Here is a 72089-nt window from a genome sequence, read left to right on the forward strand (position 1 = left end):
GGCACTCGGGGGCACACGCACGGGATACAAGGAGAGAAAAGGGAATTTCAGTCACTCGGGGGCACACGCACGGGATACAAGGAGAGAAAAGGGATTTTTAGTCAGCACAAGCACAAGCACTCGGGGTACACGGGCAAGAAGGGGGGAGCACACTCACAGGAGAGGAAGGCAGTCAGGGACTGGAGGCGCTGCGTGAGCAGGGGAGCGACCTACCCGAGGGTCAGTGGTCGCTACCTCTGCCTCGCAGCGGCCGCCATTTAAGGGGTAGGTGGGGAGGCGGGGTCAGCTGGGAGGCGGGAGGTGGGCGGGCAGGGGAGCTGGAAGCGGGAAAAAAGAGCGGCAAAAAAGAGCGGCAAAAAACGGCGGGAAAAGCGCGGTAGGAGCGGCGGGAAAAAGCGGCAAGACGGCGAAAAGGGAACAAGAGCCTACTAAAATCTACTAAAAAGAGGGGTTGAGAGGGGAGGACGGCGCACGGCACTCGGGGGCACACGCACGGGATACAAGGAGAGAAAAGGGAATTTCAGTCACTCGGGGGCACACGCACGGGATACAAGGAGAGAAAAGGGATTTTTAGTCAGCACCAGCACAAGCACAAGCACTCGGGGTACACGGGCAAGAAGGGGGGAGCACACTCACAGGAGAGGAAGGCAGTCAGGGACTGGAGGCGCTGCGTGAGCAGGGGAGCGACCTACCCGAGGGTCAGTGGTCGCTACCTCTGCCTCGCAGCGGCCGCCATTTAAGGGGTAGGTGGGGAGGCGGGGTCAGCTGGGAGGCGGGAGGTGGGCGGGCAGGGGAGCTGGAAGCGGGAAAAAAGAGCGGCAAAAAAGAGCGGCAAAAAACGGCGGGAAAAGCGCGGTAGGAGCGGCGGGAAAAAGCGGCAAGACGGCGAAAAGGGAACAAGAGCCTACTAAAATCTACTAAAAAGGAGGGGCTGAGAGGGGAGGACGGCGCACGGCACTCGGGGGCACACGCACGGGATACAAGGAGAGAAAAGGGAATTTCAGTCACTCGGGGGCACACGCCCGGGATACAAGGAGAGAAAAGGGATTTTTAGTCAGCACCAGCACAAGCACAAGCACTCGGGGTACACGGGCAAGAAGGGGGGAGCACACTCACAGGAGAGGAAGGCAGTCAGGGACTGGAGGCGCTGCGTGAGCAGGGGAGCGACCTACCCGAGGGTCAGTGGTCGCTACCTCTGCCTCGCAGCGGCCGCCATTTAAGGGGTAGGTGGGGAGGCGGGGTCAGCTGGGAGGCGGGAGGTGGGCGGGCAGGGGAGCTGGAAGCGGGAAAAAAGAGCGGCAAAAAAGAGCGGCAAAAAACGGCGGGAAAAGCGCGGTAGGAGCGGCGGGAAAAAGTGGCAAGACGGCGAAAAGGGAACAAGAGCCTACTAAAATCTACTAAAAAGGAGGGCCTGAGAGGGGAGGACGGCGCACGGCACTCGGGGGCACACGCACGGGATACAAGGAGAGAAAAGGGAATTTCAGTCACTCGGGGGCACACGCACGGGATACAAGGAGAGAAAAGGGATTTTTAGTCAGCACAAGCACAAGCACTCGGGGTACACGGGCAAGAAGGGGGGAGCACACTCACAGGAGAGGAAGGCAGTCAGGGACTGGAGGCGCTGCGTGAGCAGGGGAGCGACCTACCCGAGGGTCAGTGGGCGCTACCTCTGCCTCGCAGCGGCCGCCATTTAAGGGGTAGGTGGGGAGGCGGGATCAGCTGGGAGGCGGGAGGTGGGCGGGCAGGGGAGCTGGAAGCGGGAAAAAAGAGCGGCAAAAAAGAGCAGCAAAAAACGGCGGGAAAAGCGCGGTAGGAGCGGCGGGAAAAAGCGGCAAGACGGCGAAAAGGGAACAAGAGCCTACTAAAATCTACTAAAAAGGAGGGGCTGAGAGGGGAGGACGGCGCACGGCACTCGGGGGCACACGCACGGGATACAAGGAGAGAAAAGGGAATTTCAGTCACTCGGGGGCACACGCACGGGATACAAGGAGAGAAAAGGGATTTTTAGTCAGCACCAGCACAAGCACAAGCACTCGGGGTACACGGGCAAGAAGGGGGGAGCACACTCACAGGAGAGGAAGGCAGTCAGGGACTGGAGGCGCTGCGTGAGCAGGGGAGCGACCTACCCGAGGGTCAGTGGTCGCTCCTGTAGATGATTGTAGATGATTGTAGAGACACATAATTATACCACACACTAAAACCTAATGATGTGGATGGTTGTACAGACACACAGATATATCCTACACTTAAAACTAATGATATGGATGATTGTACGGACACGCAGATATATCCTTCACTAAAAAATAATGATGATGTTAATTGTTAAGACACACAAATATATGCTACACATAAGCGTGCTACACTGTCATGGTACTAAATGGGGACCATGTAACTAAGGCAATGTTACTATGGCGTTCTGGAATGTAGGGCACATGCATATTGCTCGCAAACTCCTCCACATTAAGATGCATAATATGTCAACTAGAAAGTCTGCCAGATGAAGTAATTGTTGGTTCATTAATTTTTAACATGCACTCTCTTCTGCTTTCTTAACTGAGAACCCTATAACGTACCTCGAATAGAAAGGGCAAGTAAGCAGAGGCTGTGCAACTGATATCAACTGCCACGTCACAGTGTACACTAATGACATGACCTTGCTTCATCCCAGGCACAGTTCATAAGGCCTTCCTGAAATGTCTAACCTTCGTGTATATGAGGAAAGTAGCATTGTGCAATATGAAACAAAGTTAATTGACACGAATTAAAAAATCACTTTCACTTTCAAATGCAAAAAAACACAAGTATAAATTACAGGTCACAGAGTAATATACGGATACATTAATATGAATTATGTATGCTACAGTCTTAACTTTCTGCAACGTTCTTCCTGCTGAACTTTATAATAAATTAAACTCAAACCACTGCCTCTGCAATGTGGTAGTCCTTCTAATGAGAGCCGCAGTAGGAATAAACAAGCATTTGCAATGCAATGTGTCTTGTGTTTGCTCGAGTTAGAGCTATTAGCATTGTAAATTCCTAACCGACTTTTCTTGCCACATAAATTGAAAATGAAAAGTAAAACAGTTGACATAAGTATGCCAATTCAAAGCGCCATGGCAGCCATGGTTGTGACCACGAAGGAGAGACACAAAAGGAAAAAGAAGTTCACTTGCAGTCAAACATATCGGCAAATGTGCAATTATCCATATAACAGGGTTGATGGCCAAGGCGGTAACAAAACTGCCCCAAGGAGGGACAAACGTAAAGCATTTACCAATGATAACAAAGGATTTTTGAAAGGTAAACCCATGAATAGGTGATAGCGATGGAGGGGCGGTGGGTGTGGTTAAAAGTTCAGATACATACCAACACGTCGGAAGAGCAGTGCTTGCGCACTGCTATGCTCAACTTAATAAGGGGGTCTGCCAATTTATAGCGTTCATTTTTGCTTCTGCAGTCTGAGTGGGATTTACAAAGGTTTCCCCCAGTTCAGCCTCCCATGAGAGAATCATGTATGGCGGCACCTTGTCATGGTGATCTACATTGAATATTTGAAGCAGAACAAGCCTGTTCCGACCTGTAAAATGCTTCTAATGCCTTTTTACATCCTGATGTGCAGGTACCCAGATGCTTAACAAACACTGAGCTCAGGCTGACTAGGAGAAGGCTGCTACCCAACTGTTAGACAGTATGAATGAAAGCTGGAGTCCAACTTCAAATGCTTGAAACTCCTTAACTAAACAATACCTGTGTTGGTTGCTGGTGCCTTTCTTGATACCTGAGCTCCATTTTCTCAATCTCATTAAGGTCAAGTAAAGCCTGTAGCACTGCCTGTTGAGCTGCTGTTGTGTCTGTCAACATGACATGCCTCAAGATGATTCTAGTTTTTCCAGCACAGCTTACCCAGAATGCCAAGAATTCCTCCCTACCCCTCACCAGAGATGCCGCACCATGACCTTGGCAGTGCAGGTACTCTTTGCTGAAGCAGCCACTCTGTCTGACAAGCATGCTCCCTTTCACAGACATTCGACGGAATGAACTCCATTTTGGACTCCATCCGTCACATCCACTCACCTCCATCCAGCATGATGTGAGCATGGGCTTGTCACAACATCTTTGGGGATGTGTCCCAGTGTCACATATGTTTCAAGTTTAAGTTTATTGACTCGGTTAATTAAAACCCTGCAATTCCAAAATGCATAATAATAATAAAAATACTTTGCCTACTCATTATGTTAATAGAAACCCATAATAAAAACATAAAAGCTTATTTGAAACTAAAACATATCATGGTAAAGAGTTGTGCATAGCTAAAATGTTTTCCACTTAATTCCAACCTTGGTCTAGAACTTAACTTTAGGACTTTCTTACTCCCTTACGAACACTATAATAGTAAATGAGTGAAGCTGAGTGAGAATCCTAAGTCCTAGGGCTGTTTCCTGGCTGGAATTAAACTTTCGGAGCTTTACTCATCATAAAATGATGGCCCTTGCACACTCGGCTTCAACTTTATTCACTAATTCTTTCTGAGCCTGTACCATGAATTTGGTCCCTCGACAGGAAAAAGGGATTGAAAGTCCGCTAAGACAGCTTATAATGGCCGGTCTGCATGAGCGTATGTTCAGTGTCTTAAAAATGTTTTTTAGATATAATGTCCTGCGGCCTAGCAAAGCCGGGCACGCACAAAAAATGTCACATAAGGGTTTTTCAATCCCTCTACCTGTCTGTGAATGGTTTAATACCCAGTTTCCTAGCACTATCATGATCCTGAACGTGTAGGCTGGACTGCCATGGTCTCTTTTTTGTATCACTTTCTCTTCCTCTGAGCATACAGAATTCAGTTTCAAAGGTCAGGATCAAAATTAACCCTGTTCATTTGCATGAATTTGGGAATAAAAGCTCTGTAGGGCCATCCTTAGCATATTTTGGGCCGAAGATGTATGTGTTTCAAGTTTCCAGGAGACTGTGAATCAAGAGATAGCCCTGCAAAATCATTTAGATCTTGACAGGTGGACCACCAGGGCAGTGAACGCCATGACCACCCACCTCTCCCGGAGGAGGACCACATGCGAAATTTACAGATCCCCATCAGGCAGGAGAGAATACCATGCCTTTTTTTAAATGATGGTGCGACAGGTCCACTGAAGGCATTGAACTTTGCCATGTGGGTGCTATGTTTGTTGCACCTGCTCTGAAAATGCTTTTGTTTTCAAGAACCAAATTGTCAGAGCAGGAGTGTGAATTTTTCTTATTATTGAAACATAAAACCAGAGCACTGACATACAAAATATTTTCACCCTACATGTTGAGGTCTTCATTTGATTTTCCCCCATGGCAGTCTCAGGCAAGGAAACTTAGGGGCATATTTATAAAATAATGATGCAGCCCTACACTGCAAGCCAACTTGCAGCACTGAGTTGTGCCATTAGGAAAGTGCAGGGGTGTGTTGTACTTAGAGCAATATGACTCACCCCTGTACTTTCCTCAGCGCTGGCGCACAGCTGGCAGTCTAGTACCCATGCAGGCAACCTTGCACCACAGTGCATTGCAGGGATGATTGTTTATGTGCAGGAAAGAACACCTTCCTGCACATAAACAATCATTAATGGCACTTTCCTCCTGTGTGCCCTGCAGAATGTAGCACTCATAGAAGGAAAATAAAACGGCGATAAATAAAGATATTTCTTGTTGTTGCGCCACTTTTATGCCACCCTCTGGGTGGCGTAGGAATCTGATGCTTTCTCTGCCTTGTAAATCTGGGAAATGCATCAGGTTCCATGGGTGTTGCATGGAAACACCCACAGCAACACCAATGGAACGCCCCTTTCACATAGGGTAATGCGTAAAAAGGGGCTATATTTATGAGGCCATGAAAAACTATGCACGGTGGCTTTGCATTTAGGGACTGGAACACTGCACCACCGGAGCATCAAAAAAAGTGATGCTCTGCTGGTGCTAGAGGCTTGTAAATATGCCCCTTAGTTTAGCTCCCATGCCATAAATAGGGTGGGGGCACCATCACAATGTGCTGGTAAATCGGTGGCAGATGGACCACCAGGTCAGAGGCTGAGCTAGTATAAACCTGCCACTTCCGCCATCTCTAAACAAGGCAGGGGAACCATACATTTAGTGAAGCAGGAGCATGGCTCATTTATGGCAAGGCTGCAAACTCTTCATGAGGACTGTAGTCTCTTATTTCTTGATTGTGACGAATGGATAAAAAACAAAAAATATAGGGGCTTATTTACAAGAGGGCTGCACTGCCAGAGTATCACTTTTTTTTTTTTTTTTAAGACGCTCCTGTGGTGCAGGCCTCGTAATCATAAAATAGGATTTGTGAATAATCCACTGCTGAAAGGAACTCGTGGACAGAACAGTGCAATGTGTGAGAAACGATTAAATATTCTGGATATCTAAGCAGCACTGACAGGCTGGTAAACCACTAGGCTGTTGGCCAGGATTGACTAAAATTGACTGTACACTTATCCTGGTAATGGATATCAAAACTACCAGGGAGGTGTGGCTTGTTCACAAAATTAGATCAATGTTGTGTGTTCAGGATACTGCAAACCACTGTACTCAATTCAGTGCATCTTTACGGAGATTGACATTGACCAGTAACTGCAAATGTTGGAGATGTCCATAGAACAGAGAAAGGTTCTCGGGCGACCCAATCATGCTGGCTGACTTAACTCTACCGCCAGTTGTGATAGGCTGCCATCCAAATTTTAAAATATCTTCCAAGTGGTGCAGCCTCTCAGGCGTAGCTTGGTCAGCAAGACGGGGGTGGAGGGGTTGAGCTTCAGATTTTCCGACTATCCTGCTGGTGTGTGTGTGTGGTTGATCATTATGTAAGAAGCAGTGCATGAGGGGGCTTAAGGGCCAGAGGAAAGGGAAGTGTGGATTGCGAGGGATACCTTAAACACAGGATTTTGTAAAAATAACCATTTTTAAGACCTTTAAAACAGAGACAAGAGTATGTGTGGGAGTTTTTGACCGAGTATTTAAAAATCCCAGACGTAGTCCGACAGACACCTTATTACACCCAACTAGAAGCTGCTGTACCCAACTATTTACTAAACAGCTACACACCTGCAAGTTGTTTTTGTACAAGGGCACCAGAAGTTCCAGCTCTTCTTAGCAGCCCATTGTCATTGTTTCACTCCGAACCAGATTGTGATCCTCTTATCGTCCCCTTTCTGTTATCAACCTTGACTGAAAAGTCAATAGGAAATTTCTAGCCCCATGACTGCCACACTAACACACATTGATCAACGTAGCTTTGTGCCAAGCAGACACTTCCTAACCCATTTGTAGACTCCTGGGGGCATAGTTATGAGCCCCAGCACCACATTAGTGTCTTTTTTTTTTTTAAACACACTAATGTGGCCCAGTGTGGCCAAAATCCCTGTGCCATATTCACAGAGTGGCGCAATGCATGCATTGCGCCACTTTTTAACCCTTTGCTACAGTATGCGTTGGGGGGGGGGGGGGGTCTTTATTTTGGCACTTTTAATGCCTGCTCAAAGCTCAGATTATTAATAATGGGCCCCTATGTACTCTGCAGGAGTAACACCATAATGTTGACAACTCCTGCTGAGTAGATCAACAGCGTCATGAAAAATGACGCAACTGCCCCCTACCCTGCACCATGGTGCCCTGTATTTTAAATATGGCATACACATGGTGGCTGTAGGTAGAGGGCACAAGAAAAATGGCGCTGCACTAAGTGCACTATTTTTCTTTAATATGCCCCTTTATGTCAAACACAATGACAGCCCAATCTCTAGCCTGTGCGGGGGGCTCCTAAGACCTGAAGGAGGACTTCAGGGATAGGACTTTTTGGTTTTGCAGCACATGAGATTTTGTGAAGGTATACAGGGCTGGATTTGATTGCTCCACCCCTCCCTCGGAATCAGCACAGGTGGCATTATTTCATATCAGATTTTGGGGCAGGAAGGTACTCGGTAGGGCTGGATTCTATGCAGTTTATCCCAGACATGGGGCTGCTGGCGAACAACATTAGACAAAAGGTCCCGGCAGAAGAACATGCATCAAGGGAAAGTTGCATTCTCATTCAGTTTGCAGATGTACTTGTTTACCTGTGTGATGCTAAGGTGAACTTAGAATCGATCTTAGAACATTTGAGAGCTTTCGGTAGCTTCTCTGTGCTAGTTGTATAGTGACAAATCTGGTCTCTTTCCTTAACAGTAACTAAGGGAGCACCTCTGCGCTGGTTCCTACGGCAACCTGTGCATGAGACGTGTCGCTACACATCAGAAACCTGGACATCCAGTGCCTAGATCTTCGTAAGTGGTAATATACAGGTATGTAGTTAGATATTTGCAGCCTCAATAGCCTTTTCCAAAAGTCTACGCCTCCCTGTCCACTCTGGCTAGAATCACTAGTCAAGATAATAACCATGCTCCAGTTGCTGTATTATTTCATCATTACTCCTAGGGCTGCACCTGTTCCACTACCAGAGCTCATTGTTGGTCGACCTCTGCTAGAGTCTGGGTAGATGTGGGGTTTCACTCCACAAGCTGGCGACACCTGTAGAGGAGGGCTGCCTCAGGGCACTCTACTTTGAAGTTTACCTGGCTTCCCCGCTTCACTGGGTAGCACATTTGCTGCACCACAATGCCTGGCTGCCACTGCTCTGGTACAGGTTAAAAATCACCAATTTGATGGATGCAGACCAAGTCCCCATGCCCTATCCTACTTACTACTTAGAGTAGGCAAACACTGCTGCAAAAAGTACCTACAAAATGTAAATACAAATGCCCCTTTTGATACCCAAATGGTGCCTGACCAGTTCATGGAATATACAAAAAAAGTGATGGAGAAATACTTGAATTGATCTCAGCCACTGGTAATTACTGATTCAGGATCACATGCCACCTCAGCTTGGACCCAGCCTTAGGCAAATCAGTCTGGAGCCTGCTCGAATAGAACAGCCCAGCCTGAATTGCCAGGCGGTCACTAAACTGGTACACGAGAAACCCAAGACTAGTTTTGCCCTCAATTGGGCACTTCCATTGTGTGCATCTTGGTTGATTAGCACAGGATGCACTTCTGGGGTATGCCTAGCTTCTTTCACAAGCCCTATACCATTATAGCTCTGAGTTGACCAACGTCTCTGTATTCTAAATGCCTAGACTGACCTAAGTAAGGATGTACTTTCAAAAACAAAATCCATGTGCAGTAACTGTACATAGGTGCTTCTATGTGAAGATTCAGGACTTTTGCAAGCATCCCCTATGCTTCGGTTATGTCAAATCAGAACACTTGCATACATAGGGCCAGGTTGATCAAAAAAATTAAGTAACTCAACAAGCCACCTTGCTGAACTGTGTGAAAGGGAAAAGCACCATATTCATCATACGGCACATTCTTGTCCTTTCCTAGTGCTGGCACACCTCTGGCGGCATAGTACCAGCACAGGCACCCTTGCATCATTTTGCACAGGGGCAAGCGTTGTGCCTTCTCATTAAGGAATTAAATGTTGGCAGCCCAGGTACACATATCATGATTATATGCTATACCTATACAATGCTAAATTTATTGATGGCTGTTTTTAGTGATGAGATTACCAAAAGGTTGACTAATGCAGGACGAGGTGACAAGCCTCAGGAGACCAAATTCAGAGGATGAGGTTGCAAATACTTCAAGTATCTCCAATTCATGGTCATCTTTCCAATCGTCTCGCTAGATGGGAATAGGCGCGAAGATGGTGCATCATGTGGATGATACAATGAAAGTAGTCCCTCAAAGTAAGATAAGCAAGTTTGCACGGTGATCCCTATGCTTGACCTTCTAGATTGACTGCAAGGAAGCGCATCAGTTTAGGCGCGGCTTAGCACATTTCACTTTGGCAAAGATGAGCATTCGACTGCTGCTGGATTTGGTCAGCTGGGGTGCGGCAAGCCTCTGAAGCATGGACGGAATGAGCCGCACAGTTGCGGCTCCTAAGTTAATACTCAAAGGATTGCTATGTCGGGCCGCTTACTTAACACTTTGCTCATATGGACGATTAATTGCACCAAACACCTTTATCCGCCCTAAAGCATTTTCACAGCTTTAAACACATTTACCAAACATTTGAGATACACAACCCCCAGTAGCATCACAGGCATAGCAAGAACAAACAGTTTTATTCCTCTTTATTGCCAACAACGGAGGTTCAAATATAATTAGAGCCAAAAAGTCTTATGAAATAAATAAAAAAGTCACACTTGGGCTGCAATAAATAATTTTTCTTAACTCGGAATGCAATTGTCCAGCCACAAATGTGGGTGTGGTCATTTTATATAAAAAGTTTGTGGCCACAGTTCACAGTTGAGCAGCATTAGAATATGCTGCAGAAATCACAGCTGTTCCACAATAATAAGTGTTCCTTAATTTTCCATTCCCAAGTCAGGAAATGTACTCAGTTCAAGTTCATAGTACGCTCTGCACAGAGCTTCAAGGGAAATATTCACTCAACTTGCGTTGAATTCTTCTTAGATCCCACATAAAGGAAAGTCTTGAATCATTTACTCCATCCAGTCCAACAATGCAGGTTCCATCGATCTTCTGGTCCCAGCCCAGCTCTTGACAACGATTCCTTCTCGTACCCCCATCCAGCCTCCTCTCCAACATACCCACTGCCCTCGCTGTACTTCACAGTGAAAAGTCTTTAGTAACATCCTAGGGTCAGTTGCACCGCTGCAGAAGCATGTTCAGCGCGTACTCCATCCGGTTCTTGAGGTCCGGCGAACACCCCGACACGAGGAGCGTCGACAGGCGGAAGGTTTGCGACATCCGGTCTTCGTTAATGTACGTCAGCAGGTACTCTTCGCTTTGGTTGCAAATGATTATCTTGGTGTGGTCGTGGTAGAAGTTCACCTGTTGAAGAAAGGAAATATAAAATTAACTAAAATGTAGAAAAAAGTTCTTTCAACATAAAAAAATTAAAAAAAGTATAAGTGAGGGTTCAATCTTCATTACACTAAAGCCATTCAGTAACAGAACAAAAAAAAGGTGTCGGCTGGAAAAGCTATAGATCCATTTATTCATGCTTTCAGGGGGCCATTTATTCATGCTTTCAGGGGGCCATTTATTCATGCTTTCAGGGGGGCCATTTATTCATGCTTTCAGGGGGGCATTTTGTAACTGTCAATTGCACTATCTTGGACAAATTGAAATCTTAATGGGGAAAGATGATATTTCTACAACCGTGAAGGTAAAATACACCACGGTTACACCATGGTGTAATAAGCCCTATAGTGTGGGTACCTACTAAATAGGGGAATACACATACACAAAACCAAGAGTAAATCCATGAAAGAGGCAATTCCGTTGTGCCAACTGGTATTGTCTAGTAAAAAGGCGCGTGGAACCAGTGATACTGCAGAAACCAGGCAAGGGCAGAACTGCAAGAAATGGGTTACAACGGCCACCGGTCTTTAACAAAAGAAAGTGACCCACCTGAAACGTGCCATCGTTGAACAGCATCATCAGCGCTTTGTCAGACTTCAGCCACTGCAGAAGGTAAAGCCTGGGCCGACTGACGTCAGTAACGCTTGGCAAATCACCTCCCTAGATTGCAAGAGAAACATTTGGTAAAGAGTTTTGCTCAGCACAAGTAGTGTTAGTAGGCTGGTAGAGCTATTATATACAACGTAAAACGATTATACAAATCAAGCCCCAGTGTAACATGGCAACCCTTAAATTCAAAATTAACCTGCTTCTACTACCTTTAGAATTCACCTTAAATGATGAAGCACCTATCCCAGACTGCATGAAGCAGATTCTGCAGGACATTTTATCATATGAATGGCATCTTAAGTACAAGACTAACTTTGCCTTCTTTCAAACGTTTTATCTTTTCTGCGTGAGACACATTTAAGTCTACGAAACGTCTCCAAATGAGTTATAAGTGCTGGAGACATTCTTGCACAACTGAAATTGTGGCAATACTGGTAGTTGTTCTGGTCCCCTCGGATTTCATGTCTACAATGTGGGGCCTCGATAATCCATAACCTGCAATGTGTAATTAAAGCTTTGCAAAAGCATCACTGACAAGCCAAGACTTTGTATAGTATCACTTTCAATAAGTTACAGAAGCTGTATGAGAAGACTTGCTCACACTTCCTGCTTGTAGAACCATACTGCTCCACTGTTGCATTCAACCTCTATACAGAACTAAATATCCCAACACATTTATATAGGGAAACCGGTCAAGAGCCAATGCCTGGGATACAGGGAAAGCTCTTCACGCATCTGCCTCTCATCGTGCCACTCTACGTAACCCCATCTATTGCCTAAACATTAGGTGAATGCCTATGCTTGGGTAGGGCAAGAGTTCACGGCAGGTGGTACCTCACGCCATTTTCATTGAAAAGGGAATCAGGGGTGTGATTAGTAACAGCAGCTTTAAACATCCGACTGAATACACATGTTGTACAAGCCTCCAGAGCTTCCTACTTACATCCATCAGGTTCTCTTCCATGTAGTGCGAGAAGTATTTCAATACAGTAACTTGGCCGATGAACTGTTCAGGCGCATCTACAGCTGCAAAAATGGAGCACTGCCCCAGTTCTGCATAGTAGTGGACAGTCCTGTAAGACGGATAATGAATTAATAGGTCTGAAAAGCACAGAAACTTACACTCTAAGCACAGAGGAACAATCTACATGTATTACATGGCTGTAGAGGCTTACTTCTTATCTGGCAGCAGGCTCATGTGAGCACCGTTGTTGAAGAGCACACCAACGGTATGGTCCGAGAGCTGGTAGCCGAAGCCGTACTTGTTGGAGTAGTCCACCCACTTCGTCACCCACTGGAAGGAGGTGCTCATCTGTTCAGTGGGAAGTGCATCTGATTCAGGCATGTTCTCCAAGCAGCCCTTCATCACCCTGGCAACTGTATCAGCAACACTGCCCATGGTGCTGTCTTCAAGACCTGTAAAAGAGGTCCTGGTGAGCAATGGCAGCAACTACTTCAAAGGCGTATGGTGACACCGCGCCTCCTCAAGAGCACATTATATAGAAGCTATGGCACTCAGAGGGGCAAAGTAACCCACTATTCTGCACAGCAAACACAATCCTGGCCTGATAAAACGTCACATTTTGTAAGAGCATGGGAACTCAACTCTGCCCACAGCAAGGATGAATACCTTGCGCTCCTCCTAATCCCAAAAGGATGTTAGAGGTTTACCGCTAGGAACTGAGGGGTCTCGATTTCTGCATTTCAAAGCTCTATATTGACTGCTGTAAACAGACTGGGCCAGACTCCAACCTTGCGAATGCAATGTCAGGATACAGAATTACAACACAACCTGTCCCCCTGTTAGATTAGAACAGTCATGGGAACTGAAGGACATATGCTTCCCGGGAACAATTCAGAAATGAGACAGCCCATGACTTTGTACAACTTTGACACCTTCCTGCACTAGATTCAGTTTACGAGACTAGTTCCTAGTCGCATGTACAGCTGTGGGGCAGTGCCACCAACCCTTCTGAGGTACATACGTCTACGGGGTAGAAGAAAAAGCAAGCATTCCATTCTGAATAATGAGCCTAGAACATCTGTCTTAAAAGAAGCAGGACTTAAACAATGTATTCAAGTGGCCTAGAGCCTGACACTTACATTCACTGCTACTGCTGCAGCTTCCCAGGGTTCCTCTGACTATCAACCGGATCGAGTCCCCAATCTGCGTCTTGTGTTCAACTGGCGTTATTCCAGCTTTGTCAACTGCAACATCTGCAGGCTTACTTCCCGGTTTGTCCTGAAGAAAGAGACAAGCACATAACTTAAACTGTGGTCGAGTTGGATTCATTGCAAAGACCTCAGCCCAGCAGTCTGTGCATCACATTCGGAAATCCAGGGCGCTGCAGGATTTCCCAATAGCCCTGGTTCCCGCTCCACCCATTCCCGGTAGCTCATCCGTTGCACCCACCTCTTCTGTTCCGGGTTTGAGTGCCTGCTGCGTGAGTGAGGTCTTTTTCAAGTCGTGCCTCAACCTGTAAATATCTTCATCTTCTTTTGGTTGTTTATCTACATTTGAAAAAGAAGAAAAAAACAGTTACTAAAAAAATCACCGTTGTATACGCTTGCTTCAGTAATGTACAACCCCTGCTTTTAGAAAATGTTATAAACGCCTCAGTTTTCATAGCCACAGGAGCCGTTCAAAGGGTGGCGAGCGCGCGTCATCAGGGGGCACCTACAGACTGAGCAAGAACACCAAGGGCCCTCTGCGTGAGTTTTACATAGTCCTCACCGAGGCACCAGGCCTCCTGCACCTGAGGCATAACTATGAAGTCTACAACAGAAACCAAACAAATGGCCTACAAGCAGACTCATGTACTCCTGCCCCCAGGTTCATGCCACCATGCTCTAACACAGCCGGCAGCCAGCGGGAAAATCATAATGAAAAATACTAACAGGGCCGCTGATCAGGCAACATCACAGACAGGTGGAAAAACACTTACGAGTATCCAGATATTTGGTTTTGTCTTTCTTTCCACCGAACAGAGCTGCGGCCGCCTTTTTGAAGAAGTTTTTAGCGGGGCTTGACAGGTGGAAGTCCGGGGCGGTGTGACAACAGTTCGCGGAGAGACGTTCAGGTGTGAACCCCTGTTTGAAACAGAAAACAAGCATTTAACGAGGATTGGGGAGAGCACACGAGCGACAAAAGCTGCTGAGCAGTTCTAGCACATCCCACCTCAATACCGGAGCAAGAATGCCGAAGGGGCAAGGCAGATGAAGCCACTCAAGCAATGGGGGCACTTTTAGGGTAGTCATTCGATGACCACAGAGATCACGAAAAACATACAACATCGAGACAAACGGGATAGAATGTGGTTTAGTAGTCCTAAATAACAGGCCTATCTGTAGGGCACATTCACCCAAGCAGGTCTTCGGGCGCTATGGACCAATAACCAATTTTTTTACTAAACTTATTGTCACTCAACTGAATCGAGGCTACAGGCTCTAAAATTAGATTACACAGGATCTCCTGGGGCAGAAAATTAAACAGAACTATATACACTGAAATAAAGGAGAAGTAAATTCACTATAGGTAGAACTTGAAGTGCTGGGACCGCCTGTGTGCAAAGTACCAGACTAAAACATCTTGTGCAAAGTCATAATGCCCGATAAATACTTTGTCCTCAGGTGGATCGCCCTTTACAGAGGCTACTCCAAGTAGAACACACCTGACAAGGAATGACAGTTAAACTTTATGAAACCGAGAGGTTTGTGAAGCTGGTTCTTCTGGGGAAGACAGTTGCATGCAAGGTGCTGTCATGTTTCCACTTCCAAGGAACTGGAAAAGCAATTAAGTCCTGCTCTGAGCGGAAACTTACCTCTGTGAAAAACTGATGGTGAATGATGTCATCTAAAGTGGGCCGATGCTCTGGGTTCTTGGACAGCATGAGGGTAATTAGTTGCTTTGCTGGGGTCATTAAGGAGCTTGGCATACTATATCTTGCCTCCCGGATACATCTGTAGGTTTCTTTAAGGTTTGTGGTCTCGAACGGTGGTCTACCGGACAGCATTGTGTACCTACAAAATTAAACATAAGATCTAGTTTGATTGACATGGACTGAAAAGCATCACCCACACAATAATTATGCACTTGCACACACACGGGCTGCAATTGCAGTCCCCTTAGGGTGCACATGAAGCCACTAATGCAAGTGAGCATCATTCTCTCACTCTGAACAAAAACAGGATTAGCTGGACCACAGCACTGAAACTAGTGTAGATTACTTACATCACACAACCTAGAGCCCAGATGTCCGATTCACAGCCATGGCCTTGCTTGTTAAGGACTTCTGGAGAAAGGTAATTTGGTGTTCCACAAATTGTTCTGAAGGAAAAAATAAAAATGAGAAAGTTGCATTAATTGAAAACACCGAGAATGTTGCTGCCCTTCATTCCTCCATCAACCAAGGGATTACAATGGAGCTTCTGGGTTTTTCCAATATTTAGGCAGTGAAGAAAATTTACATAATAACTGATTAGAAGAGCCTCAATGGTGATCAATGAAATTAAATCACCCATCTGTGACTGCAACTGAGCCACAGGGAGGCCAGATTTTGATGCAATCACACAAGTTGGCTATCTGAGAAAGCTAGGATTACACGTCTTCCAGTCAAGTGCAAGAGTTCAGTGGGTAGGTCACCTCCCCTCATGAAAGGATCCCTACCTGCGCCTCTGCTCCAAGGGTTCCAGTCGTGCCGCCAAGCCAAAGTCACCAACTTTCAGTTCCATCGTCTCATTAATGAAGAAGTTTCCTTAAAAACAAAAAGGGGACAATTAAAATGATGCGGCAGCTCATATTGTAAGGCAGAAAGGTGCTTAACTTTACATATGGATTATGCAGGTGCTTGTATAGAAAGTTCACAACTGGAACTACAGTCATTAATCTCCTGCAGCGCCACTCTGAACTTTTCAATGATTACTCACACTCTTGCTTGGAAGCTATGCTGCACTCTTTTGCATTGATTAAATTATCCCTCTAAAATGCAGAGAGAAAGAATATCTCAGGCAGAGGCTGGCAGAAACCAGCCATAAATATACCAGACGAATAACCATCAAAACATCATGGCTGCCTCCTGTATTTAAGGATCACGACTACAGGATGTGTACGTGTTTCACTAAAGGAACAATTCTCACAGGGTGTAGATCTCAGAGGAACTACGGAATCTAGAACAAGAGTAACATCTTCTCACCTAGCTTGAGATCTCTGTGCAGGATCTCCTGGTCGTGAAGGTACTTGAGCCCGGACACGATCTGCCGCAGGTAGTACCGCACTTCCGGCTCGGTCAGTATCTTCCTCGCTTTCAGAATATGAGCCATAGACTAAAAATGAAATGACAGGTTCAGGGAGTGCTTAAGGTAGGAGGTTCCATCTTAAAAGCATAGCTCATCAGAAGAGGTCTTCTGTGCGGTAGCCCTGCTCACCCTTCTGCTGCAGTACTCCAGCAGGATGTAGATGTTCTCCTTGTCTTCGAAGTAGTGGTAAAACTGCACGATGTGATGGTGGTGAAGGAGTCGGTGAAGCTCAATTTCTTTGTCGATCTACAAGAAAAATGAAATGTCTGTCACAAGAGAGCTCGTCTACGGAGACCCGGCGTGCACAGCGAGGTTTTGGCTTCATTTCTGCCCACAAGGTCGGGGGGGCGATTTCAAGGTGATTTCACTGCTTGGGAGTAGTTGTCAAGGGCAGCAGAAGCATTGGCACCGGGGCCCAGAGGTGTGAGGACCCCCCCCCCCCAACAAAAGAGCCGTTTTTAATACGAAACCAGTGGACCGGGGTGTTCGCATGCACCGGGACCCAGTGTGGCTTCTTTGCTGCGCCATTCTTGAGTGCTAAGCAGTTTTAATAAAGACAAAGGTATCGGGCGGTGCCCGCCGCTTGAATTAGGAGCGCTGGAAATCTAAACACAGAGGAAGCCAGCGAGCAACCCTACAAGTGCGCGGTGAACATCTGGGCGTCCGAGGGGCAACAGCGCCTGGTTCGCAGCTCTACAGACCTGAGCCAAGCACAACACCGGGGTTAATTACAGGGTGGCACAGGCACGTCGGCATTCCAGGCTGAAAGGAACACCGGCAGAGAGGCGCAGCGCTGCGCGCCCGGGCCGCCGAGTTCCCACGATGCAATCACCACCTGTAATGCCCGCCCGGTCACTCGGATGATGGAATGTGGCCTCTCCCTGGGGAGCAATGCTCGCACCAATCCAAGCGCAGGGCCATGAAATCAAAATCTAGACATGCTGATGAACTCGAAAACCCTTAACACCCGAAACCTAACCCTACCACTGCTCGACTGCTATCCCTCGCGGTTATTCGCCGCACCCCATGCCTCGGTCGTTTCTTTACAGATAAATGATTACTAAGGAACTGTACGTCAAAGATGCAGATGCCTGGCTCGCTGCAAACTGTAGCATTTTTAGTACACAGCTGTAGATTGAAGGGCGAGGAGTGGCACAAGAACACCAGGGTGACTTGGTGTGGAAAGCGGGACTTCAGAACATTGGAAGTACCAAGGCATGGCGGCATAACCATACAGAGAACAGTGAGGGGACCGGACAAATTCTATCATGCACTGGAGGGGTCCACAGGGACCCCTAGAGAGGGCAGCGACGGGACCGGACAAATTCATTCATGCATGCACAGGCTTTGAAGGGGTCCACAGAAACACAGGGACCCCAAGAGATGGCCGCGAGAGGACCAGACAGACTCAATCATGCACGGGGGCTGAAAGTGTCCACAGGGAACACTAGAGAGGGCAGCGACGTGACAAATTCATTTATGCACGGGCGTTGCAAGGATCCACAAGCACACAGGGTCAACCCCCAAGAGAGGGAAGCGAGGGGGACAGGACAGATTCATTCATGCACGGGCGCTGCGGGGGTCCACAGAAACACAGGGGCCCCATGAGATGGCCGCGAGAGGACCAGACAGACTCAGTCATGCACGGGCGCTGCAAGTGTCCACAGGGACCCCAAGAGAGGGTAGGAGGGACTCAGATTCGGTAATACACTGGCGTTGCAGGGGTAAAACCGGGACCCCAAGAAAGGGCAGCAAGGGGACCGGACATATTTATTCATTCATGCACGGGCGCTGCGGGGTCCAAAGAACCACAGGGACCCCAAGAGAACAGACGGGCCGGACATATTCATTCATGCACGGGCGCTGCGGGGTACACAGAAACACAGGGGCCCCAGGAGAGAACGGTGAGGTGACCGGACAGATTAATTCATGCACGGGCGCTGCGGGGTACACAGACCCAAGAGAGAACAGAGGGGCCAGAGAGATTAATTCATGCACGGGCGCTGCGGGGTACACTGAAATAAAGTATGAAACACAGGGGCCCCAGTAGAGAACCGAGGGGCCGGACAGATTCATGCATGCACGGGCGCTGAGGGGTACACTGAAACACAGGGGCCCCAGGAGAGAACAGAGGGGCCGGACAGATCCATTCATGCACGGGCGCTGCGGGGTACACTGAAACACAGGGGCCCCAGGAGAGAACAGAGGGGCCGGACAAATCCATTCATGCACGGGCGCTGCGGGGTACACTGAAACACAGGGGACCCAGGAGAGAACAGAGGGGCCGGACAGATCCATTCATGCACGGGCGCTGCGGGGTACACTGAAACACAGGGGACCCAAGAGAGAACCGAGGGGCCGGACAGATTCATTCATGCACGGGCGCTGCGGGGTACACTGAAACACAGGGGCCCCAGGAGAGAACAGAGGGGCCGGACAGATCCATTCATGCACGGGCGCTGCGGGGTACACTGAAACACAGGGGACCCAGGAGAGAACAGAGGGGCCGGACAGATCCATTCATGCACGGGCGCTGCGGGGTACACTGAAACACAGGGGACCCAAGAGAGAACCGAGGGGCCGGACAGATTCATTCATGCACGGGCGCTGCGGGGTACACTGAAACACAGGGGCCCCAGGAGAGAACAGAGGGGCCGGACAGATCCATTCATGCACGGGCGCTGCGGGGTACACTGAAACACAGGGGACCCAAGAGAACCGAGGGGCCGGAGAGTGATTCGTGCACGGGCGCTGCGGGGTACACAGAAATACAGTATGATGGAAAACAAAAATACCCACCTTTTCCCTCTGGTGGGGCTTGGCCACTCGGCTGTGCGGGATGATCTTTGCAGCGTACACTTTGTTCGTGGTCAGGTCGGTCAGCTCGTAGCACTTTGCGAATCCACCCTGCGGAGGGGGACAAAGGTGAGCAGCGGGTTACTCGTGGGGAAGGGTTTGGGGGTGCAGATCAGGTTAACAGTTGTCAGATAACTTGCTAAAGGCAATGAAGGCAGCCTCAGATATGGGGGAATTGAATTAAGTCCCAGGTGAGGTGTGCCACATGATAGCTGCCAGCTCAATGGATATGCATGATTATATATATAATAAATTTTTAGGCTGCATCAGAACAGACATTTCCCATTTGAAGGAGTTTAAAGAGCCAAGGGCAGGGAGGCTTGGAACAATAGAGGGTCGTGTGCTCCGTGCTGAGGGTAGGGGCTCGCACGGAGCGCGCCGTCTAGACAGATATGGGATTAGTGGCAGCTTCTGCATGCACACTGCACAGGCCACAGGTGCCTCCACAGGGTGTAATGCTCACTGGGGAGAGGGGTTGTAGGAGAGCACCTGCAGATGTTTCCTGGTGATCCGCTTTAGCCGATGCAAGTCCAGAAAATGACTGCACGGGGGTTAACTTCAGCCATTTCCTGGAGCCCCCAGAGTGCAACAAATGGTCCCCTTAAAATGCATTCAAAAAAGTCCCTACATAGTGCAGCCATAAAAACGTTGCTTCCAGAAGCAGGAGAGCCCTCTGGGTGCACCCATAAGACATGCGCTGGAAGCATCATTTGTGCACCACCACAGTGCATACACAAAGAACCCCCGTCGTGCACTCACAGAAGCCCTCCCAGGGGTGCACCACACACCCCCCGCCCAGGCAGAGGCCCCATGGCGGCTGCTCGTGCTCTTGCATGCACACAGAATCCACATATCCAGAGCGGGTGCGGGGCTCTTTACCTTGCCCAGCACCTTTCCGCGGCAGTACCGCCGCCCGGTCCCAGGGTCGGTGATAATCCGTGCGATCTCGGGCTGCCCGTGCTGGCCCTCGCCCGCTACTCCGCCTTCAGGGGTCTTCTTGTATCGGCGGGAGTCGCAGCACACACGGCCCAGGGCTTGCTCGCACATCCTGCCCCCGTTGGCCGGCTGGTAGGCGATATTCCGCAAGATATCCATGTCCCAGCGCGATGCCTCCTCCTGCCAGGTGCCCCGCGGCTGCTGTCATCTGCCCGAGCGCCGCGCCGGCCGCCGCCCTATATACAGTCCTGCCTACTCGCCCCGCCCCTATCTTTGTGACGTCTCCATCAGGCACCGCCCCCTTCATGCGAGTGGCTCGCTGAGGTTCTGAGGACGGATGGGCGCGAGGGTGTGCACGCGGCTGGGATGCTGGCCACGCCCATCGCCCTCAGTCCCCTCCACCTTGTCACCCACCAGCGGCGGTGAGAGGTGGAGGGTGGGCGGAAGTTGGGGAACAGCCCTGACCTTATCAATCCCAGCATCGCACAGCTGGCCAAAGATGTGGACTTTGCTATTCAGCTCCGAGGACCGGCCCGGGCATGTCAGCCGCAAACCCCCTGCTGCTACCAATAGCCAAAAGCCAGCATTTTCGATACAGATGACATTTCAACGAAAACAGTATCTACCGCAGCATGATGGGCGCCCATTTCGGGCTTTTTCAGCACGATCATCACCTGCCCGAAACTGAGATGGAAATAGCGGAGGCATTCAGAGGGCATGGTTGCATTTTATTGTACTGGAGCATTTCTATAGCGCTTGCTGTACTTCTTGTAGAGGCTTCACAGCTCTACCCCAATGGGCGAAGAGCTGGTACCCAATCTTCCAGTGCACGGATGAGGCGAGGTGTTGGCTGTGGTGACAAACGGGTGTCTGCCTCCCCTTTTCACTCACCTTAGGGGTCCGACACTCTCCCTCCCTTCTTCACTCGTCTTAAGAGTCTCACACCCTCCTGCCTGACTCCCTCTTCACTCGCCTTAAGGGTCTTACACCCACCCTCCTGCCTGCCTGACTCCCTCTTCACTCGCCTTAAGGGTCTTACACCCACCCTCCTGCCTGCCTGCCTCCCTCCCTCTTCACTCGCCTTAAGGGTCTTACACCCACCCTCCTGCCTGCCTCCCTCTTCACTCGCCTTAAGGGTCTTACACCCACCCTCCTGCCTGCCTCCCTCTTCACTCGCCTTAAGGGTCTTACACCCACCCTCCTGCCTGCATGCCTCCCTCTTCACTCGCCCTATGAGTCTAACACACCTCCTGCCTGCCTCCCTCTTCACTCGCCTTAGGGGTCTCACGCCCACCATCTTGCCTCCCTACCTCCCTCTTCACTCGCCTTAGGGGTCTCACACCCACCCTCCTGCCTCCCTCCCTCTTCACTCGCCTTAGGGGTCTCACACCCACCCTCCTGCCTCCCTCCCTCCCTCTTCACTTGCCTTAGGGGTCTCACACCCAGCCTCCCTTCTTCACTCTCCCTAGGAGTCTCACACACCTCCTGCCTCCCTCTTCACTCGCCTTAGGGGTCTCACACGCTCCCTCCTGCCTCCCTCCCTCCCTCTTCACTTGCCTTAGGGGTCTCACACCCAGCCTCCCTTCTTCACTCTCCCTAGGAGTCTCACACACCTCCTGCCTCCCTCTTCACTAGCCTTAGTGGTCTCACATCCACCCTCCCTTCTTCATTCGCCTTAGGGGTCTCACACCCACCCTCCTGCCTCCCTCCCTCTTCACTCGCCTTAGGGGTCTCACACCCACCCTCCTGCCTCCCTCCCTCCCTCTTCACTTGCCTTAGGGGTGTCACACCCAGCCTCCCTTCTTCACTCTCCCTAGGAGTCTCACACACCTCCTGCCTCCCTCTTCACTCGCCTTAGTGGTCTCACATCCACCCTCCCTTCTTCACTCGCCTTAGGGGTCTCACGCCCTCCCTCCTGCCTCCCTCACTCGCCTTAGGGGTCTCACATTCACTCTCCCTTCTTTATTCGCCTTAGGGGTCCCACACTCAGCCTCCTCCCTCCCTCCCTCTTCACTCGCCTTAGGGGTCTCATACCCAGCCTCCTGCCTCCCTCCCTCTTCACTCGCCCTAGGGGTCTCACGCCCTCCCTCCTGCCTCCCTCCCTCCTCCCTCGCCTTAGGGGTCTCACACCCACCCTCCTCAGGGCCCTCTAGCTCCTGCGTGAGCATAGGCCCTGGCAGCAGTTTTGATGCTCCTCCGTTGCTCCGTGTAGACTTCCTGCTGACAGGCAGCAGCAGCACACAGACAAGTGCAGCAGTCGGAGATCATGGCTGAAAAGTGTTACTTGGAAAAGGGAGGACCTCTCACAGCTAAGCAGCCCAGTAATGCCGGTAAACGTGATTTTTTTCCAGCAAAGCCAAGCGCGCATTAAATTCGGGTTTTTAAATATGCCCACAGAGAAAAGATAATCTAATCGTGGAAATAAAAAATAAAAAACATGACTCCCGCCCATATAGTGTTGGCAAGGATAAGATCACATTCTGAGCTCTCGCCTGCCCAGGTGCTAGAAAAGGCTAAGAGGTGTGTGTACCACATTTCTTGATGCAATTCATAGTCCTCTCTAGACATGAACTGATGTGTAAGAGTGTGAGGGATCCCTTAGCGGGTAGCGTATACAAACCAAAGCGTATGAAGGCATATGTGGGATCATGTTCTGGATAGCCCAAGTCTTTGTTGGTTATCAGAATAAGGGCAGAATGGACAATAGGAATTATGGGGGGGGTCTGAGTTTGTTTGTCAGGCCAAAAGGAAATGGTTACTCAAAGGTCTATGGTTCAAGTCCAGCCCTCGCGGCAATGTTTAACTAAAGGTGAATCACTATATGGAGTGCACTGACGAGCAACAGGGAAGACCTAATCTGTGGGCACTATTAATGCACAGTAGATCAATTTATTGAGTCCTCCCAAGAGTCATAGCAGCAGAGCCTCTGAAGGCACTGTTAATGCACAAGTAGGTCATTGTATTGAGTTCTCTCAGGAGTGACAGCAGCCAAACCTCTAGAGGCACTGTAAACACACCAGTGGACCACTTGATTCCTTGGAAGAGTAATAATAGCAGTACAACCTCTGGAGGTGTGGTTAATGCACCAGTGAATAACTTTGGGTCATCCCAAGAATGATAGCAGCCCAACCTGTGGAGGCACTGTTAATGCACTAATGGATCGCTTTATTGAGTCCTCTCAAGAATGATAGCAGCCCAACCTCTGGAGGCACTCTTGTACTTCAGGTAAACTACAATATAGAGTCAACTCAGGAGCAAAACAAGCCCAAACTCTGGAGGCACAGTTAGGCCATCAGTGAATCACTAGAAGGAGTGCACCCAACTGCAACAGAAGGCCCTAATCATGGCACAGTAGATCACTTCCCACTGGTCATTGCAGCTCTGGAACCTATGTTAACCCAGCCATAAGCGACTACATGAAGTCCACCCAGTAGCAAGACGAGGCCCGTACCATGGAGGCATGCTAAAACACCAGAATCTCTCTTTACAGAGTCCACCTGGGAGCAATTTTTATAGCACCTTCCCACATGTTGCTAAGGGCGTGCTCCAACTGGTTGACTAAGTGGTTACCTTTTCTCAGAGTGAGGAGATCGGGAAATGTTTTGCCATCTTGTGTTAATTTTGAGTTTTGAGGACATGCCTGAGGCCCAGACTGTGTGCTCCAGAATTGATGCACTGGCATGGATCAGCATCTTACAAATGAAGCAATGTGCTGAAAGTGCTGATAGTTTCTCAAGCAACACGGACAAACCAATGACTTGTAGGCAGCGGTGTTCTGAATTTGGGAACATCTAGGTCAATTTTGTTCTCAATTAAAGGTAGTTTTGATGATCCCTATTCTCTATGGAAGCGTGTTCCATGACTTGCTCGTTTGTAGAAGGAAACAGCTCCAACCAATGGGTTTTGGTGAGAGACTGCCTATGCTGGCTACAGCATACAACTAGAGGCAATGTTAAGGTATCACTAAATCACTACATGAAGTCCACCCATGAGCAGGATGAAGAGTAGCTCAGACCAAAGGCACAACTAAGCCACCAGTTAAACACTGTGAACAAGATTTACAAAGTTTTAACATAGGGTTTGATTTTTTTTGTTTTAAGTATGCCCAACGCAAAACCTTTTTGGAGGATTTACAAACCAATGAAAATTGGTACTTGCGTTGGTTTGTAAGGAAAAGTAATGCAAATTTGTGTTACCATCAAATGGGCATTACATTTGTGGTAGATGGGCTTTCCCATGCAACCACCCCTTTTTTGATGCAAAGCCCTAGCTACTGACATTAGTAGACAGGGTTTTACACCAAAAAGTAATGTTGCTGGAAAACAGGCGTTTAAAGGAAAATTGTTTTCAGTTCCCCTTTCGTTTCTGAATTTGCATGTGTGCTGCACTCTTCAGCACACAAACAAAGTAGGAAACGTTTTAAAACTTTTCATAATATTTTGTCCAGAAAGAGTACCCTTCCAGTACAAAATCTATGTTAAACTCATGCACACTCCCTTGAACTTTTGAGCAAGGGTGTGTGCATGGGGCTTAGCAGCAACATTCTTGCCGCACTTGGGAGAGGGAAGGGGTGTGCTATATCCTTGTAGATAATGCACTCTCTTGCACTCTCCCAGTCACGCAATGCAGCACAGTACCTTTGAGTGTTGCACTGTGTTGTATGACACCTTTGTAAATCTGGGCCTACAAAGGAGTCAGTCTATTGGAAGTTATTACTTGGGATTAAAGTGCTCCTTGAAGAGCGGTGTATTTAGGTCACAACTTAGAAATCACCATAACTGGAGGTTTTGACATGTTCCTGAAGGGTGTTTAAGGTCAAGGATAGAACATGAATGTAAAATGTGCTCAACAACCTCTCACCAGCACTTTAAATTGGAAGATAATATCAGGCATGCAGGGCTGCAATAGTTTTATGGGGACAGTATTGTCACTTCTCAGTTGCAGAAATGCACCCTAGGATGGTGAGGACCTGCCCAGGCACATTTCAAGTACTGACTCGCACAATCAGAACTGTGCCTTGGAGGAACTGCTAACTGAGACGTTCTTTTAGAGGATTTGTTTGCCAGCATCCTCTTATTAAAGGAAAAGTATGAATGTGTCCCAACAACAATGGGTGCATTAACAGTCCACAACCCAGCTTCCTCTTCGATTAGCCATTGACTTCATGCTTGTTTTTTTTATCCACGCTACAGAAACAACATATAAATACAGCTTTAATGGGACTTAACATTTCACATTTTTAATTCTTACAGCTGGCTCACCATTGGAATTTTTCTGAATGTATGTCCCTAATTTAGTGTATTACAAATTGGAATGTATTACTTTTGTGAGTAATTTATGTTTATTTTAGAGTACCCCCCGAACAGATACATTTATCAACAAAGCATCATTTGCACTGGGCAGTGATCTTTATCTGCCATTTTGTCCCTGATTCCATAAACTTTATTGGTCTTTTGTCAAGAAAAATAATACCATTTCTCATTCATGTGTCTATAAAAATATCAGTGTGATATTTTATTTTAGAAAATTAGCAAGGAATGTAGACATCAGGCCCACAGATTCGATGGTAAAACTGCAAGAGCCAGAAAAAAGTTCAAGCAATACTTTGTCCAGAAAAGGTGTAAGGAAGCCAAAACGCATCACTCTGGAGTATTCCACTATTCGAATATGGAAAGTTAGGGTATTTTCGCTGGAATTTCCAAACGGGACATTAGAGAACCACAATGTGTCTAGTCAGAACATGGGAGGGCCCTACCTTCCCAATCTCAAAATCTAAAATTCAATTTCATCATTGTGAAAAACATATAATATAATATATGCATGTTTATGTAAATGCAAGAAGCACACCTCTTACAGGCAAATGCTTGCTAACCAATGCACTGCACGTGTACTGTACTTCACATTTCTTGCTATTTTCCTTGCAAGTGTGACACAAGTTGTACAAGTGCAATGCAAAATGCAAGTGTTTCTCCCTAATTTATCTATAAGTTCCCTAATAACACGGGACTCAACTTACTGTGAGTGTATAATTAAGCCTTATTGCACTTTGTTCGGGGTGTTAACAATGGTTAGTTAATGCCACCTGAAGAGGGCTTTAACAGCTGTTAATTGCTGACCTACAACTATGGACCCAAATTAAAGGTGATGGTGCCTAATAAGATTAAGGCAATTTACAGCCCTTAATGCCCAAAGCATGCTCATCTTTTATCTCACCCAACACAAATAAATAAACATGCCTACTATCTCAGTCACCCTCATGCACCTACCATTAAACATGTAATTCAGGCAAACCCCAGTAGTTAATGCCAGCTTTCTAAGCTTTCAGAGTCAATCTGAGCATTCCATGTAGAGCATTAGTATGATCTGAACTTTGTTTACCTGGTAGACTGCTTATGAATGGAACATGGTTTATGCATCGAGGCATTATAGAAACCTTTACTGATTAGTGTATAGAAAGTTGCCTATGTTCACAGTGGCCTACCACTGGTGCCATGGGTCCCAATGCAAGTAAGACATATTGACCTCTGCCCTCAATCTGATAGTAAAGGACAACCCTAAATGGGGTGCAGTGGGACCTGTGAAGCACTGGGCCCTGTACTAATGCCCCTGCTGCACCAGTGGCGGTCACACTCATACTAAGCGTCAGGTGGTGAGGAGCCCATTTTCTCTGCTGATAACCAGACTGAGTAGTGGTTTACTTAGCAGTGACAGCGTGCTATATCAAAACAAGCAACCTCCAACAACCCCCCCCCCCAAAGCACAGCAGCACTGATGAGCTATCTCAGTCAGAAAACAGACTGTGGTCTGTGACTGAATCCTCAATCCCAGTCCATGAAGGCACCTGAATTCCCACACCTCTGTACTAATGGCAATACAGCACTGTACAAAGCTCCCCAGCACAAAATAACACAGGGAACTAACAAAGGCATAACCATGGCAGAGCAACTTGTTTTCTAACTATGTAGTGTCCAATTCTGGACTCGTGCCAATATAACCCACAATTAGATTGCGCAGGAAATAAATGAGAAACTCACAACTGGTGCAATTTTTTGCTATTGTGCAACACCAACCCTGCAGTCTTGATTCGTCTAGAACAGGGTCCTAACATACAGGCAGGACATGAGCTGGTCCATGAAGGAGAGTTGCATATTTTCGAGTTGCTATGAAAACGAGCTTTGCCATCTGCTGCATTCTTCCCAATGATACGAACCAGAGAAAGTTTAAATAAACGCACCGCGGTGCCCTGGCTGAAACAGTAAACAGGGAGATTGGCACAGATGCTTTAATAAAATGGCATACATCACATTGTGTTCTGTACACTGGCAAGAAACCAGAACAGCACCTTCTTAAGTCTATATGAAAAGGGAGTCGCCATCTGACATTGTACAGCGAGAACCCCGCTAATGTGAGGATGCTGATGCCCTGCGGAATGTGGCTTCTATGTCCCTTAATGGGCTATAGTGGAGGTAAGCGACTAAACAAAAGGCCATTCGATCTGTGTTGATCCTTTTCAGTTTGATGGGTTTTGCATTATGGTTTAGGCTATAGTGGCATATACAAAGCATCAGTCTATGTTTAAAAAGAGGTCCATACGAGGTGTTTCAACAATGTTTGAAGTCGATTGGGGTGCATTCAAACTCTGAACCATAGAGGCCAGAGAAGGAACATCTTATGAGGCTTCCTTCAATGTTGTTCCTTTCAGCGCATCCACAGGGACAGTACATCATAGACTAGGGTTAATAAGTATAACCATGCCTAGGTGTAAACTTTCCAAAATCTCAAAGTCAGGTCTCTTCTGATGAGCAGTCAACCTGTAACTTATATACCTCTCAGCTTACGGGAAGAAAACTGCTCCTTCTCACAGAATGTCGTGCTTCTGCAACCCAACACTGTAAATCTCCCAACCAGTGTCTGTATACATTGAGACACGGCCAGCCATAAGTGCACACAGCTCTCACGAGGCCCAGGCTCAAGTCTGCAGTCTACAGAGCCTGAGGCCTAAACATTACAGTAAAGCACGCCCAGGTAAATGGACGGGGCATAGACTCAGAGAGGGCGAGCGCCGGACGCATTGATTTTTAGATCCTTCCATTATAGGGCATTCAGACTGCAAGGAGGCCGCTCGCAAAGCATGCCGGGAGCATACCACACCCGCTGCAAACGAGGCCTGGGTCTTGCGCGGTACCGCGACTGGAAACCTGGGCTCGTACCTAATTAATGTCCGCCACTCTCTGCGCTACACAAGTGCTTTCCTGAAGCTTGCCAACGCGACTCTTTTAAAATACTCGTTTGCGTTTCACGTTATTTGTGATTGCCCCGGGAACAACCAGTTGCGTTGAGTGTGCCTAGGATAACGTGCCCTCTCTGTACAACCTTCCTATATAATGGGGAGGAAGTGACTGCTATTTTCAGCCTTTCTGGAGCCGACAACACTATTTAACGCAAATGGGTGACGTGTTTCAGGAGGACAGAGAGTAAACAATAAACATTCGGATTTTTGTGTATTTGAAAGGGAACTGTGTTGGACTGAGGCGTTGACAGCCCCTCGGAGATGTTCTGCAGAAACGTTCACTCTTACAATGTTGGGAACTGATAGGAATCCCTTGAGAAGGGCCTTCAATTGGCCCCCTCAGTGAGGATCCCCTTGCAGTGAAGCCCTGCAGTGGCTTTCACAGTAAGGATCCCTTTGCAGAGGAGCCCAGCAGTGGCCCTCACAGTGAGGATCCCCTTGCAGTGAAGCCCTGCAGTGGCTCTCACAGTAAGGATCCCTTTGCAGAGGAGCCCTGCAGTGGCCCTCAAAGTGAGGATCCCCTTGCAGTGAAGCCCTGCATTGGCTCTCGCAGTGAGGATCCCCTTGCAGAGGAGCCCAGCAGTGGCCCTCACAGTGAGGATCCCCTTGCAGTGAAGCCCTGCAGTGGCTCTCACAGTAAGGATCCCTTTGCAGAGAAGCCCTAGAGTGGCCCTCGCAGTGAGAATCCCCTTGCAGCGAAGCCCTGCAGTGGCCGTCACAGTGAGGATCCCCTTGCAGTGCCTTGCGAAGGGCCTTCAAGTGGCCCTCACAGTGAGGGTCCCCTTGCAGTGAAACCCTGCAGTGGCCCTCACAGTGAGGATCCCTTTGCAGTGAAACCCTGCAGTGGCCCTCACAGTGAGAATCCCCTTGCAGAGGAGCCCTGCAGTGAGGATCCCCTTGCAGTGCCTTGCGAGGGGCCTTCTAGTGGCCCTCACAGTGAGGATCCCCTTGCAGTGAAGCCCTGCAGTGGCTCTCGTAATAAAGGTGAGGGTCCCCTTGCAGAGGAGCTCTGCAGTGGCTCTCGCAGTGAGAATCTCCTTGCAGAGACGCCCGGCAGTGGCCCTCACAGTGAGGATCCCCTTGCAGAGGAGCCCTGCAGTAAGGATCCCCTTGCAGTGCCTTGCGAGTGGCCTTCTAGTGGCCCTCACAGTGAGGATCCCCTTGCAGTGAACCCCCGCAGTGGCTCTCGCAGTAAAGATCCCCTTGCAGAGGAGCCCTCTAGTGGCCCTCACAGTGAGGGTCCCCTTGCAGAGGAGCCCTGCAGTGGCCCTCAAAGTGAGGATCCCCTTGCAGTGAAACCCTGCAGTGGCTCTCGCAGTGAGGATCTCCTTGCAGAGAAGCCCTGCAGTCAGTGCTTAATTTGTGCTTGTTGTTTACGGTGCTGAGCACCAGCAGTTATTTTTGAGGGCCAGGGCTTTGTCTTCTGCCTCAAGCATTTGCAGCGAGCAAAAGACACGTTTGGGATAGACGGAGGAAGAGAAAATCGAAAAAGCGTCCCAATGAGAGAAAGCAGAAAGCTGCAAGAGTGAGCTGAAGTGGCAGGGAGTGGTTTTAAATGGATTGACTAGGTCCGAGATGGCTTCAGTATTAAGCTGTCTCAGTATTCCGTGTTCGCACATTTCATTGCAGCAGCCGCATGTTTAAGAGAAGGGCTTTGAGCACAGGCACCTTTTTATTTACAAATTAAGCACTACCTGCAGTGGCCCTCACAGCGAGGATTCACTCACTGTCACCTTTGTACAGCCTTTCGTGAAATTGTCTTAAGGCCACCCACAAGGGAGTATTCTACTGAAAAAAACACCAGGCACATTTATTTTGTGGAGCTCGTTATTTGGCTAGTCTAAATCTCGTACTTTTTTCATTACCAAATAAAGTTTGAATATGTTAGCCTCAGATTTTCCCACAATCAGGCTGGCATATAAAGGTTAAATATTTTATACAACAAGCAGGGTGCACGAGAGGGGCCTATCAGGCAGTGGAAAAAGAGAGGAATGAGGACTGGTTGGAGTACTAAGAGAGAAAACACAATATTTTGTAAAAAAAATATGTATATATTTGAGGAAACCACGATGGTGTGTGTGTGCCGTTTTCTCCGTGTGTATGTAATAATTCTTGATGAAATCTGACATCTCACAATACCCGACTGAAATCACCTGCATCCAACTATTTATGAAAAGCTACATTTATGAGGGGGCTGTAACACCCCAAACACCCACCTTAAGCTACGCCCCATCCCGCTAGATTTTTGAATGGTTCCTCAATTTCTAAAAATGTGTATTATCACGCTTTCTTCATTAAGACTGTGGGCCGTATTTATACTCCGTTTGCGCCGAATTTGCGTCGTTTTTTTCGACGCAAATTCGACGCTAAACTAACGCCAACTAACGCCATATTTATACTATGGCGTTAGAGGCGAATAGCGCCAAAGTTCCCGGAATGTGCGTCATTTTTTAGCGTGAACCCCTTCCTTGCGTTAATGATATGCAAGGGAGGCGTTCCCGTCTAAAAAATGACTCCCAGGCCTTTACGTGGTATTTATACTCCCGGGCAAAAGAGACGCCCGGGAGTGGGCGTGGCTAAAAACGGCGCATTTGCGCCGCTTTTTAACGCCTGGGTCAGGCATGGCGTTAAGGGACAAGTGGGCTCAAAATGAGCCCAGAGTGCCCTCCCCTGCCCCCAGGGACCCCCCCTGCCACCCTTGCCCACCCCAGGAGGACACCCAAGGCTGGAGGGACCCACCCCAGGGACATTCAGGTAAGTATTTTTTTATTTTTTTTTTATAATTTTTTGTGGCATAGGGGGGCCTGATTTGTGCACCCCTACATGCCACTATGCCCAATGACCATGCCCAGGGGACAGAAGTCCCCTGGGCATGGCCATTGGGCAAGGGGGCATGACTCCTATCTTTACAATGATAGGAGTCATGTTGATGGGGGATGGGCGTCGAAAATAAATGGCGCAAGTCGGGTTACGACGATTTTTTCGACGTAACCTGACTTGCCCCATTTTAAGACGCCCATGCGCCATTTTCCCCCTACACCGGCGCTGCCTGGTGTACGTGGTTTTTCTCGCGCACACCAGGCAGCGCCGGTCTGCTTGCGCCGGCTAACGCCATTCAATAAATACGGCGCCCGCATGGCGCTTCAGAATGGCGTTAGCCGGCGCAAAACTTTTTGACGCTAAACTGCGTTAGCGCAGTTTAGCGTCAAAAAGTATAAATATGGGCCTGTATGTTTATTGCCGCACCGTGAATGCACGTGAAAAAAAACTTTGCTCACCAATACTGCTAAATGCAGTTTTCCTCGAGTTGCTCATACGAGGTACAAACGTCACATACGTACACCGATAACCAATTCGTTGCTGTATTGTGGTGCCACCAAGCGGTCACTAGAAAAAAATGCATAATGAATGCGCAAACTAGAAAGAACATCATCGATCTTGAGCGACAAGAGCACACAGCAGCCGGGGGATGATCACCAGTGCATTTAAAAAAGCCAGCCACGTTTTCAATCTATTTTGCACTTTAAAAAAGAAAAAAGTATGAAAGATGAATATGAAAAATATTAGACATCGAAAAACAATTACTGTTGCCCCAAAACAGGTCCACGTCCATGGTTCTTGTTCCAAGATTCCCATTTACAGCTGTACCAACAATGGGTGTTGTAATTGTGTTTTTTGCTATATTGGGAAACCCGCATGCAATAGTGGTAAAAGCCTATAAAAACTCCACCCGCGAAAATGGATCCCGGTTGTAATAAAAGGTGTTTGTGCGGGCGTGCATCGTTTGTTTTATTTCATACAAATATCTCTTCTACATTCCATCATGTGCTTATCACGTGTTGACAGTGTTTTACATTTGCTGTCGGGGCATCTTCCAAGGGCAACTGCATCCCGGTAATTTCATACTTACCTTACTGTAGAAATACCATCCCACACACACGAACATCGCGAGTCTGATCACATAAGGGTCACGGAAATCTGATGTATCGGGTGTTCGGCGCCTCCTGGTGGCCTATGTGATACAGAGCATCCAATCAGACCCATCGTGTGCTTTCATCGGGTAATAGGATTGTGGGATATGTCATCATTAAAAACCGTAGCCCCCTCGCCTGCCACCCACCTCCTGTGATAGTCATGGCTGCCTGTCCGTCAACTTTAATGTTCGTCTTCTTGTCAGTTCACTAACACCGTAAAGCCATTGAACAAAGCCACTTGTTGATTGATGTATTGAATGAAACAAACAGCTGTTATCTTGGTTATTTCTAAATTCGGTTACCCGAAACTATCGCCGACAAATAATTCGTGCGTGGGATAAAACAGTATGGTCCATATTTATACTTTATTAGTGCCGCATTTGCGTCACTTTTTTACGCAAAAGCGGTGCAAACTTACAAACTACAATTGTAGTTTGTAAGTTTCACCGCTTTTGCGTCAAAAAAAGCGGCACAAATGCAGCGCTAAAAAGTATAAATATGGGCCTATGTTTTTCCAACAAAGCACAATTATATTAAAGGGAAAGTGAAAGAATTGCAATTTTTCATCTGGCTCACATAGGCGATATTAAAGGCTACCGGGCATGCAGGAAATACTGGGCTCAACCATGTTGTGGCCTTTTACTTTTGCTGTTCCAGGGCCCAACCTACTATGGAGCCAGTGTAACCAAGCAAAGTAGGACTCCTTTCAGCACTTGACTCTCAGTGATAGCGTGGGTCAAGCAGTCCAATGATGTTCCAGGTGGAGGTAGGCGTGAGGCATACACAGGCTCAAGACTCAAATTACAAACAGTAACCACAATAAGGTTCAGCCAAATATGTGCCTGAAAAAAGTAGTATTTTAATGGAAGTACACAAAGCAGCGTCAACACACTAAATAATATCCACACTCTCTTATGGTCAATGCTTCAGCATCATCCTGTGCGGTATCCCCAAATCCCTCTGTACCTTTCTAGCGAAGCTGGTTATTACCCCATTCGATACTGGAGGTGACTTTCAGATGCTATCGTTGCTAGTCCCATGCAGCAAAATCTAAGTGTGACCTTAAAAGTAAACTTGAGCAGAGCTACACACTAAATTTGTTTGTGTCCCCAATAGGCCTCTTGGTCTCAAACAGCCTTGTCCAAGTCAATGGCACCCTGTACGTTCAGGAGAACCAGGGCACGTCTCTGCAGGCTCTCGTCTCCCAATGCTGAGGGTCTATGACTTCTAGCAGCCTTTCCTCAATAACAAGTCAGACTCTTCAGTCTCTTGATGACCTGTATCAATGTCAGACGTCCTTCTCCATGTCTCCTTGCAATTGGTAAGTGTTCTTCCCAACAGCCTGGGCAAGATGATCTCTCCTGGCAAACGACGATCGCTGATTTACTCTGCACAAGTGTGACAGCCCTTGCTTCACGGTGGTCCCTCCTAGCATTCAAGGGTCTCTGACAGGTTCTGCACGTGGATGACAGACCTTTCTTCATGGTGTTCCCCACCTGGCAGATGGGGGCGCTGACTGGTTCTGCACAAGTGCAACGGCCTTTAGCTGATGGGTCTCTTCTTGGCACATGGAGGTTGCCAACTTCAACAGTCCCTACTGGTTTGGGTATCTCACAGTTGTAGGAAGGTAGCCTCTTTCTAGCTTTGTTACCCCCACTTTTGGCCTGTTTGTGAGTATATGTCAGGGTGTTTTCACTGTCTCACTGGGATCCTGCTAGCCAGGGCCCAGTGCTCATAGTGAAAACCCTATGTTGTCAGTGTGTTTGATATGTGTCACTGGGATCCTGCTAGCCAGGACCCCAGTGCTCATAAGTTTGTGGCCTGTATGTTATCCCTGTGTGGTGCCTACCTGTATCACTGAGGCTCTGCTAACCAGAACCTCAGTGTGTATGCTCTCGCTCTGCTTTAAAATTGTCACTGCAGGCTAGTGACTAATTTTACCAATTCTCATTGGCACACTGGAACACCCTTATAATTCCCTTGTATATGGTACCTAGGTACCCAGGGTATTGGGGTTCCCGGAGCTCCCTATGGGCTGCAGCATTTCTTTTGCCACCCATAGGGAGCTCAGACAATTCTTACACAGGACTGCCACTGCAGCCTGAGTGAAATAACGTCCACGTTATTTCACAGCCATTTACCACTGCACTTAAGTAACTTATAAGTCACCTATATGTCTAACCTTCACCTGGTGAAGTTTGGGTGCAAAGTTACTTAGTGTGTGGGCACCCTGGCACTAGCCAAGGTACCCCACATTGTTCAGGGCACATTCCCCGGACTTTGTGAGTGTGGGGACACCATTACACACGTGCACTTCATATAGGTCACTACCTATATGTAGCATCACAATGGTAACTCTGAACATGGCCATGTAACAAGTCTAGGATCATGGAATTGTCCCCCCAATACCATTCTGGTATTGGGGGGACAATTCCATGCATCCCCGGATCTCTAGCACAGAACCGGGTACTGCCAAACTGCCTTTCCGGGGTTTCCACTGCAGCTGCTGCTGCCGCCAACCCCTCAGACAGGTTTCTGCCCCCCTGGGGCCTGGGCAGCCTGGTCCCAGGAAGGCAGAACAAAGGATTTCCTCTGAGAGAGGGTGTTACACCCTCTCCCTTTGGAAATAGGTGTGAAGGGCTGGGGAGGAGTAGCCTCCCCCAGCTTCTGGAAATGCTTTGATGGGCACAGATGGTGCCCATTTCTGCATAAGCCAGTCTACACCGGTTCAGGGATCCCCCAGCCCTGCTCTGGCGCGAAACTGGACAAAGGAAAGGGGAGTTACCACTCCCCTGACCTGCACCTCCCAGGGGAGGCGCCCAGAGCGCCTCCAGTTTGTACCAGTCCTCTGCCATCTTAGATTCAGAGGTGTTGGGGCACAATGGACTGCTCTGAGTGACCAGTGCCAGCAGGTGACGTCAGAGACCCCTCCGGATAGGTGCTTACATCTTTCAGTAGCCAAGCCTCCTTTCTCAGTAGCCAAACCTCCTTTTCTGTCTATTTAGGGTCTCTCCTCTGGGCTATTCCTCAGTTAACGAATGCAAGAGCTCACCAGAGTTCCTCTGCACTTCCCTCTTCGACGTCTGCCAAGGATCGACCGCTGACTACTCCAAACCGCAACAAAGTCGCAAGACGACTACCAGCAACCTTGTAGCGCCTCATCCTGCCGGCTTTCTCGACTGTTTCCTGGTGGTGCATGCTCTGAGGGCTGTCTGCCTTCACCCTGCACTGGAAGCCAAGAAGAAATCTCCCGTGGTTCGACGGAATCTTCCCCCTGCCAATGCAGGCACCAAACTTCTGCATCACCGGTCCTCTGGGTCCCCTCTCATCCCGACGAGCGTGGTCCCTGGAACACAGGAGCTGGGTCCAATAGTCTCCCACAGTCCAGTGTCCCTTCTGTCCAAATTTGATTGAGGTAAGTCCTTGCCTCCCCACACCAGACAGCAAACCTGTGTACTGCGTGATTTGCAGCTGCTCCGGCTTCTGTGCACTTTTCCAGGACTTCCTTTGTGCGCAGCCTAGCCTGGGTCCCCAGCACTCCATCCTGCATTGCCCAACTCGCTGAGTTGGACTCCGACATCGTGGGACCCTCCTTTGTGACTCTGAGTCGACCACTGTCCTCAGATCTTCTAAGTGCCTGCTCTGGTACTTCTGCGGGTGCTGCCTGCTTCTGCGGGGGCTCTCTGAGGTGCTGAGCGCCCCCTCTGTCTCCTCCTCCAAGGGGCGACATCCTGGTCCTTCCTGGTCCCCAGCAGCACCCAAAATCCTCAACCACGACTCTTGCAGCTAGCAAGGCTAGTTTGTAGTATTTCTGCCTGGAAATACTTCTGCAACCTCCAGCACGCTGTGGGACATCTTTCTTCCAAAGGAGAAGTTCCTAGCCCTTTTTGTTGTTGCAGAATCTTTGGCTTCTTCCACCAGGAGGCAGCCCTTTTGCACCTTCATCTGGGGTTAGTGGGCTCCTGCCCCCCTGGACACTTTCGTGACTCTTGGACTTTGTCCCCTTCCTTTACAGGTCCTCAGGTCCAGGAATCCGTCTTCAGTGTTTTGCTGGTGCTTGTGGTTCTTGCAGAATCCCCTATCACGACTATTGCGTCTTTCTGGGGTAGTAGGGTAACTTTACTCCTACTTTTCAGCATCTTGGGGTGGGGTATCTTGGACACCCTTACTGTTTTCTCACAGTCCCAGTGACCCTCTACAACCTCCCATAGGTCTGGGGTCCTTTCGTGATTCGCATTCCACTTTTGGAGTATATGGTTTGTGTTGCCCCTAGACCTATGTCTACCTATTGCATCCTATTGTGATTTTACATTGTTTGTACTACTTTTCTTACTGTTACTTACCTGTTTTGGGTTTGTGTACATATAATTTGTGTATATTACTTACCTCCTAAGTGAGGGTATCCTCTGAGATACATTTGGCATACTGTCACTAAAATAAAGTACCTTTATTTTTAGTAACTCTGAGTATTGTGTTTCCTTATGATATTGTGCTATATGATGTAAGTGGTATAGTAGGAGCTTTGCATGTCTCCTAGTTCAGCCTAAGCTGCTTTGCCATAGCTACCTTCTATCAGCCTAAGCTGCTAGAAACACCTCTATTCCACTACTAAGGGATAACTGGACCTGGCACAGGGTGTAAGTACCACAAGGTACCCACTATAAGCCAGGCCAGCCTCCTACAACAGTTTACTCACTGGGATCCAATCATCAGGATCCTCGCAGGGCTGTGCTCCCTCCAGACACTCTCCTCCTCACAGGGTCCATTGGTCTTGGTGAGCAGGCATAGGGCTGATGTTCCGGGCTCAGGACAAGTAGGCTTGATTTCCTGGGTGATGGTCCTAAATCCAACAGGGACTCTAGCAGACCTTGGTCCTTATTCTTTAATCCAGCAGCTAGAACTCTTGGTGGTGATTACCTGTAATAAAGAGTGCTTTGATTAGCTCATGCTCCAACCTTTATAGTTCAAATCAAGACACAATTGTGATTTATTGTCTGGTCCTTTGAAATTCGGATTGTGGATGTCAACTCATTTGAACTGCTTTCTCCTCTACCCTGTCTTTTGTCAAAGGGACAGTCCCCCACGAGTAGATCCACTTCTGACTGACCCATAACACAGACCAAATGCCTAACTGGGGATCATACTTGGCTGTCAGCCTCTAGTGAAATATGCCTCATAAATGTTCAAAGGCCTAAGCCTTCCACTAATTCATGGTTCTCTGGTCTTACAGTGATAACTTTTTCAGGTCCACCATCTCCCTTACAACAAGCCCAGGCCCCACTGGGCAGAATTTTTTTCTGGAATCAAAGAGATCTCTTATCTGCTCAGGGGATGCTATGCTCTGCTCCCTTTTCTCCAGTAAGCAAGTTTTCATTTCAGCCCCACGGAATGTCACCAATCCAAATCTCCTGTCCAGGGGTTGCAGCCCTCACCTCAGCTAGTCTTTCCAGGTCCTGGGCTTTCAAAATGGAACCCATAGACCTCCACATTATGTACCATGCAGAGTCACACGTACATCTCAGCATGCACACGCATGTATCATGCGCAGTCTGAGTCTACACGTAATCACCATGTTGCACAAGGATCAGTTAGGTACTGAGCAGCGGAACATTATGTGAGGCTCTACTCCCATGACACAGGTAAAAAAAAGCATGTTCACAATACTGATCACTATTAAACAAAAAAACTACCATGCTGGCATAACCGCATTCGTGTTGCTTAACTCCAGGTAAGAACAGTAGGGTCCCTCTTGGTCTTAGAAGACCGTATTATCATAAGAAAGGTATAGTCATGGTGCATACGCATGATCCGTGTTCGCTATGACCAAAAATCAGTAACAGGGATCCATATGTCCATGCAACTGGGGCACTCAGAGCACAGGTGCACATCCATCACCATGCAGGGGCCTCTTCTGTCCCAACATACTCCGATAGACATTTTTGGGAAAGAGCTTGAAAAGTATTTAACTTTTTCATCACAAAAAAGACAAAAAAACAATTAGGCCTTTCTTGACCTTGCAAGAAAGCTTGTGAGAAAACCCCTATTATCCTTTGTCAACTGTATTCCAAACAATCCCATTAAAGTAATAATTTGTTATTATATAGTACTACTTACCAGATTTGTTCTGTTTATACGTGCTGTATATAAGGGATATTATTCTTATCCAATGTATGGTACTCAATTTAACCACCGAGGAAGGATTGAAAGCTGAGTCTGCCTCAATGGAATGCAAACTCCTGACCTTCAGATTACTGCAAATGGCTGTGGCAAGCACTGCCTCACTGAGCCATCTAGCTGGTTAAAGTTTTGGCACATCATAATATTGTCATAGAGACAACAATAAAAGTGACATTTGCTTGAGATAAGTAAGCATGAATGACAAATATAGAACTCTCAACATGCACTCCTGTGCTTTAACTTTACGGACAAATGTAGCACTCTTGGCCCTCAGAATCGATGGCCTACCCCATGATTTTTCAGCCAGTCCCATAGGAATAAACAACAATCATGAGTGTGGTTGGCACCCGAGGAAGATAACTGCCTGAGCTGTAAGCTCTGTGCTATCAGGGGATAATTGGCCTGTACCCACCAGATAACAGCACCCTCTAGGACCAGTTTACACTGGCTACTGGCAGATTTTGAGTTGAGCCGTAAGATGTACCCCAAGAACTCAACACACTCAAGTCTGTTCAAAATGGAGGCTCGGAACAGTGGCTCTTGGTTTGATTGCTTAACACTTTGGGGGTTATTCTAACTTTGGAGGAGTGTTAATCCGTCCCAAAAGTGACGGTAAAGTGACGGATATACCACCAGCCGTATTACGAGTTCCATAGGATATAATGGACTCGTAATACGGCTGGTGGTAAATCCGTCACTTTTCCGTCACTTTTGGGACGGATTAACACCTCCTCCAAAGTTAGAATAACCCCCTTTATCCTCTAAGTGCTCCATGAGCTACCCACAAACGGGTTTTAACCCTCCCATGCTCCTGGAACAGTCACTGTGATGAAACATAGTGCAGCAGGAAACAGACGCAATATCCTAATGCCAGCAAACACTACTTGTGGTAGGTAGGTCTGAAATGGAGCCTGCCTGCCAACCAAACCCTTAAGCTTGCTTGTCTACCACAAATCTCCAAGTAAAGGCATCCTAAGATGTCCCTAAGGCTATGCCTAAATCAGATCAACGCCAACAGCACAATTATAGATTGGGCTGACATGCACACAGAGATGTGCACACTATTTCGCACATTTCACTCCGAACATGGAGACTCCCTCCCCATCATCCGTATAATACCAATCCAGAAGCCTGAAGTCAGCTGGCCGCAACATCAAGATGCTTCCACCTCACCAAGCAAATGCATTGACTCAATAAGTACTTTAACAAGCAACTGCCCTTTCAAGCTGACCTATGCCAATCTGTGCAGCTGCTGCCACTCCCCCTTCTCCTGATACTCCTAACACTCTGTAGTTCTCTTTCTCTTTATAAGTACAAAGATGCATGTGCAGGGTTAGCAGAATCTCCTATTGAGACAACCACCTCATATTTCTTTAGGCTGGCCTTCTTATTAGCAATTGTGAAGAACCTGTGTGTCACATATTACCAACTGCGGAAATCCTATGTCATCTATATTGGAGTCCTTACAGCTCTTTCACGAGAAACGGAGTCTTCCAGACTCTATACTGCATATGGGTTTCTGGGACACTATGAACCGCATATTACACATGCTATATATAGCACAATGTGTGGTATTCTGCTTGTCACCAAAAGAGGGGCAGGAGAACTAATCTCTGACACCAATACCACACTAAGGTTGGGCAAACCTGTGATCCTTCTATTCTAACTAGAGATTTGCAACCTTTAATATTTTAAATACAACAGCCATTGTTTATGGACGGAAAGCCTCACCCACATTACCGTGGCATGCTTCATCCTTGGCCAGTCCACCCCCTCTGGTTGAGATCATACCAACCTGGCAGTCTCAACCTTGACCGGAAAAAAAATTCTGGGAGAAGGGAGATCAGAATAAAGTATGCTCTGGTATGTGTAGGGAACCAGATCTTGAATCTAAAACACTGCCTCTGTGCGTATCCTGGATAGCCTTTATTAATAGGGTTGCACAAGGTAGGATTAAAATGGAGTGTTCCTCAGTCAGGAGCAATCACAAAGGGGTGTTTGGAAGTGATCAAGACTCATCACACACCCACGTCCACTAATGCTAACATGTTGTGGCCAATCAAGAGGATATCCCATGGAGACAAAATTGCTTCCGGGTGGGAGGTCCTGTCCCTTCATCAGGGCAAATCAATCAAAAGGTCCTGAGTATCTGTAAAGCATGCCTAAATCGTTAATAATGGTCAGAATAGTCTTACCTTTAACCTAAATGTTCTCAGTGCACCCAAGGATAAAAACCAAAAGAAATGGAATCATAAGTCCAATGTGTGGAATAAAAAAAGAAAACAAAGGGGATTTTATTTCAAAAGTAAATAAAGGTTTGTTACAATATCTATGGTGGGAATCACCCGTACACACACTGTGAAAAAACACGCATGAATCATTTCTAAATGAATTCATTGCATTCATTGTGTGCAAAATGTAGTGTGAACGTGCAGCACTCGTGTCCGAATCACTTACCCTGCAGTCGTCAATGTTCTGCCTCTTCAGTCACTATGCAGGGGGATCTCACCTGTAGTCACACACTAAAAAAAATCAAAATGATTGGTTGCTTCATATCTGGCTTCATTCATGTCCATTAGTCTTTACCTGTCTGGGGTACTTAAAACCACAGTCCACACAGTCTCATGATTGATATGATGGTGAGCGCGATGGGGAAAAAAACCCATAAAATAATCTTATACGTTGGAGATCCTATTGGTATATCATAATCAGAAAAAGTTAGGGATAGATTTTTCAGTGTGTAGCTCCCAACTACCCTAGTTAGTCACCTGTTCTGGGAAAGCCTAGAACCTGCCTCAACCCTGGCTGTAACCAGATATGGCTGATTAATATGTGGATACCCACGTCCTTTAATGTGGTGCTCGCAACTCAAGATCCAAGGACCCCCCACATGTCGGGGTCATAATGGCACACCACTAAGTCATTATCACGATCAAAAACTGTGAGAAGTTGTGTTGCCCACTGTAAATCTCATCTATATTCATGCGGGACTATATGAGCTTGACTCTCATGCAAATGTGTCATATGTCACAGTTGCCCCATAGAATCCAAAAAAACGGGTTTGCCCCATAGCGTTATTGCAAAAACACACATAAACACCTTTAAAACGACTGACAATCAATATCCTCACCGGAGGAACTACCATGTTGCATACGTGCAGGACACAGGTCTCATCATATAGTAATCAATGCACCCGGCAAAAGCCACCTCAGCCACCATCAAATCACATGATCTGTTTTCGGGAAGCCAACCACGCCAGACAGCAAGCATAATGCTGTGTATTAGGAGCGGACGTGATATATTAGGTCCCGACCCTCCACATAGGCTCCTCACATCATGGATGCCATATTTCGGGAGCAAGGAGTAACACAAATATTAGGATCCGGCCCCACCCTGCTTTTTCTTTACTTCGTCAATGTGTAGGTCCTGCTTTCCCACCTACATAGTTGCCTTTAGAGTATACCGCGTCTGCATGCACCCATGAATGGCTCATTCTTAAAGTGCAGGGGACGCGGCGTGAGGCGCGTCTCCATGCGTGTAGGGATGCTGGGAGTTATAGTCCCCAGAAGTTTACCGGTCTTGTGCAACCTGAGTGTTTTTCGCTATTTTCTGTTAGCCAGCAATGCCTCCCGCCGGGGATTGCAACTGGTGTATTAACAATAGGTAAATCGACTCAAAGTGTTAGGGCATCCCTCTGAGTCCGTTTATCAAGTGTGTCTAAGCCATGATTCTATACTATAACTATACCAATGTGTCATTGGGGATCAACCTCATTTTCTCATCCACTTCCGTGCTATTGTGTTCAGGAATGGGTCCCAAGAAAGAATAGTTACTATAGTTACTATCCCGTTCCAAAATGTTAGAGCCCCAAAAGTGAGAAATCGAAAGTTATCACACCCAGTAGAGTTTGATGAGCTTAGGATCTGTGATGGTTATGTGCGGCAGGGATATATTCCTAAGGGAGGGGAGTGGCACCCCTTTGAAGATGTGCATGGTCGCCATTTCTCAGCCTGGAGCAGGGAGGGGCAGAGGATATCGATATGGAACATAGGGCCAGATGTAGCAAAGGTTTTTACCCATTCTGTGTCTATGGGAAAAAGTGTTCGTACATATGGCCCATACATGGGTTGAAATCATTTGTTTTGAGCAATTACTCAGTGTTGTTCCTCCAGGAGACTTGACTATTGGAGTGCCCAGCAGTTGAGAGGGTTCACTGCTGCAGTTCAAAATGCTAAGGCCTCAGTAAGAGGTAGAGCAGTGGGCGGTTTGCTAATATTGGTCTAGGTCCGATTTGGGAGGAAGGTAACCAAGCTTCAAACTTCATGTGTAAGGTCTCTTGCTTCCTTAACTGATTTGTTTTCTAATGATGTGGAGTTGAAGCAGATGGTTTGTCTTAACATATATGTTTCCCCAATTCGTCCCTGCTGGAATCTGAATTATGTAATTTGGGCAATGATGTGAAAAATTGTTATTGGATTATCCTGATGTTTTTTTTGTGGCAGGAGGTGAATTTCATGAAAAATCAGCTTTTAAGGAACTGGATGAGTCAACAAAAGAGCTGAAGTTGGCATTAAATATCCCTAACTGTATTTTCTCAGTTAGAGCAGGGGGAGGGGATGTTAAGGTTTTATCCTGTATAGCCCAGCTGAATTTGATTAATGTCTACAGTCGATGCAATGATGACATTCCTGCTTCCAGAACCTTTAAACATGGTAATAGTGTTATGCCTATCGGTTATATTTTTGTTCCTATTCCTATTCCCTTGGGCGAAAAACTTTAGAGTCTTTGATTTAGGGCCAAGTGACCATCTTGATTTTAACTTGGAGTTTGAAGATTCTTGTCTCCTGAGGAAGCTTACCACAGAAGAATTTATGTTGTGATCATGGAAGATGCTTTGCAAACCCTCTCATCAATCACGTTCGAGCTCTTAAACCTGGAAACAAGGATGTGATGGGTTGGCACTTCAGATTAACAAAGAACTGCAATCTCATTTCAAGCTGGCAACGGGGTCCTCATAATTTCAGTGGGACCAGAGGTAAGGGGACTAGCTGGTTTGATGACGATTGTCAGGAGGGTGGAAGAGTGGTGAATAGAAATCTCTGGTGTTTGAATTTAGACCCAAACAACATGAGCCTAAGAGAAGCTATGGTGGTCTCGAAAACCACCTATCCAAATCTATATGCCCTCAAAAAGAGGGAGTTTTATGAGTTGAAATTGGAATTAATGCTGGCTGCCATTGTGGACAAGAACAGTAGGAAGCTTTAGAGGCTGGTGAATTCAGTAACCCTTTCATCACCTTCTCTTGAGACACAGATTAGCGAGGCAGACTGGTACACTTTTATTCACTCAATTTATAGTGGTGGAAACTCTGAGAACTGAGTAACAATCCTGACTCATACCGACGATGACATAGAGGCAATTACAAATACCCAGACCCCAGTAAATCTGCCTGACATAATTAGTAATATGAAGGCATCTAGGGCAGGTGGCCCCAATGGCTTCCCATCCGTCATTTTTAAGAAAGATCCTAGGAAGTGGGGTCTAATTGTGAGTGTGTTCTTTAAGTGGGTAATGTATTCAGGCTGCCTCCCAGATTCTTGGAAAGGAGCCACAATGAAGCCCATTCATAAAAAGGAAAGTTGGATCAGCCTGCAAGTTATCGCTTGATTTGCCTGTCAGATATTACCTCTAAATTGTTTGCTCAAGCCTTGTTGAAGGATTTAGCTGTTTAGACTTTTGATTTTGGGCTGATCCCTGTAGAGCAAGAGGGTTTTAGATCAAAGTATTCCACAATAGATCACTGTTTCATCCTGTGGGGAGTCGCAAGGAGGTCAATGGAGTTGGCAAGTGGCTTGTGCTGCTGAGTGGCCTTCGAAGAGTGGACCGAATTGCGATTTGGAGCAAACTCCATCATTGGAATATCTCTGGGGTTTTATTAGGTCTGATGAAGCTCCACAGTGATAACTGGGTTCAAGTCGACCTTGATGGGTTAGGCAGTTTGTCAAGGAAAATCCCAGTAAAGGATGGTCTGCAGCAGGGGTGCATGTTAGCCCCCTTACTACTTAGTCTGTTCACTGCAGACCTTCCCCAAACATTAAGTGCTACTCATAGTTTTTCTCAGAAGATCGGGAGCAGGCATATTACCTGCCTCTTGTATGCAGATGATCTTGTGGTGATGGATCGTATGCCTAGCAGGCTCCACAAAAAACTTAATGCTCTCAACTACTATTGTCTCGAAAAAAAAAAACTATTACTGTTGATAAAACACAGACATTGTTCTTTGCTAAAAAGAAAAGAACCTTTACTCGGTTCCTAGGGATTGAACTGTTGGAGCAGGTCAGAGAATACAAGTATTTGGGTATGACTTTTGCAGATGATTTGCTATGGGACAAACATAATGTCTCTTGGAAACTTGTACTATCAGCTGAAGTGAAGACCCTGAAAAGGTTTGACCATAGATTTGGCAGTTATACTTTTGAGCCATTAAGTAAGGTGATCCAGGGCAAACCTATTCCCCAGGCTCTTTATGGGGCTGAGGTGCTAGCAATGGATAGGAGAGTCTCTTGGGAGAGCCTAAAAGAGTGCACTCTGAAATTGCTCTTTGACCAACCCAAAGTGTGCGATGGTTCAAGCCATAAGGAGGGAGCTATGAACCATTGCCTGGAGTACCTTGGCAGATGCAAGAGCTAGGCGCATTGAGTTTTTGATAAAAATAAGAATCCCGGTGTAAAGCTATTGGCCCTAACTCTACCTGAGGTAATCTCAACCTTTTCTCACAAGAGGAACTCCATGTCAGTAATGTTGGAGTGCATGGGGTCCCTGACTTGCTTTTGGAGGAAGGTGAAGTATCACAAATCAGTCGAATAAAGTGCACACTTAGGCAATGTGCTGTTGAAACTAGCCAAAGGGAAGATCTGCATTACCTTAAGAATAAGAGCTCTGTTACTCCCTTCCTCACTTTCCAGGAGAAGTGGATCTTTTCTCAAACTTATATAAAATCCCTGATATGTTTCTGAGACATGAAATCCTGCGTTTGAGGATTGGCATTGATGCAAGGTCTAAAGTTGAAAATGATAGTCCAGTGTCCCTACTGATGTACAGATGGAGTTGTAAGTATTCAGTAAGCCATCTTTTGGTGGACTGTGTATTCTTCCTTGAGGAGAGGAAGAAGATTCTTAGTCCCGTTTTTATTAAATATGGGATTCGGTCACAAGATGAGGGCCTCAATCTGATATGTGGTCTCAGATTCCAAGATGCAGTCATTGCTACTGATCAATTCTTGCGGAGAATTGTAATTTCTTATGCCAGGCGCTCTCTTATTAAGTGATCGAGACTGGGGATAGCATTTGTCCTCCCAGGTTGGCAGTGATTTCTTCTTATCAGATAGGCCGATCCTGACCATGTCAAGAGGTTGATTAAATGGGATACCGGGGGTTGTGATGGCTGTCCTGCACACTGCACTTTATAGTATTGGTTGGTAAAATGAGATCTTTGCCCTAAGTAATCTACCCTTTTCCAATTACTGTTAATACGTATAGTGAAGTGGAGTTGGTTGGCACGCTGCACTTTATATTGCCTTTATATCGTGTATCTGTACTTTATGTCGTTGGTTGGCAAAATTAGATCTTTGGCCTAGGTAATCTACCCTTTTCCAATTGCTGCTAATAGGTATGTTATAATGGCGTTGGTTGGCACACTGCACTTTATATTGCCTTAGTAGGCTAAATGAGCTGCTCGCCTTGGGTAATGTATTCCCCACCTCCAACTACCCCGATAGGTATGTGAAAATGGGCTGTAACAGTCTACTGAGCCTTGTGTCTTCTAAATAGGTGAATGTTGACTAGGTTAGAAAGTAGACAATATGGAACCCCGGGGCTTATGATAGTTTGGCTCTGTACCTTGCACTTTAATGTTCCCACCTGGCAAAACGAGTTGTATGTTATGGGAATTTAGCATCTCTCTTAAAGCTATTAATAGGTCTGATATTGTGGTGTGAACTTGTCAGGATACTTCAATTCGATTTCCTCAGAAGCAGAAGATAACTCCTCAGTCCCGACCCGAGCTACTCACAACAAATTTTAATCCTTCGTGCTGAGTACCCCGGAGGGGGAAAGGGGAATGGGATTGTAGAGTGACTGCCACAGAGATGATGAACGTCAGTACTCGGTCTGCCTCTTCACGTCTAAGATTGGATGCAGCACCTGCAAGAGTCACAGTCACAATTGCTAGGGACATACAACATCAGTTTTACACTTTCTACTCTTAACACTTAGGGCCTCATTCCGACCCTGGCGGTCCATGACCGCCAGGGCCGGGGACGGAGGAAGCACTGCCAACAGGCTGGCGGTGCTTCTGGGGCAATTCTGACCACAGCGGTAAAGCCGCGGTCAGAAAAGGGAAACCGGCGGTTTCCCGCCGGTTTTCCCCTGCCCCAGGGAATCCTCCACGGCGGCGCTGCAAGCAGCGCCGCCATGGGGATTCCGACCCCCTTCCCGCCAGCCTGTTCCTGGCAGTTTACACCGCCAGGAAGAGGCTGGCGGGAACGGGTGTCGTGGGGCCCCTGGGGGCCCCTGCAGTGCCCATGCCACTGGCATGGGCACTGCAGGGGCCCCTTAACAGGGCCCCATTAAGATTTTCAGTGTCTGCAAAGCAGACACTGAAAATCACGACGGGTGCCACTGCACCCGTCGCACACCAGCAACTCCGCCGGCTCCATTCGGAGCCGGCTTCATCGTTGCTGGGGCTTTTCCGCTGGGCGGGCGGGCGGCCTTTTGACAGTCGCCCGCCCGCCCAGCGGGAAAGTCTGAATGACGGTCCGGTCTTTTGGCGGTCTCCGCCCGGCGGGCGGCGCCCGCCGGGGTCGGAATGACCCCCTTAATTCTCTTTAATTCTATTATTTCTTCACTCACCCTGAGTTCTCTGTAGCCTTGCTTCTCTCTATGAATGATAAGCTCTTCTTAAAAATGCTTATTACTGATTCTGGAAGAACTTCTCAACCTTTGTTAGAGATTGGTTTTTATGTTGCTATATATATATATATATAGTTGGTGATAATGCATTCTCCAAATCAGCTGATGTTAGTTGGTTTCTACTTTACATTAGAGAGTTCAATTATGTTTATCGCATTGGTAATTCTTGCTTGTGAAAGTTTGTTTCTCCTGTCTTATTTTGACTTCTGTCAATACTTGTATTTGTAAATGCTTGTTTATTAAAGTTCGTTTCTTCTTTCTTACTTCGACATCTGTTGATAACTTGTATTTGTAAATGCTTGTTTATTAAAGTTAGTTTCTCCTTTCTTACTTCGACATCTGTCGATAACTTGTATTTGTAAATGCTTGTTTATTAAAGTTAGTTTCTCCTTTAAACTCTACTTTGGTTTATTACCGTTGCATTTGTAAATGCTTACTTGTTAACATTCATTTCTCCCTTAAACTCGGCCTTCGTTTATAACCTTGGTATTTGTAAATACTTGCTTGTTAAAGTTCGTTTTTCTTTTGACTTTGGTATCTTAAACAGGAACCTTGTAAACATAAGGTTTATTCATACATTAAACTCTGTAGCCTTGCCAAACCTCCACTGCAACGGTCTACTATCAAACTCCTCGAATAAACCTTGACAATATTTAGCACGTTTTCTGTAAAATAGTCTTCAAGGGTAATTTTACCTCACAGGAGTTTCTGCTCTGAAGCGCGCTCTCTCTCCACACAGCTGATTCCTGTCAGACCTCAGTTGAAGTGCGAAGCTTCCAGCTGGTGAGCTCATAACCTAGCAACCAACCGATTGCAAGACCAGAACTGTAACTAACCTTCAGAACTCACGACGGCCATCTTGAATCTTCTCTTCTTGATTCTTCCTTTGAAATAAGTGCAAGATTACTCTGCAAACCTTCTTCCAGTTTGGGCTTTGCTGTCTCCACTGAGGATATCTCTTTGCTTTTCTCAAGCATTTCTTTGATTTGATTTGGCAAGTTTGTGTGGTCATGACAGTACCCCCCCTCAAGGAACAGTTCTCCAATTTAGGTTTGCTTGGGTAGGTTCTATGAAAGTTTCTCACTAATCTTGAAGCATGTACATACTCGTGTGGCTCCCAGGATCGTTCCTCTGGACCATAACCTTTCCAATCAATAAGATAATAAAGCTTGCCATTACGGATCCTGGAATATAAGATTTGATTGACCTCATACTCTTCTGCAGAGCTAATCTGGATAGGACTTGGAGGGGAGTTTTGACGTAAATTTGGAGGACTGTTCTTTAACAAGGAGACATGGAAAACAGGATGTATCTTTAGATGAGCTGGCAACTGCAATTTAACTGCCACTGGATTGATCATCTTGTCAACTTTAAATGGGCCTATAAATCGTAGCTGAAATTTGCGATTTCCTTTGAGACGTAAATGACAAGTGGATAACCAAACTTTGTCTCCTTTCGAATAAATGGGGCTCTCTCTTCTTTTTCTATCAGCCTGAGTCTTATATGAATCTTTTGCTTGAATGATGTTTTTTCTAGCCCTAACTAACGTGGTCTGCAAATCCCTCACCATTTCTTCTACTGCAGGCACTGAATCATCTTCTTTACCCAACATTACATTAGGATGTCTACCATGGTTCAGATAAAAGGGGGTGAACCCAGTGGTGGAATGAACAGCATTATTGTAAGCAAATTCAGCTGCCCACATCAACTTGGGCCATTCCTTCTCTTGATCAAATAAATTGAGTCTTAAATACTGTTCTAACTCTTGATTCACACTCTCTGTTTGCCCATCGGTTTCAGGATGGTAACTGGTAGAGAAACGAGAATCAATTCCTAATCTTTTACCAAAGGCCTTCCAAAAGCGAGAAACAAATTGGGACCCCCTGTCTGAAACTAGAATTTTTGGGATACCATGGGCGCGTACTATGTGTTGTGTAAACAACTGTGCAACCTGTGGGGCTCGAGGGATTTCTTTCAAAGGAATTAAATGCACCATTTTAGTGAAAGTGTCTACAAACACTAGGATGGTGTTAAAACCTTGGCTACTAGGGAGGTCCACTATAAGATCCATAGTAACAGTATGCCAGGCATGGGGTGCAGTGGGCAAAGGTCTTAACAGACCTTGTGAAGCTGTTCTATTTGATTTCCCTCTTTGACATTTGTCACAAGTTGACACATAGGCCCTCATTACGACCCTGGCGGTTTGTAACCGCCAGGGCCGCGGGACGCGGTGGCACCGCCGACAGGCCGGCGGTGCCCCGCGGGGCATTCTGACCGCGGCGGCTTAGCCGCGGTCAGAGAAGGGAAACCGGCGGTCTCCCGCCGGTTTCCCGCTGCCCCCAAGGAATCCTCCAAGCCGGCGCAGCTTGCTGCGCCGGCTTGGGGATTCCGACTCCCCCTCCCGCCATCCAGTTCCTGGCGGTTCTCCCGCCGGGAACCGGATGGCGGGAGGGGGAGTCGCGGGGCCCCTGGGGGCCCCTGCAGTGCCCATGCCAATGGCATGGGCACTGCAGGGGCCCCCGTAAGAGGGCCCCGCTTGTATTTCACTGTCTGCATAGCAGACAGTGAAATACGCGACGGGTGCAGTAGCACCCGTCGCACCTTCCCACTCCGCCGGCTCGATTACGAGCCGGCTTCATGGTGGGAAGGTCGTTTTCCCCTGGGCTGGCGGGCGGCCTTCCGGCGGCCGCCCGCCAGCCCAGGGGAAAACTTGGAATGCCGGCCGCGGTCTTCAGACCGCGGTGCGGTATTCCTGCGGCGCAACTTTGGCGGGCGGCCTCCGCCGCCCGTCAAAGTTGTAATGAGGGCCATATTGTCTTATCTAAGTTTTCATTTTTGCCCACCAAAATTCTCGTTGTATCAGATTTTGAGTTTTTTTAATTTGTTTGTGTCCAGCCAATTGATCATCATGATAAGCCTGAATAATTTTTTCTTGCAGCTCCACAGTCGGAACATACAGTGCACCTTTAAAGTATGGCAAACCATTTTTGATTTCTCTTCCTTGGCCTTCTTTGGACCACTTCAGCATTCCTTCGAATGTTAAGTTTTCTTGAATTTCTTTGGTTAAATCTTCATACAATATGGCAGATATGAACTTCTCTTGTGGAATAATCAATTCTTTTTCTGGAGGCTCTTTAACTGCACCGGTATCAATTTGAGATAGAGCATCTGCCTTCCCATTTACTTTTCCTGGTCTGAAAGTGATAACAAAATCAAAGTCTGCAAAATATAGGGACCAACGCAGTTGCCTAGCTGTTAGAGTTCGAGCTGATTTTAAAAACGGTAAATTTCTGTGGTCCGTGTAAACGGTCACTTTATGCTTAGCTCCCAAAATGTAATGCCTCCACTCACTAAAAGTTTCTTTGACTGCCAATAGCTCCTTATCCGCAATTGAATAATTTATCTCTGGTGGTGTTAATTTTCAAGAGAAATAGGCCACTGGATGTAATTGACCTGTATCTTTATGACGCTGGGAAAGGATACCTCCTATGGCAACATCTGAAGCATCTGCCTCCACATAATATGGCTCATCCGGATTGGGGTGGAGCAAGATTGGAGCTGAGACGAAGGAATTCTTCAAAAAATTAAAAGCATTTTCAGCTTCTTTTGTCTACTCAAACTTCACTCCTTTCTTCAACAATCGAGTAATGGGTGTAACTGTTTGAGAAAAATTGGATATGAATCTTCGATAAAAATTAGCGAACTCCAAGAAACTCTGGATCTCTTTGACATTGCAAGGAGAAGGCCAATGTTGCACTGTCTTTATCTTGGTAGGATCCATACTAACTCCTTCTGGTGACAAAATGAATCCTAAGAACTCAACTCGTTCCACAAGAAATGCACACTTCTCCAATTTTACATAGAGATGGATTTCCTGCAACCATGTGAGGATGGATCGAACATGGGAAATGTGCTCCTGTGGATTGTCGGAAAAGATTAAAATGTCATCTATATAAACCACGGCAATCTGGTCGAGGAATTCTCGTAATATATCATTAACGAAATGCTGGAAAGCAGCGGGAGCATTGCATAACCCATAAGGCATCACTTGATATTCAAATAATCCGTATCGAGTCCGAAAAGCGGTTTTCCATTCCTCCCCTGAAGCCACTCGTATCAAATGATATGCTCCTCGCAGGTCCAATTTGGTATAGATTCTAGCATTCTTTACTTGATCTAATAAAACTGACACTAAAGGCAGTGGGTATCGTTTCTTGATGGTAACCTGATTGAGGGCTCGATAATCAATGCAAGTTCGAAGACCCCCATCCTTCTTTGGTATGAAAAATAGTGGGGATGACACTGGGGATTCAGAAGGATGAATAAAACCATTAGCAAGATATTGATCCAAATACTCCTTTAAATGTTGGTTCTCTGCTTCGGTCAATGCGTATATTCTGCTACATGGCAATATCGCACCTGGCTCCAGTTCAATTTTGCAGTCGTAGGGTCGATGTGGCAGCAATTTCTCAGCCTCCTTTTCATCAAAAACGGCTACTAAATCCTCATATTCTTTTGGGATTTCTGTTGTTTTTAGTGCACAGATCATTGAAGAGTGTGATGATAAACAGGCCGCTTGGGACTTGGTGGACACTTCCACTCCATCATGAAAGCAATTCTCTTTGCAGTAAGAGGAATTCATCTTGATCGTTCTGTTGCTCCAATCAATTTGTGGATTATGTTCTGTAAGCCAGGGCAGACCCAAAATGAGTTGAAATTGTGGAGCATCAATCAAATTAAAGATTATCTGCTCCTGATGCCCACCAAAACCTTGCATCTGAATTGGTTCGGTCTCATGGGAAATGGGTCCTGAAGACAGATTGGTTCCATCCACAGCTCTTACTACTTCCAAAGTAGATTTCTTGATAAATCGAATACCCATTTTACGAGCGTATTTGATATCACAGAAGTTGCCCGTAGCTCCAGAGTCTATCATAACTGAGATCCCTTGATTTTCCTTCTCAAGGGTCTTAACTGATACTGTTTGTACCAAATGTGGCGCTGCGGTTTGTAAGGTATTTGCCACTCGTTGATCTAAAGGAGTTGTATTGGGTTCTGCTTTCATCAGGGCAACTCCCTCTACTGATGAAGCTGGCCTTTTCCCGCCTGAAGAGCTTTGGGTTTCTTGGGACAGTTTTTAACAAAATGCCCAGATGCACCACAATATAAACATAGTTGATTCACTCTTCTTTTCTCTTTTTCTTCCTTAGATAAAGGACCTCGGATGGAACCAATTTGCATTGGTTCTTCTATCGTTATCCCTTCTCCGGCTCTCGTATGATCATTTCTTACACGATCAATTCTCAGGGGAAATGGTCAATATTCTCTTCTCTTTTCTGCTCTTCGTTCGGTTAACCGGTGGTCAATCTGTAACACAAGATCAATTAACTCTGAAATTTTGGTGGGTCTATTTGGAACTTGTGCTAAGGCATCTTTCAATTCATCTCTCAGTCCACGATAAATTATGGCAGCTTTTTTGGACTCCGGCCAGGCAGTCTCTATAATGAGTTTATTGAAATGAGCCAGATAGGCTACTAGATCTTTATTACCTTGCCTGATTTCCAATAGTTCATTGTCAGTGGCTTGAGCTGCAGTTCGCCGATCAAATATTCTTAAGAACTCTTCCTTGAAATTTTGGAAATTATATAAAACAGGATCATTTCTGGAAATTATTGGCATGGACCATGCGGCCGCATCACCTGTCAGATAAGACAATATAAATGCCACTTTGGACTGGTCTTCGGAAAAAATGACTGGTCTATATAAAAAATGCAATGAGCGTTGGGTCAGAAAAATCTGCGCCTTATTTGGATCCCCACCGAAGCGCTTGGGTTGAGCCAAAGGAATAATAGGGGAAACCGCATGAATTACTTGAGTGGATATACCTGCAGACTGTGAAGGGCTAGGGATTTGTGAAAACACAGATTCATTTGATTTAGCGGTGTTCCCTAACTCATTTATTCGCTGTTTTATTTGGACTGTTTCTTCTATGGTGTTATTTAATTGTTTCTGTAACCCTTCCAAAACGGTGGCTAATGCTTTTATATCAATTCCTTCTGCCATTCTGCTCAGGAGGAAATCTGTTTTTTCCCTAAAATTAGGGTGATGGCACTTCAATCTGTCAGGATACTTCAATTCGATTTCCTCAGAAGCAGAAGATAACTCCTCAGTCCCGACCCAAGCTACTCACAACAAATTTTAATCCTTCGTGCTGAGTACCCCGGAGGGGGAAAGGGGAATGGGATTGTAGAGAGACTGCCACAGAGATGATGAACGTCAGTACACAGTCTGCCTCTTCACGTCTAAGATTAGATGCAGCACCTGCAAGAGTCACAGTCGCAATTACTAGGGACATACAACATCAGTTTTACACTTTCTACTCTTAACACTTAATTCTCTTTAATTCTATTATTTCTTCACTCACCCTGAGTTCTCTGTAGCCTTGCTTCTCTCTATGAATGATAAGCTCTTCTTAAAAATGCTTATTACTGATTCTAGAAGAACTTCTCAACCTTTGTTAGAGATTGGTTTTATGTTGCTATATATATATATATATATATATATATAGCTGGTGATAATGCGTTCTCCAAATCAGCTGATGTTAGTTGGTTTCTACTTTACATTAGAGAGTTCAGTTACGTTTACTGCATTGGTAATTCTTGCTTGTGAAAGTTTGTTTCTCCTGTCTTATTTTGACTTCTGTCAATACTTGTATTTGTAAATGCTTGTTTATTAAAGTTTTTTTCTTCTTTCTTACTTTGACATCTGTTGATAACTTGTATTTGAAAATGCTTGTTTATTAAAGTTAGTTTCTCCTTTCTTACTTCGACATCTGTCGATAACTTGTATTTGTAAATGCTTGTTTATTAAAGTTAGTTTCTCCTTTCTTACTTCGACATCTGTCGATAACTTGTATTTGTAAATGCTTGTTTATTAAAGTTAGTTTCTCCTTTAAACTCTACTTTGGTTTATTACAGTTGCATTTGTAAATGCTTACTTGTTAACATTCATTTCTCCGTTAAACTCGGCCTTCTTTTATAACCTTGGTATTTGTAAATACTTGCTTGTTAAAGTTCGTTTTTCTTTTGACTTTGGTATCTTAAACAGGAACCTTGTAAACAAAAGGTTTATTCATACATTAAACTCTGTAGCCTTGCCAAACCTCCACTGAAACTGTCTACTATCAAACTCCTCGAATAAACCTTGACAATATTTAGCACGTTTTCTGTAAAATAGTCTTTAAGGGTAATTTTACCTCACAGGAGTTTCTGCTCTGAAGCGCGCTCTCTCTCCACACAGCTGATTCCTGTCAGACCTCAGTTGAAGTGCGAAGCTTCCAGCTGGTGAGCTCGTAACCTAGCAACCAACCGATTGCAAGACTAGAACTGTAACAAACCTTCAGGTCTCACGACGGCCATCTTGAATCTTCTCTTCTTGATTCTTCCTTTGAAATAAGCGCAAGATTACTCTGCAAACCTTCTTCCAGTTTGGGCTTCGCTGTCTCCACTGAGGATATCTCTTTGCTTTTCTCAAGCATTTCTTTGATTTGATTTGGTAAGTTTGTGTGGTCATGACAGAACTTTCTAAGTTTTGTCCCTATCTGACAGGTTGGTGCTTATCTTGCCAGCAACTTGACAGAATGAGTCCTTGGGAATTGAAATAGCACGGCTTTGCACATTGCATTTTAAAATGATCTATCTGGCTAAATGAGTTGCATCAATTAAATATAGCGGTGAAAGATCACTGAACAGGCTCAGATCTGTCAGTCTGAAGGGCAGGAAGAATTTTTTTGGGGGTATGGGGAAGAAAACCCTCAAAGGGCAAATAGAGGATACACACTCCCTATGTCAATCACTATCAATTCAGAGGATCCCTAGACCATATCACAAGTCTGAATAAAGGGATACCTTTGTGAACAGTAAGGTATTTTTATCTTTAGACCCCCGGTAGGATCTTCATAAGAGCTCCTCTGAGTCGGTTGAGCCCACCCTGGCTTTTAGGAGCTAGGGTGGACCCAATGATTAAGCATGCCACCACTAGGTAGAGTAGGTGAGGGTCACGACAAAAAAGAAAAAAACTTTTCTGAGGAGGTACAACTGAGGATAATCCTGAGACACTGTTGATAACAGAACTTGTTACAGGGTTTAGGGATATTCTGAATTTATAGTAAATGAGTTGTATGCCTTGGGTATTTAATTATATATTAAATGTTTTTAATAGGTACGTAACTTTGATTTTTGACTGAGTTTTAATGTGAAGAAATTTAAATTCTATACAGTTTGTATTTACTTCAGGTTGACAATAAGTGATGGGATTATATGTAATTGTTATGTATGAATCTTATGGTATTTGTTATTGTGTATGTCACTTGATGTTTATGTAATATTTTTATAACAATTTCTATCTTAGAAGTAAAGAATTTAACTGACTGACACTTCCAGACACCCCTCAGTGATTGCTCTGACTAAGGAACAATCAATTTTAATCCTACCCTGTGAGACCCTACCTGGATCCCTACACATAACAGAGCATACTTTATTCTGATCTCCCTTTTCTGAGATTTTTTTTTCGGGTCAGGTTGAGACTGCCAGATTGGTATCATCTTAACCCGACAGGGAAGAATGGCCAAGGATGAAGCATGCCATGAAAATGTGGGTGTGGCCTTTCCATCCATAAACAACAGATATTTTTTGGAATAAAAGTAGAGAAAAGGGGTATTCATCCAAATTACTATAAACCCTCTCAATCTACTGGTGGTGCTTACATATTTCAATGTGCCAACCTGCTTTACAACAAGCATTGGCAAAGCTGCTAGGTTTCGCCTTTGCTATTTCTTTCTATTTAACTGGATTCTAAAATATTAGAAAAATGTTATAATAATGTTTGTTTTAAATTTGATAAACCAATAATTTTTTATCAAATTTAAAACAAACATAACATTTTTCTAATATTCGAAATCCAGTTAGATAGTTAAGATAGAAATAAGAAACAAAGGCAAAACCCATTGGCATTACAGCATGCAGTGAACAAGAAAGAACATGGCAATGAAGAGAGAAGATGGCAGTGTAGAAAGGAGACAGAAGACGGCAAGCGGCGAAGAAGAAAGACGACAGCAGTGAAGAAACATGACAGCAATGAAGAAAAGACAGAAGCCGGCATGTGGTAAAGAAGAAAGAAGACCGCAGAGAAGAAAGAAGACATCAGCGAAGAAAGAAGACGGAATACAGAAAGAAAAAAGAAGTATCTTCAGCATCGTAGTAAGAGAGGAAGGACACTGGCCAGTGTCCAATGGGAAGTGACCAGAAGGAGTCATTGCTCCAGAGGCAATCCGACGGTAAGAATGACGAAGAAGATGAAGACAACAGGAAGTGAAGCAGGACGACTTTGGAGACGACATACTGGCTAATCAGAAGCACGTGAATCAGAGCGACGTTGGACTAAGCCAAAGGAAAGTTCAGGTAAGTAAGGGGCTGGTTCTAAGCCCCTTTAAAACATTTTTTGTAATGAATAATTGATTTTTCAAGCAGCACGCAAGTGCGCATGCAAGCTAAACCTAAAAATGGCAACATTTAAAGGACCCAACGATGTGTAAAGATGACTTGTTTTACATGGACTTTGAGGGTAAGAGAAAATAACTTTCATTACGTAAAAGAGGGTGTTGTGTTTGTACTTCTGACCCCTATGGAACTGCGTAGGCTCTTTCAATTTTATCATAGATAGAGAAGTTCTTCAGTGAGGAGCGGCCATCAATAGCTTTATGTGATCAATCTGCCAAGCTTCAAAGAGGCCCATACATCGGGAGAGTTGAAGAAGGCATTACTTTCTAGTGCCCAGGCGCATAAAGAATGTCAGAGTTTAAAGGAAAATAAACATTGACTTCATGTTGGATCTGGAAAGCATTGCCTTCCCTTTGGAGCATTTCTTGATTTTAATTATGTTGTGCTTCATTCCAACGTTGAATTAAACTGCTGTAGCACGTGTACTCCACGCACCAACAATAAAAAAAATTCTAGCTATTGCGTCAAGAATTTTCAATTCTATTAAGGACACGGAGGCGAGGATTATGCTTTCTCTTTCTTTACTGACTTAAAAGAGCAGCCAATCAAATACGAGTAAAAGAAAAGACTACACATCCCATGATGCCATAACATCCTATCACATGGTCCAATCACTATCCATGTCCTCTGTAATAAGTCCTTTGACCCTTGATGTCACTTCCTCTTTCTTTGGTCAGAACAGATAAGATCAACTTGAAAACAAAACTTCTTACGCCATCCCGAAGTCTGGAGATATGAACATCTTCTCTTCCTGGATCTCCTTCTTCTGGAAAACTCAACACTGGAGCCTCAACGGAGGTAAAACGTTACAACCAATCTTTTTCCCATAACGATAAGAATTTCAGGAATTCTTCTGCTCAGAACCTGTAACAACAAACAGGCAGGTAATATCTCAACGTAATTGAGAATGTCTCAAATAAACTTAATGTTTCTGTAAATGATACTAAAAAGGGAGGGATAATAACAATAATCTAAATATTCATATAATTGATATTCCATATTCATTGTGTTTTTTAATACAAAGGGTGGGATAATCCTCGCCTCCGTGTCCTTAATAGAATTGAAAATTCTTGACGCAATAGCTTGATTTTTTTTTATTCTCTGTCAGGACCGGAGGCTCCGATTATGCTAGTTTAAAGCTGTTCTATTACCACAGTAGCTACACCTAATACAGGCTTGTGATAAAACTTACGAAAAGTATTTTCTGAAGACCAATCTGCTGCCTTTATAATGTCTTCCAACCGTGAACCCAAGGCAAAAGATTTTGAAGCCATAGCTCCTCTAGCCGAATGAGCTCCAAATACAGAAGTATCAATACCTGCTTCACTCATCAACCATCTCATCCATCTAGCCAAAGTGGCTGAGGTAACTGGTTTAAAAGGTTTTTGCAACGCAATTCATAATTGACCCTTAGCATCTTGCCTAAATTCTTCAGTGACTGCCTCGTAATCCTTTAAACATTGAACTAACAATAGCTTTGAATTTTCAGTGTATATTGGATATGATACCAACCTGTAATTTGTTTTAGTCCTTCTTGTCACGGTAAAAGTGACACCCTCTGGAGAAAAAGTTCTACCAGCTAAGTCCAGAGCCCTGACGTCTGAAACTCTTTTGCAAGAGATAAGACATAAGAGCATGGTCAGCTTAGCCGAAATCTGTTTACGGGACAAATACCTGTTAGCAGGCCAAGAATCTAAGAATTTTAAAACAATGTTAACATCCCATAAAGAAGAATATTTAGGTTTTGGAGGTTTAGTGAGACGAATACCTCTCAAAAGCTTGCAAATTAACAGATGCTCACCAATAGGTTTACCTTCTATAAGAGAATGTCGAGCTGAAATAGCTGATCTAAAGTTATTCACCGTCCGATACGCAAGACCAGAACTAGCTAGTTCTGCTAGGAAATTAACAATCAGGCCAAGATGCGCTTCCAATGGATTGGCGCCCCTTCCATCACACCAACTAGCCCATCTGCGCCAGGCTGAGTCATATCTCTTATGGGTGCTACCGGCCCATGCCTGCTTAATGAAATCCGCAGCTTGCTTCGAAACATCTGGGGCACTCCATCTAGACCTGAGACTAACCAGGCTAGTAGAGTCAACTTCCCTGACAAGATCAGTGGATGTTGATGGCCCTCCGGACTCAATAGAAGATTCTGACGAGGAGAAATTAGAAGAGGAGAGGCACAAGCTAAATGAAGAGCTATGGGGAACCAAGGCTGTGCTCTCCAAAAGGGGGTCACCAGAATAATTTCTGTCTTCTGTCTCCGCACCTGAGACAAGACCCTGGCAATCATCAGAAATGGAGGAAATGCATACCCCCGAAACCTGGACCAATCCTGAAGAAAAGCATCTGTCTTTATCGCACAAGGGTTTGGACGCCAACTGAAGAATTTTGGAATTTGACAATTGAGACGTGATGCAAAAAGATCCACCTCACAACTGCCCCATTCTCTGATTATCTGAGAAAATATCAGAGGGTCCAATTTCCAGTCGCTGGAATCCGACAGGTATCTGGAATTCCAGTCCGCTACTATGTTCTGATCCCCAGGAAGGTATTCTGCTATGACTACTAGACGTTGAGTTAGGCAATAATGCCAAAAGTCCTTGGCAATCTCTGCCAGAATCTGAGACTTTGTTCCCCCTAATTTGTTGACATACCTCACTGCTGACACATTGTCCATGCGCAGAAGTATGCAACAATCTGTCTTCTGCGGAGAGAGACTCTTTATGGCAAAAGATCCCGCTAGAAGTTCCAGGCAATTGATATGAAGGGATTGTTCCCATTCCGACCATCTGCCCCCTGTCACTAGGGAGTTGCACCGTGCCCCCCAGCCCCATCTGCTGGCTTTGGATTCTATTACCACTTCTGGGTGAGAGCCGAAAATCGCTCTGCCATTCCAAGGTTCCATATGATGAAGCCACCATTGAAGCTCCGATTTCACTTCGGCAGTCAATGGGATCTGTTTCGAATAACTCAGACCTTGTTGTAGATGTCTGATCTTGAGCCTCTGTAATGCTCAATAATGTAGGGGTGCAGGGAAGATAGCCTGAATAGACGAAGCTAACAAGCCCACTATTCTGGCTATCTTCCTCAAGGAGACCGTGCGACTGGAAAGTGTTGATCTCAATTCCCTCTTGATGTTGCGAATCTTTTGAGAGGGGAGAAGAAGAAGACATAGAATAGAATTTATCTGGAACCCCAGGAACTCTATCACCTGAGAAGGTTTCAACAGTGACTTCTGCGCATTGATAAGGAAACCTAAATCTTGCAGAACACTGATGGTCCTATGTAAGTGATCTAGAAGGACTTGATGGGATTGTGCCATCAGTAGATTGTCATCCAGATATATAATTAATCTGACTCCCCTGGCTCGGAGCCATTCCATCACCGGCCTCAGGAGTTTCGTGAAGCACCAAGGGGCTGATGACAGACCGAACGGAAGGGCACGAAACTCTAAACAATGTCCTTTCCATAGGAATTGTAGGAACCTCCTGTGAGGGGGAAAATTGGAATTGACAGATAGGCATCTTTTAAGTCCAGCCTTACCATTCAATCTCCTTCTAGGAGAATATCTCTTAGCATGTGGATGCCCTCCATCTTGAAGTGTCTGTAGAGGATCCACTGATTGAATTATTTGAGGTTCAAGATTAACCGGTGAACTCCTCCTCGCTTGTCTACAACGAAAATAGGACTGAGGAAACCGTAAGGGTGAGGGGAAGTAAACTGGACTGCTCCCTTGTCTATGAGAGACTGCACTTCTTCGTCTATAAAATTTTGATTTGCTAGGGAAAAACACATCTGTGTTGGAGGGGAGAGTTGAGAGGGGGTACTGATAAACTCTAGTCGAAACCCTTTGACCGTTTGAAGAACCCATGGATCTCCAGAGATCTGTTTCCAATGATCCAAGCATAAGGCTACTCTGCCCCCAAGCTTTACCTGAGAGTAATGAATAATGCTCACCTGTGAAGTTTGAATCTTGTATGGCTCCTTGCTGTCCTCTGCGGTGGCCCCTGCGGAACCGAGGACGACCTCCTCTGGGACGGGTGGGGTAGAAGGTGGAGTCCTGTTCCCCATACCAACCATCTCTGCCTCTCGGATAATAGTTTTGGGGACTAAAGTAGGAGCCGCGGCCGGGCATACGTCCTCCATAACGACCGGCCCTGACAAAAAGGCCTCTTTTGAAAACCTTCTTGAGAGACATTTGGGCTTTGTCAAGGGAAGAAAAGGTAGAGCCAAACTTGGCCAAGTCTTTAATAAAGGATGATCCGAATAGAAGACCTTCCGCCGAAGGGCCCGCTTCCGAGGATGCCAGATCAGACAATTTTGGATCGATGCGCATTAGTACTGACTTTCTGCGTTCTGCAGAAATAGCGCAATTAGAATTACCTAAAAGACATATGGATCTTTGTGCCCAACCGATAAGGACATCCGTGTCCACCGGGGAGCCTGATTCTTTGGCCACATAAGCCATCTCCAGGATTTTTGTCAGCGGACCAGACAAATCCAGTAATTTGTCTTGGCAACTACGCCAGGATCGATCCAGGCCTTTTTTGGGATCCTTCGCAATTTTTTTCATAAAAGTGACCATGGTAGGGTCTATCTCTGGAGTGTCGGATACCTTGCCTTCTAGGTCTGGTCTGGGGCATTCAGCTTTTAATCACGATCTGACTTCTTTATCGAAGCTCTTTCTTAAATTAGTTTGGACATATTGAGCCACCTCAGGTGGTGGAACCCAATTGGAAGCTCTGGGGTGTATTATTTCAGTGGGGTCGAAGTCTAGGACCTGGGAAGGAGGGGGGGCTTTCTTAACTTTCTTGCTAGGAATCGGGGAATCAGAGTCATCGGAGTCATCAGAAGAGGAGTCCTTATCCGAGGAGGAGGGAGAGACGGAGGCATCCTTCTTAGAGCTATAGTTATGCTCCCCACTATGTTTTTTGCGTAGTCTATCAAATGCGGCTGCATGAACATCGCTAATCCCGGCTCCAGATTCTAGATTTTTTGATTTGTCCTTAACCTTCTTAGGTTCAGTTGGGGGTAGTTGTTGTTGCCCTTGCATCCAACCCTGTGAACGGGCGTAGTCAAATAGTTGTCCCGAAAAGGGACCCAAAGCTCTGACCAGGGCGTCATTTACCGACTGTTGGACCCTGGTGTCAAGGGCTTCCACTAGATCTACCTCTAGTTGGTTGCCCAACTCCTCTGTATAATATTCTGTATCCTGGTCATCCCATTGAGCCATGATGGGAGAGTTTTTATTGCAAAATACCTTTAACAAGCCAAAATAACTTGAAGGCCAGGAGTTGTAAATGGGGGAGTGCAAAACCCCCAAAATTCAGGCTAGGAATGAAAAAGCCCTTATTTAGGATGTGGAGGGAGCTTGCTGAAGGCACTCTAGGCTGCAGCCTAGTTTAATTTGACAACCCAGTCAGTTCAGGGACTGCTGGCGTCAGGGAGCAAGTTAGAGTGGTTTGGGGGTCCCCGGTGCACTCGCGCTGCAAATCCACGAAGCCGATCTCGATTCGAAAGAGAAAGCGAGAATCGGCTCTTGGAGGCGCGTGCGCTCGCGGAAATAGAAAAGAGACTGCAAAAGCAGCTCCGCTCCCGCTCCCACTCCACTGAAAAAAGCGGGCATCAAAATTTGTTAGCAAAAACCAGAAATACGAGCGAGTACGATCGCTACATAAACATAAACAATAGCGCGCTGAATCGCGACGCACAAATAATTACAAATGCAGTACAAAATCAAGAAATATAACCGAAAATATCGGAGAGAAATAAATCGTGTACTTATCTGCTGCGAAGCAGCAAAGAAAGAGGAAGTGACATCAAGGGTCAAAGGACTTATTACAGAGGACATGGATAGTGATTGGACCATGTGATAGGATGTTATGGCATCATGGGATGTGTAGTCTTTTCTTTTACTTGTATTTGATTGGCTGCTGTTTAAAGTCAGTAAAGAAAGAGAAAGCATAATCGGAGCCTCCGGTCCTGACATAGAATTCTAAGCTTACCTCCCTCAAGGACATGGCGCGTCAACTCGGTCATTCTGACACTGTTATGGGCCAGGCCTTTCTCCGTGGCTGCGAACTCCCTCTATATGGCAAAGGTCATCTTAATCATTACCAGCACCTTTATTTCGACAGGTGGATGTTTGGTTTATTCCTATGAAACTTTGATGTGTCTACGGAAATCGTATCAGAACAATTTCTATTCCTTCTTCAAATACCTGCGCGCCACCTGCTGGTCAAAATGTAGAATGTATACAAGTGTGCAGGAAAAGAATTGAGGGGGTCATTCCAACCCTGGCGGTCGGTGTTAAAGCGGCGGCTAACCCGCCAACAGGCTGGCGGTTTAAAAAATGGAATTCTGACCCTGGCGGAAACCGCCAACAGAGACCTCCACATTAACACTCCGACCGCCACGGCGGGACAAACAAACAGCGCGGCGGTCACCGCCAACAGACAGACGGGAGTCAATGTACCGCCCACCCTATCACAACCCACCAATCCGCCACCTTTTCCGGGGCGGTAGCCCCGCCGATAAAAACACGGCGGAAACAGACATTTCAAACGGAAAACGCTCACCTCCATACACCTCACGAGGAATCTGGACAGCATGGAACCCGAACTACACATCCTACCAGCTATTGTATTCCTGCTCCTCTACCAGGAGCACGAACGCCGGCGCAGAAGACTACGGTGAGTACTGCACCTACGACACAGGGGAGGGGGGAGGAGAAAATATTACGGGCACACTTACGCTACACACCCACCACCACCCTCACCCACTACAACACACACATCAATGCATAGCAATACATCACTGTTACAACCCCCAAACCCCCCGGAAGAATGCAAAGACAAAATGAAATGATCATAAAAAGTCGAATATATTGTATTATCGGCATATAAAAATATCACACATTTAAAACTAATATATACATAAATATTAAAAGTCCGATAATTTTAGCAGTCATTGTCCGTGGACCACTGGGCCCAAATCACATGGGCAAGGCCCACACAGCATACCTGACACCAACGGAGAGAACACTGCAGGGGCATCAGATAGAAAAACTACAGGCACCTCAGGGGGAAGGGAAGGGGGGGCTCCTCAGCCACATGAGTACACGACGCCAGATCCACGAGGGGCCTCCATGGCCACTGTCCCATCCTGGGGAGTGCAAAGCCACAGTCTCTCAAGTCCATACAGTGGGTGGCTTGCCCACTGTACCATCCTGGGGAGTCCAGAGCCACAGTCTCTCAAGTCCATACAGTGGGTGGCTTGCCCACTGTACCATCCTGGGGAGTGCAAAGCCACAGTCTCTCAAGTCCATACAGTGGGTGGCTTGCCCACTGTACCATCCTGGGGAGTGCAAAGCCACAGTCTCTCAAGTCCATACAGTGGGTGTCTTGCCCACTGTACCATCCTGGGGAGTGCAAAGCCACAGTCTCTCAAGTCTCTTCAGTGGGTGGTTTGCCCACTGTTACATCCTGGGGAGTGCAAAGCCACAGTCTCTCAAGTGGATGACAGTGTCCACTGGTTCTGGAGGGGGACTGGTGCCCAGAGTGCTTCGTGCAGCCCTGCCCGACACAGATGCGGCACTGCCCCTTCCGCCAATGGGCCAGCAGTGCTTGAGATGAAGGGCCCAGTTCAGCGGTACTTGAGACGGCGGTGCCCTGTTCAGCGGTGCTTGAGATGAAGGGCCCAGTTCAGCGGTGCTTGAGACGGCGGTGCCCTGTTCAGCGGTGCTTGAGACGGCGGTGCCCAGCGGAGCGGTGCTTGAGATGAAGGGCCCAGTGCAGCGGTGCTTGAGACGGTGGAGCCCAGCGGAGCGGTGCTTGAGACGGCGGTGCCCTGTTCAGCGGTGCTTGAGACGGCGGTGCCCAGCGGAGCGGTGCTTGAGATGAAGGGCCCAGTGCAGCGGTGCTTGAGATGAAGGGCCCAGTGCAGCGGTGCTTGAGATGAAGGGTCCAGTTCAGCGGTGCTTGAGACGGCGGTGCCCTGTTCAGCGGTGCATGAGACGGCGGTGCCCAGCGGAGCGGTGCTTGAGATGAAGGGCCCTGTTCAGCGGTGCTTGAGACGGCGGTGCCCAGCGTAGCGGTGCTTGAGATGAAGGGCCCAGTGCAGTGGTGCTTGAAATGAAGGGCCCAGTGCAGCGGTGCTTGAGATGAAGGGCCCAGTTCAGCGGTGCTTGAGACGGCGGTGCCCAGCGGAGCGGTGCTTGAGACGGCGGTGCCCTGTTCAGCGGTGCTTGAGACGGCGGTGCCCAGCGGAGCGGTGCTTGAGATGAAGGGCCCAGTGCAGCGGTGCTTAAGATGAAGGGCCCAGTTCAGCGGTGCTTAAGACGGCGGTGCCCAGTTCAGCGGTGCTTGAGATGAAGGGCCCTGTTCAGCGGTGCTTGAGACGGCGGTGCCCTGTTCAGCGGTGCGTGCCTTGGCGGTCCTTGCCCTGTTCAGCGGTGCTTGCCTTGGCGGTCCTTGCCATGTTCAGCAGTGCTTGCCCTGTTCAGCGGTGCTTGCCTTGGCGGTCCTTGCCCTGTTCAGCGGTGCTTGCCTTGGCGGTCCTTGCCATGTTCAGCGGTGCTTGCCTTGGCGGTCCTTGCCCTGTTCAGCGGTCCTTGCCCTGTTCAGCGGTGCTTGCCCTGTTCAGCGGTCCTTGCCCTGTTCAGCGGTGCTTGCCTTGGCGGTCCTTGCCATGTTCAGCGGTGCTTGCCCTGTTCAGCGGTGCTTGCCTTGGCGGTCCTTGCCCTGTTCAGCGGTGCTTGCCTTGGTGGTCCTTGCCCTGTTCAGCGGTGCTTGCCCTGTTCAGCGGTGCTTGCCTTGGCGGTCCTTGCCCTGTTCAGCGGTGCTTGCCCTGTTCAGCGGTGATTGCCTTGGCGGTCCTTGCCCTGTTCAGCGGTGCTTGCCTTGGCGGTCCTTGCCCTGTTCAGCGGTCCTTGCCCTGTTCAGCGGTGCTTGCCCTGTTCAGCGGTCCTTGCCCTGTTCAGCGGTGCTTGCCTTGGCGGTCCTTGCCCTGTTCAGCGGTGCTTGCCTTTGCGGTCCTTGCCCTGTTCAGCGGTCCTTGCCATGTTCAGCGGTGCTTGCCCTGTTCAGCGGTCCTTGCCCTGTTCAGCGGTGCTTGCCCTGTTCAGCGGTGCTTGCCTTGGCAGTCCTTGCCATGTTCAGCGGTGCTTGAGTTGGCGCTCCTTCATTGCCCAGCTGGGCTGTGGCTGGCGCTCCTTCATTGCCCAGCTGGGCTGTGGCTGGCGGGGCCCTCCTGGGCAGCTGGGCTGTGGCTGGCGGGGCCCTCCTGGGCAGCTGGGCTGTGGCTGGCGGGCCGTCCTGGGCAGCTGGGCTGTGGCTGGCGGGGCCCTCCTGGGCTGCCGTGCCGGGCCCCTGGGTGTCCTCCTGCACACCTGGGATGAGGCTGGTGGAGCCCTCCTGGGCAGCTGGCCTGCTGCCGGACTTGTCGGGCGTGCTGCCCTTCCCATCCTTCCGTGGTCGTCTGTGGCCCTTTCCCACCTTTGGCGGTGTGCCAGGTGGCACCCCACTTCCAGCCGGAGCCAGGGTAGGGATTTTGGTCCCTGGTGTCCTTGGCCTCTCGCGCCGGGCACTGGTAATCTTTGGGTGTTTTTCCGGGGGTGGGCTGGCCGTGCCTTGGCTCCTAGCAGAACTAGTTGCCCTTGAGGGTGGGTGACTCCACAGTCCTTGGACAACAGTCTTGATAGGTCCTGGTTTGGTGGTGGCTGAGGTGCTGATTGCAGTCTTATGAGATGGACGGGGTGGGGGAGTTGTTGGAAAGAGGTCAAGTTTGGAAAGGAAAATCAAATTGGAAAGAGAGGGACGGCTAGGTGTAGTGGGTATGGGAGTGGAGGAAGAGGATGTGGTTGGAGGAGTGTGAAGTCTGGTGTCTTTGGGTGCAGGTGCTTGGGCTGGAGGCTGTCATGTGGTGGATGGCTGTTGGGTGGGTAGATGCCTGCGTTTGTGTGGTTTGGAACAGGGGGTGACAGACACACTGGGAGAGGACACAGGGGACGTGTAAATGGTAGTGGGGGTGGTGACTGCACGTGTGCGGAGTGTTCTGGTGGGTGTGCTGGTGATGGACGTAGTGGCTGAAGATGTTGTGCATGCAAGTGTGAGTGGAGACGTCACAGGGAGGGAGGAGGGAGACGAGGAGGAGGGGGACACAGTGGAGGCAGTGGGTGTTGGTGTGTCTGCATGTGGATGTTGCTTGGGTGAATGCTTGTGTGATGTGTGGTGCTTATGTCTGGATGAGCTTCCCTTGGGTGTTGAGGTGTGTGCAGGCTGGTCTGTAGGTGTGTCTGGGATAGGCAGAGGTACAGGGGATTGGGTCTGGGTGGAGGAAGTTGGAGGGGGGAGGTTAGACACAGGGACAATTGCTGCCGTCAGTGCTGAGGCCAGAGCGTTGAACGATCGCTGATGGGCAGCCTGACCCGAATGAATGCCCTCCAGGTATGCATTACTCCGGTGAACCTCCCTTTCTACACCCTGGATGGCATTCAAAAGGGTAGACTGCCAAACAATGATGGTCCTCAGGAGGTCAATGACCTCCTCACTGAGGGCAGCAGGGGTGACAGGGGCAGGGCCTGAGGTGCCTGGGGCGAAGGAGATGCCCCCCTTCCTGGGTGAGCAGGCACGGGGCAAACGCTGAGGGGCTGCTGGGAGGGCGGTGCTGGTGCGCTGGGTGGCGGCTGTACCTGTTGTTGCGGGGGGCACGGATGTTGCCGCCACCACAAGGGAGCTCCCTTCAGAGGACGAGTCGCTGCCACTGACATCAGCACTAGTCCCCGCTGTGGAGCTCCCCTCGCCCTCCGTCCCACTGGTGTACTCAGAGTCCGTTGCATGGCCCTCCAGGGCCATGTGGGATGCAGCTCCCTCGTGCTCCGATGCCACTTCTCCTCCGCCTGATGATGCTAATGCACACATGAACAGGAAGACCACAAAAAAGGGGGGGGAGAAAGAAAGACATGTTGAGTGCATGGATTACCGCTACAGTTGGCAGAGAGGACAGACACAGAAGCCCCCTGCACTACGCTGCGCACTTGGGGTCCACTACTCAATCAGTGGGACATGGCCTACAAGCCTATGGACGACAACTGCACACATAGATGACACAGGGCCATGAATAGCTGTACTTGGCACCCTACAGAGGTGGGGGGCGGGGGCACAGGGCCATGCCTTACGGAGGGGCCTAGCCTACAGAAATCGCCCTGGCCTAGAGATACCCACAGCCCACCTCCCCCACCCAGACACCTCCACTGCGCGCAAAGTCACCAGAATAAGAGTGTACTCACCCCCTTGTGTCTGCTGTGATGTCCTCACGCGCCCATCCAAATCGGGGTAGGCCACCGCCAGGATCTGGGACATCAGGGGGGTCAATTGACGACTGGCACCCCTCCTACGTTGGGAGGCCATCCCCAGCAGAGCCTCCGCCGTCTTCCTGCTCCCACGTCGGATGTCCTCCCACCTCTTCCGGCAGTGGGTGCCCCGTCTGTTGTGGACCCCCAGGGTCCGGACGTCCTTGGCGATGGCACGCCAAATAGCGATTTTCTGGTGGGCGCTGACCTATGTGACATGTACAGGGGGAGAAAAAAAATCATCACCTTCTGCATGCTTCATGTGAGTGGCCCCCCATCCCCACCCTTGCCATGTGGCCAATGCTCTCATCTGTCGTCTGATGGATGCCTCAATCGCTCCCCTCCCCACGATCTTTCATCCACCCGACTCAACTCAGGCATTGCCCACAAAGCATGGTCCCAGTGTACTTACCTGTTGGTTGGAGGACCGTAGAGTAGCGCATACTGGGGGAGGACCCCATCCACGAGTTTCTCCAATTCTTCAGAAGTGAAGGCAGGGGCCCTTTCCCCAGTCGCAGCAGCCATTGTCTCTTCCAGACCGAGGTCACAGCAGCACTTGCAGTGTAGGTCCTCTCCTGTGGAAGATCAGGTATCGAGTGATTAAGTAGATAGAAAATGGCGGTCACGCCCGCGGCGGTGCGTACCACGGCAGTGCGTACCGCGACCGCCGGCGCACATCGTCATTGGCTCGTGAAACCCATAGGGTTCTATGTTAACCAATGCGGCTTTGCGCCGCGGTCTTCGACCGCCTACTGCCACGGTGTGCCACACCAGCGCATTGACCTCACATCCCATTGTCACACTTCACAGGTCAGGCAGCCGCCATTTCAAGGGCCCACATGGCTTAATTTCTACTGCGTCACACATACCTAGGCCTTTCCTCAACACTCATACAAACCATTCAATGCATAGTGAATCGTGTTGTGTGCAAGCTGTGGGAACGTACCTGTGGGTTGATTGACTCTGTGCTCGCTGTTGTCCTTCCTAGGCACCGTCCGCTGGGCAATGCGAGGAGATGGAGAAATCTTCCTGTGTACAGACCGCTGGTGGACCTGTCGACAATGGAGGAACGACATGTCATTCTGACATACAGGCTTGACCGAGCCACTATACATGAACTGTGTGCCCAGCTGGAGGCAGACCTGATGTCACCCATCCGCCAACCCACAGGGATCCCCCTCTAGTGCAGGTGCTGTCAGTACTCCATTTCTTAGCAAGTGGGTCATTTCAAACAACAGTGGCAATATCATCAGGGATGTCTCAACCTATGTTTTCCAAGGTGTTGTCCAGAGTGTTGTCTGCCCTGCTGAAACACATGCGGAGCTACATCGTTTTCCCTGAGGTGGGGGATTTGCCTACAGTGAAGGGTGATTTCTATGCCCTTGGACATATCCCCAACATCATGGTGCCATTGATGGGACACATGTTGCTTTGGTCCCCCCCAGCAGGAGTGAACAGGTGTACAGGAACAGGAAAAGTTATCATTCGATGAATGTACAGATAGTCTGTTTGGCAGACCAGTACATCTCCCATGTTAATGCCAAGTTCCCTGGGTCAGTGCATGACGCGTACATCATGCGGAATAGCAGCATCCCTTACGTGATGGGTCAACTCCAGAGGCACCGGGTGTGGCTATTAGGGGACTCTGGTTACCCCAACCTGTCCTGGCTACTGACCCCAGTGAGGAATCCCAGGACCAGGGCAGAGGAACGCTACAATGAGGCCCATGGGCGGACTAGGAGGGTGATCGAACGCACCTTTGGCCTCCTGAAGGCCAGGTTCAGGTGCCTCCATATGACAGGTGGATCCCTAATGTACTCACCAAAGAAGGTGTGCCAGAACATCGTGGCCTGCTGTATGCTTCACAACCTGGCTTTGCGCCGCCAGGTGCATTTTCTGCAGGAGGATGGTCCAGATGGTGGTGTTGTAGCAGCTGTGGAGAGTGAAGAAGAGGAAGCCGAAGAGGACGACATAGACAACAGGAACACAGTAATAGAGCAATATTTTCAGTGACACACAGGTAAGAGTACACACCGGCATATTACATTTACTTAAAGACTCCTACCTCTCTACTGTCTGACTTTTTCCCCCAGTGTATGGTAACTGTGTTGTGACTTTCCCTTCCGTTTTCTGAGCTGTGGGCCCCACTGCGTGACATCTGCTTTGTTTCCCCATGGACTACAGCTGTGTGACAGCGGTTAGTTGGCATCACAATGTGAATAACAATTTTGGCACTGTCATGTCTAACACATTTGTTAAAATCACAGACAGACTCCAGATTGTTTATGTGCAATAAGTGTGTTTATTCAAGTGCTCTAATTTGGATGGGTGGTTGCAAATCGGTGAGGGGTGATGGTGGAGGATTGTCCATGGCAGAGTCCAGACTATCAGTATCACAGGTGCATTGTCCAAATGCCTGTGGGAAGTGGAGCAGGGGCAGTTTAAGGTTGGACAGGGTGACAATGTGGGACAGTGGGATGACAATCAGGGCGGTATCCTTTGCTGGCGGGGTCTTGACATGTTACTCTGTCTTCTTCCTGGATCTCAGGGCCCGCTTGCGGGGTGGTTCTCCTTCTGCAGGGGGTGGGGTTCTGGTGGCCTGTTGGTCTTGTGTCGGGGCCTCCTGTCCACTAGCGCCGGCGGAGGTGGTAGCCAGTTCTTGGTCCATGCTAGTGTCAGGGGCCCTTTGAGGTGCCACAGTGGTCCGCAATGTGGTGATTAACTCATTCAGTGCCACTACGATGGTGCCCATGGCGGAACTGATGTTTCTTAGTTCCTCCCTGAACCCCATATACTGTTGCTCCTGCAGAAGCTGGATTTCCTGAAACCTGGCCAGGACCATCGCCATCGTCCCCTGGGAGCGGTGGTATGCTCCCATGATGGAGGAGAGGGCCTCGTGGAGAGTGGGTTCCCTTGGCCTGTCCCCCCCCTGTCACACAGCAGCCCTCCCAGTTCCCCTGTTTCCCTGGCCCTCCGTCCCCTGGACCGTGTGCCCACTACCACTGCCCCCAGGTCCCTATTGTTGTTGGGGTGGTGGGTTAGCCTGGGTTCCCTGTAGTGGTGGACACACCGCTGATTGACGTGTCCTGGGGACAGGGGTATGGGCCCGCTGGGTGGGTGCTGTGCTGGTGTTCCCAGAGGGGGGAAGGT

The 72089-nt window shown here is 47.5% G+C and overlaps 1 protein-coding gene across 1 annotated transcript; it reads right to left on the reverse strand.

Moving 5' to 3' along the window:
• Nucleotides 1-10146: 10146 nt before the first annotated feature.
• Nucleotides 10147-20840, reverse strand: PLK2 (polo like kinase 2). The gene is made up of 14 exons (XM_069222446.1): nt 20560-20840; nt 19624-19731; nt 16954-17070; nt 16722-16851; nt 16196-16283; nt 15761-15856; nt 15351-15549; nt 14475-14619; nt 13943-14040; nt 13633-13771; nt 12705-12945; nt 12473-12602; nt 11470-11580; nt 10147-10887 (listed from the first exon to the last, which is right to left on the reverse strand). Exons 1-14 carry the CDS (start codon nt 20773-20775, stop codon nt 10696-10698), a joined length of 2010 nt encoding a protein of 669 aa, XP_069078547.1. The 5' UTR covers nt 20776-20840; the 3' UTR covers nt 10147-10695.
• Between the last annotated feature and the right edge of the window lie 51249 nt (nt 20841-72089).

Source organism: Pleurodeles waltl, chromosome 1_1 (assembly GCF_031143425.1).
Source record: "Pleurodeles waltl isolate 20211129_DDA chromosome 1_1, aPleWal1.hap1.20221129, whole genome shotgun sequence".
NCBI classification, from domain to species: domain Eukaryota; kingdom Metazoa; phylum Chordata; class Amphibia; order Caudata; family Salamandridae; genus Pleurodeles; species Pleurodeles waltl.

Excerpts from the sequence above, each read along its gene's own strand:
- PLK2 (XM_069222446.1), bottom strand. The coding sequence starts at position 20,775 with ATGGATATCTTGCGGAATATCGCCTACCAGCCGGCCAACGGGGGCAGG. Across the intron at positions 15,857-16,195 it reads CCCTTGGAGCAGAGGCGCAG|AACAATTTGTGGAACACCAA; the intron begins GTAGGGATCCTT and ends TTTTTCCTTCAG. Across the intron at positions 15,550-15,760 it reads TGGGCTCTAGGTTGTGTGAT|GTACACAATGCTGTCCGGTA; the intron begins GTAAGTAATCTA and ends TTAATTTTGTAG.